This window comes from Idiotropiscis lumnitzeri, chromosome 16 (assembly GCF_059441095.1).
Source record: "Idiotropiscis lumnitzeri isolate Australia: NSW breed Sydney's pygmy pipehorse chromosome 16, RoL_Ilum_1.0, whole genome shotgun sequence".
NCBI classification, from domain to species: domain Eukaryota; kingdom Metazoa; phylum Chordata; class Actinopteri; order Syngnathiformes; family Syngnathidae; genus Idiotropiscis; species Idiotropiscis lumnitzeri.
Genome location: NC_142406.1, coordinates 6,747,566 through 6,819,654, shown reverse-complemented (window position 1 = coordinate 6,819,654; position 72,089 = coordinate 6,747,566). Strand labels below are relative to the sequence as shown.

At 43.5% G+C, this 72,089-nt stretch overlaps 1 protein-coding gene, 1 long non-coding RNA gene and 1 pseudogene across 3 annotated transcripts in view; 2 read left to right on the top strand and 1 right to left on the bottom strand.

Moving 5' to 3' along the window:
• LOC148321090 (uncharacterized) overlaps positions 1 to 5,980 on the bottom strand; it is a 7,358-nt pseudogene extending 1,378 nt beyond the window's left edge. The window contains exons 1-2 of the transcript XR_015846790.1: positions 5,650 to 5,980; positions 1 to 420 (exon numbers count right to left, since the gene is read on the bottom strand). The exon at positions 1 to 420 is cut by the window's left edge and continues 1,378 nt beyond it. The product of XR_015846790.1 is annotated as an uncharacterized LOC148321090 (transcript). The remainder of the gene's footprint in view (positions 421 to 5,649) is intronic.
• A 26,297-nt stretch (positions 5,981 to 32,277) lies between these two features.
• On the top strand, positions 32,278 to 43,190 carry LOC148321089 (uncharacterized). The gene is made up of 5 exons (XM_088318282.1): positions 32,278 to 32,305; positions 32,571 to 32,671; positions 36,045 to 36,164; positions 40,924 to 41,307; positions 43,162 to 43,190. The coding sequence occupies exons 2-5, from the start codon at positions 32,641 to 32,643 to the stop codon at positions 43,188 to 43,190; spliced, it is 564 nt and encodes a 187-aa protein (XP_088174408.1). The 5' UTR covers positions 32,278 to 32,305; positions 32,571 to 32,640.
• Positions 43,191 to 65,678: 22,488 nt separating this feature from the next.
• Positions 65,679 to 68,454, top strand: LOC148321088 (uncharacterized). The gene is made up of 4 exons (XR_015846771.1): positions 65,679 to 65,752; positions 67,991 to 68,152; positions 68,232 to 68,273; positions 68,339 to 68,454. It is a non-coding gene; the product is annotated as an uncharacterized LOC148321088 (long non-coding RNA).
• The last annotated feature ends 3,635 nt before the right edge of the window (positions 68,455 to 72,089 follow it).

Genomic DNA, 72,089 nt, shown 5'->3' with positions numbered 1-72,089 from the left:
CCTCCTCCTCCTCATCATCATCATCATCATCATCATCATCAGCAGCAGCAGCATGTGATAACGTGTCATCACTATCTGATAGTGGAGGTAGGAGGCAGCCTCCTTGTGATCCCCTCCCGTGGTCACTATCACCTGTTGTCATGTGTTGACATGAGCTGCTGCTTGGAGGCTCCTCCCCGCTGTTCGCCTCACTTTGACCATCTTTACAATACAAAATAGTTGATGGCAACTTGTAGATATCCTGTTCCACCTCAACTTTGATGTAGGAGGGATCTTCTCCCTCCTCTTTCATGCAGGGGTGCTCTTGCACCTCCTCTTTTTTAACATAATTGGACTGCTGCTCCTCTTCCTCTTTAAAGTGGGTGATCTCTTTGTCCTCCTCTTCCTCTTTAATGTGAGGACGAACATATTCACTCATGTCTGGAAGACACAAGAAGACAAACACATGTTAGTGATTATATTTATAATGAAGGATATGAGGAGAGCCAGATTAGTTAAGATTACTACTTAATATTTCGCATCAGCAAATGCACTCACTGATACATTTTTGAGGGGAGCCTATTCTTAGTTAGTTGTGGAAAGACTTGCACATGGTCAGACCTGTTGTACCTTTAGAATGGGGGCCCAGTCCAAAGCGGTACTGGCCTCTTACATTCATGGCATAGACCAGTTTCAGGGTGACGTAGCCATGAGACTGTGTGCGCAGCGCAGAGGCAGAAGGCTACGCTATTACGAAACAATGCCATCCTCATGTTGTGCCATGAGTTGTCAGAACAGAAAGAGTACAGACAGAAAATTAAAGTTTTGTAGGATTGCTGCTGGAAAACACCCCTTTCAGACAAAAACGGCGCAATTTATGTCTGCAAGCGTTACATGAGAATTGGACTGAGGAGGAACTAAAAAATGCTCGCCTTTGCGGTGCTCACTTCCTATCTGCTAAGTGCTTGAGAATCCACCGTGTAACATTCTGTGAAAAAAGACCAGCATGATGTTCAATTCGTGAAATAAACAACTGAAAATGGTAGATATAGCATGAGTGAAGCAATTAATATATACAGTCAAAAGTGTTTTGTGCGTGCAGTCGGCACTCTCCCTGCACATTTAAAACAATCGCAAACAATGATTAAAAAAATACCCCCCCTTACAAGATCCTTTATTTTACTTTCAATAGGAAAAGCATCACTGGAACATGAGAATCCAGACTTTGTTTCGTAATTTTCATATACAGCAGCTGCTACAAGTGGACATGCAAAGCTCACGAGGTACAACTATGATATCCAGCAAAATAAGAGAACGTTTGTCTAAAGGGTAATTTGAAATCAGGGAAGGCCATGATGGGTGATGAAGTCAGTGCATCTTTTAGTGTCTGAAAAGCCAAAAAACAGTCATCTGTCCACTCAAAAGGTACTTCTTTTTGCGTAAGTCTGTGAAGAGGCTGTGCTACAAAGTCATATTTATGTAAGAAACGTCTATAGTAGGAGCACAGACCCATAAATGTGCGTACGTCTGTCGGTGAACGTGGAACAGGCCAGTCACGAATGCGTTCGCTGTTAACTGGGTCCAACGTCAGTCCGTCACGGGACGTGTCCCATATACTTCACAGTTGTCTCGCAAAAATCACACTTCTTCGGCTTAAGTTTCAAAGCTGCTTCTCTAAAACGGCCAAGGATGGCTGTCAGATTATGTAAATGATCGTCAAAACTCTTCCCCATATAAATAATGTCGTGTAGATAAATGAGACGTCGTCTAGTGAAGTCCTCTTAGAACAAGTTCCATCAGCCTCTGAAATGTTGGAGGGGCGTTTTTAAGACCCATGGGTGTAATGTTCTGCCTTCTACAAGAAGTCACGCAGGTACAGTGATGCTGCAAGCTTGTGTCTCTTTATTTACTGACTCGCATTCTCGTCTGTGTGCATACACACTTGTTCGTCTGATAACCAAACACATATCAGGCAATACTGCCAACTAGTGACTAATGAAACTCCAAATTAGGCCAGCGCGACGTATCATTCAGCCACTCACCGGTGGGTAAGGAAGTAAGCATCAGGTAGCTGAACTCCGGTTGTAAGTATTAATATATTTGAATAAGCTTCTGTATCGAGTTTTTAAAGGTTTTGTACGTAAGCGTGCCGCGGCCATTCTAAACAGAGTGGAGGGGCGCTTTTGCCTCCGTGATGTGTGCACATCTCAATGACATTACCATTGTTTGCAAACATTGAAACTGGTCAATAATGCAGTGAGTTTTAGTTATTTTGTATTTATTGTCTTCATCCTGACATAACCACTAGTAATCAGTCTAAAAAGACAGCAATGTGAGTTGCACTACGGTTTTAGAGATATTATACTTTTTAATTTATAGGGACATCACCATCGACCCCCTGACCTCCCTACGCAAAATTAAAGTGAACCACAAATTACCGTTCATTTGGTCTGCAAAAGTGTCCAGCTACTATATTTCAGTTATTAGAAAGTATTAGGTCATCTAGAGCAGCGGTTCTCAAATGGGGGAACTTGAAGGAATGCAAGGTTTTAAATAAAACAAACATGCAAATCCATTCAAAGGGGGGGGGGGTTCCCTCGCAAAGATTGCGAGATACCGCAAAATAGTTTTTTTAAGGGATTTGTTTTATTAATGTGCGTTTATGTACTTCTGGGTCATCTTCAGTGTAAACAAAAGCAACAAAGATGGATCGTGTTCACCTTTGGGCGAGTTTAATTGAATTTCTTTGAAATTGGCTTGAAATACAAAGACATAGAAGCAGTTTTTCACTGCCAACCCAGGTGAGATTAATGAACTTTTTGGCTTATATTTCCGTCAATGGCAGTGAATGAGGTAAGCACGGTTTTCAAATCAGTGAAAGACATATGAAGCAAGTGCTAAACAAAAAAGACTATTTCATCGTAAAACGTTCACTGATTTGGCAGTCCTGGTTGACTTTATTAGTGGTCAATCACAGCGCTCCGGACAGTTACACGGGTACCGATGGATGTACAGTAAATGCAGAAAACATGGACTTCGGATGTTTGTCTGGTACTGAAAGAGTTGGACCCGAGAGGAGTGTCCTTAAGGCAGGCAAAACGTCAGAGATGACAAAGCTACTTCTCTAAAGCGCCGAATTTTATTAGTTAATAGGCAACCTTCAAATCAGACACACCTTTATTGGCCAAGTACGTAAAGCTGCAACAAACAAAACACGAGAAAAAAAAATGCGATGAAAAGCTACTTAAACATGAAAAAAAAATGCGATGAAAAGCTACTTTGGACTTTGCATCAATTGGGCTATTGATGTTTTTTTTATGAAAATAATGTATTATACAACAAGTAGTGACCCGAAGTTGATTGGCGGTTACTGCATGAAAGTTGTGCAGTGTTTAGGGGTTGTCCTCGAATCCTGGATGTTAAATGTTATTTGTGCTGACAGTTGTTGTGAAATGCGCGATATAAATGAAGTTGTATTATATTGTATTAGCCCAATTGAGATTTTATAAACTTGCCTGTTAAAGATGATGACTTAATTGTCACTCCTTGCTTTGGTGGTGTCATGCGTTTAAAAAATACAATGTGTTACACTGAAATAAAACAAATTATTGTATCACCATATCGAGATATTGTCACACTCCTACTTTGAACCCTACCTATATTCTCCCTACCAGACAGGAGTGTATGTATGGATATGAAAAAAAAAAGAGAGACTGAGCCACAGTTCTGGAATAAAAATAAACGAGATAAAACTTTTTGGGAGTACATTTCTTATCCACAACAACAAAAACTCAATTACTGCATTTTCCTCTACCCTTTCCATGTCAATTTCATGTCATAATGAGTGCAATCCTGATCAAAACTTTGCACAAGAAACCTCTTCCTTGCATGTACTTTATGATCACTTGGTAGTGCACTGCAGATTGAAAGTGTGTTTAAAAATCTGGACCAATTCTGTGAAAAAGGAAAACTTTCTGAGACTGAAGCTTCGTTATTTTACCCCCAGAGACGCAGCTAACCTAATGGACTTCCCAAAAAGCTTTTGTAAGTATCAAATCCATCAGCACTTGAAGGTGTAAAGTTTTTGTTTGTTTGTTACAGCTCTAGCTGTTGTGAAATATGCTACTTAAATAAAGTTGCATTGTATTGTATTGTTTAAATACAAAGATAGTTCCATCAAATACACTAAGTACACCGTACAAGTGGTCATTGGTCCCGCTAATTTATATTACACCATATGGAAAGCACCTTGTTACAGCTCCAGCTGTTATGAAATGCGCAATATAAATAAAGTTGTATTGTATTGTGACTTAGACACATGAAACCAACTGCATGGAAAGCCTCAATGCAATTGGTTGAGAAGCTTCATATCACCATCACTAGCTATGCAAGCTTTTGTAACAACAATGTCAGGGGGATATCACTAGTCTCCACACACCTTACAGTCACGGTTTTAAACGCTCAATTAAAAAAAAAAAGGCTTCATTTTGCATGTTGTGTCATATTGGAACCCCTTTGTTATTTATATCAGTCAGAAAAGGGTCTGGTCCATCCCAAATAAATATATCTGCTCACTAATAAGGTGAAGGAAATGATTTCACCACATGGAAAGCGCTTTGTTACAGCTACAGCTGTTGTGAAATGCCCTAAAGTTGTATTGTATTAAAATACTGCATAAATATTATCCGGCCAACCATTGCATGACTAAATTTAAAAGGGATATTGATGCGAGTTTCTCTTTTTGTGAAACCCATTCAGAGACAGTTCAACACCTTTTTTGGATCTGCTCATACTCTCTGACATTTTGGAAGGATTTCAGTAAATATGTCAGTTTGTTTCTTTATAAAGACTTTTCTTTAAAGTGGGGAAATATTGTTTTCTGTTTTAATTGGAAGTGTGTTGTTGAAGATGTTTTTTTCATAACTGATCTGCTAATACTTAGGGTTAAATATTTTTTACCATAAAAGTATGGCAATCAGAAACCGACCTTTTCACACTTGCACATTTATACAGTCCTTACATATTACGCTGTTAAATGACTGGTAACCTAAAGGCTCTGAAAACTATAAATAATTGTAAAACCTTTGATTTATTTGAATGTACGAGAAACCCCTGGCATTATTTTTTCCTCTCTATTTTACACTAATATACTGTTGTTTCATATTTCGAATATGGGAGTTTAGTAAACATATTCTGTTGAGCCCTTTTTCTTTGCTGAAATCAAAATAAAAAAAAAAACTTAGTGACTTTCTGGGTATGCGCCGCAAATCGTACGAATAATGGAGCCTAAAGTTGCCATCGAAATAAAGCTTTTAAAAGTTAACTTTAAAACTAATTCAATATTTACAAATCATTCCAAGCAACAAAACTGCCAAAACAACACCGTGTTGTATTGTTGTGTTTGACGACGCAGTCCCAAAACAGTAGCGCAAATTGATGACGTCAAACGCACGGTCGTAATTATGCAATTTTTAGACGTTTGGAACCTGCGCTCTCGAACACTACCTACACTTCTACAAAGTGTACATTGCACTGTTAAGTGTAGCGTGGGCATTGGGTATGGGCCCGACTGTGGTTACTGTTGATAGCGATCAAAGATAGTCGATAGTCTGTGGATGCGCGACAATAGAGATTATAATAGAGAGTTAGAACAAGAGGTGAACAACAAACCTTCTCCGCGTGAGCAAATAGCCGACTTCTTGAAAACAGCGTCGTTGTGCTCTTTTGCTCCATCAAGTTCCTCTTCGTATTCTGTTGTATTTCTTGCGCACATTTTCACAAGAAAATCACAACACTTGCCGCTCACACTTGATCTCTGCTGAGCGATGTGTAACGCGTCTCTTTGTTAGTGGCTAGCAAGCTAAAATAAGCTTGGTCCAGAAGCTCCAACGTGCATCAAGACGACTTAAAGCGAGGAAGAATGTTAAACATAAGATGTCGAAGTCTACAAAAGTAGCGATGGAGGTCTGCGTTCAATCTCTTGCCCACATGTGATACAGATTAGGGGAAAATTGAGAGCTCCGTGCGTTTCGGTAAAAATAAAGAAAGCTCAGCGTAATAACTACGGCAACTCCATTTGAACAAACTGTCACTCCGGAAAGTCGCGCTCTTCCCAGCATCCTTTGCAGTTGCGCTCTTACACTTTCCTGCAGAAACATCGTTTCGTGTGGGTAATTGTGCGAATATTCATTGCATGCCGAACACTTATTGACAAAGTATTTGATCTAACCCTGCATGTTGGGCCAGTACAAAGTTTCCTTCTCCTGTTTGTAGCATGCCTCGCCCCCAATGTGGGTTATGTGAATGCGTTTGGGCATTTCTGGCCGCATTGATCGTGGAATATACACTCTTTGACACTTGAAGAGCACCCTCTCTTCATCCCTAATTGAGCAGGATCCCCAAAAAAGGCACGTCGCTGATAGGCGCCCCTCAGCTCCGTGACTGCCCCCCCCCTCCTGCGCGCCGCGCACGCACACACGCACACAGACTCAGCCACAGGGGCGCAACTACCTACTTTCCGGGGGTATGCAGACATAAAAGCCCACCCCCCGGCAGAACCTTGTTCAAATGTGCTGGTTCTTATTAGACACAAACGGACACAGCCACTGACTTTATATCATGCCACGTTTTCTACACGTGAATGCATGACACGCCACGCACGCCTCCCCCCACCCACCCATCGTAAACCCATTATGTTCTATTTGCATTAAATTCATTTTGTCTTGTTATTATTTATATTTTCACTGATTTATTTAGAGCAGACAATATCGTTTTAGGTTGTTTTATTACATGTTTCTGCGAGTCCTTCGCCTTCTTCAGAGAGTCACATAATGGTGTCTTGTGACTTGTCTTTATCAGCTGATGTTCCATGAGGGCGTGACTTACCTGTCAAAAAATGATAGGCTGATTTGTGATGTTACTGTTGTGCTTGTTCTTTTATTGCTCTTGTTTGTCTTATTGCTGTCTCCCTATGCATCAAGGAGTTTTGCCTCCTGGAAAAGCTGTCAAAGAAACAGGCTCGCTACCGAAACCACCTGAGGTTCAATCTGCGTTGCTGGGATGAAGAAGTTATGCCGGCCAGTCTGAAAATCAAGAACTCGATCCCAACCAGGAACGCGGAACGGATTATCAGAAAGGTGCGGATGACCCTGGTCAATGGGCAAATAAGGTGCACAGCGAATAAACTCAACAACATCAGCAGTGAGCTACAGCGGGAAACGGAGCAGTTCAAACTCCGGTTTCCCCTGGAGAACACGGTAACAACGCTTCACAGACACTTAGACAACATTCAAGCACAGGAATTCACCGCCACCAAAAGCCTACACAGCCGGAAATTAGACCGACTCATTTCACAGGAAAAGAAGACAGAATCGAACCACTTACACGTAAATAAAAAATGGGTGCACAACATGTCACGCCACAACCTCATGCAAGCAGAACGCAGCATACAGACAAAAGGGGACTCAACTTCGTGATCACACCCAGAAAAATACCACATGAGAATTTCATTTTAGCAACTGAAATAGCATGTGAAAAAATACAAAACCCTGTGCAAAAAGCAGCACTATGCAACGAAGTAGCAGGTATATTAAAAAACGGCCAAACCACCCAGCAATATTACCAAACAGGAAGCAATAGCCATTAAAACACAATAAGAAAAAATAAAGACATCACAATCCTCCCGGCAGATATGTCATGACCCGTGTCGGTCATGTCAGGGTTTTTTGTTATTATTTTTCACATTCCATGCCATGTCCTTGTTTTTGTTTGTTTTTGTCAGCTGAGTGGGGCGTTTCCTTCTGCGCTCGTTCCCCACCAGCCACACACCGGTTCCCCATTAGCCTTCACACCTGACTCCCATTTGCTCCCCTAACGAACTGACTATTTAAGCACCCCGTGCCGACTGCTGAGCGTCGGTGCATTGCTCCCTATACACCCTCTATATGCGCTTGTCCCGATTGCTCGTTCCTGTTCGCGTTCATGTTAGTTTGTCGCTGTGTTTGTTCCCCGTCACGTTTAGGTTAAGTCACGTTCTGTTCTCCGTGATATTTTCGCACCCTGCCACGTTTTGTTTGTCCGTTGCCTCGTTTGCTTTTTAGTTGATTGTGTTCAATAAATTCCCCTTACAATCTACCCTCTCCGGCTTCTCCGCAACCTTTGGGTCCTCCTCCACCTCGCCTTCCAGCGAACCCTGACAGAATGCACCGACCAAAAAAGGACCCGCCGAGAAACTCACGGCGGCGTCCTCGGACTACCACCCTCACCAGCCTGCCGACCAACCCCGTGCCCTTCCCGTAGGGTCAGCCCTTCGTACCTCATGTGTTTCTTCCCCTTCATCTCATGGTAATGTTAACGACTACCCACCTGTCATACCCCCTCACATTATTATAGACTCTGATTACGACAACGATTTTGAGCACCATGCCCATGCACCCCCTCACGTTTTGGTAGTCCCCGATGCAGCACATAATTTTTAGCACTCTACCCCGCACGTTTTGGTCGACTCGGATCACGAGGACGACTTCGAGTACATATACAACCTGTTAGACGCCCAGCGCAACCCGGACTCATTCAGGACCAGTCACCTTCCTCCCCCCGAACAATTCCTGACACCTTTTTCGTTTGAGTTTTTTTAGACCACCTCCCACTCTACCACACGCGCTTCACGCTCCACGTCACGTAAATCACGGTCACCTCGTTCACCTCGTCCACCGTCGGTTTCTGCACCTGGTCACGTTCCCCCGGCGTTCGATAGTCCATGCTTACCAGCACCCGTAGTCCCGGTTCCTCGTGTCTCCCGTTCCCCTGAATCCCCATGGCGGCAGGTTGATAGGGATCAGGCCCCCCGTCTCGGCTGCCGCCGGCTCCCCGCCAGCTGCGCCCGGTCCGCCGCCGGCTCCCCGCCAGCTGCTGAGTCCCGTTCCGCCGCCGGCTCCCCGCCAGCTGCTGAGTCCCGCTCCGGCTCCCCGCTAGCAGCTGAGCTCAGTTCCGGCTCCTCGCCAGCTGCTGAGTCCCGTTCTGGCTCCCCGCCAGCTGCTGAGCCCCGTTCCGGCTCCCCGCCAGCTGCTGAGCCCCATTCCGGCTCCTCGCCAGCTGCTGAGCCCCGTTCCGGCTCCTCGCCCGCTGCTGAGCCCCGTTCCGGCTCCTCGCCAGCTGCTGAGTCCCGTTCCGGCTCCTCGCCAGCTGCTGAGTCCCGTTCTGGCTCCCCGCCAGCTGCTGAGCCCCGTCCCGGCTCTCCGCCAGCTGCTGAGTCCCGTTCCGGCTCCTCGCCAGCTGCTGAGCCCCGTTCCGGCTCCTCGCCAGCTGCTGAGCCCCGTTCCGGCTCCTCGCCAGCTGCTGAGCCCCGTCCCGGCTCCCCGCCAGCTGCTGAGCCCCGTTACGGCTCCTCGCCAGCTGCTGAGCCCCGTTCCGGCTCCTCGCCCGCTGCTGAGCCCTGTTCCGGCTCCTCGCCCGCTGCCGAGCCCCGTTCCGGCTCCCCGCCCGCTGCTGAGCCCTGTTCCGGCTCCTCGCCCGCTGCTGAGCCCCGTTCCGGCTCCCCGCCCGCTGCTGAGCCCCGTCCCGGCTCTTCGCCCGCTGCTGAGCCCCGTTCCGGCTCCTCGCCAGCTGCTGAGCCCCGCTCCGGCTCCCCGCCGGCTGCTGAGCTCCGTTCCGGCTCCCCGCCGGCTGCTGAGCTCCGTTCCGGCTCCCTGCCGGCTGCTGAGCCCCGTACCGGCTCCTCGCCAGCTGCTGAGCCCCGCTCCGGCTCCCCGCCGGCTGCTGAGCTCCGTTCCGGCTCCCCCGCCGGACCAGTTTGGTCGAACACAAATAAAAAAGAAACCATGAGCAGATGCAATGAAATGCCCCGTCACAGCAACATAAATATGCTGTGATCTTAACCATATCAAAATTGAAAAACAGCACGAACAACATTATCTATTATCTGTAATGTCCACAAACAAATCGCGATCCCACAAAAGGATATTTTGTATTGAGTCACTTACATGCTAATGCACGCACACCTTGCGGTTGGATTGACTTCCGAGAGAAAGTAACTGTTACGATGACTTCCCTCTGGTAGTTATCGTGGGTCCTAAAATAGGTGGCTAAAAACATGCCGAACTAGAATTCAATTGTATTAACAGGCTAACCACCAGAGGGTGCTACGGCAGCATAATACAAACAAACTTGGCCTTTTAACATAAATTGCTATTCTCAATTTAAACATCCTCCGTACTTCCCTCGAGATTGGTGTTTGTCGTCTTCGCTTTTTCTTTTTTTTTCGTTCGTTTTACACACCCAGTGGAAATACTATTTTAATTTTGCTTGGTGCCCTTGTATACACATACAATTGCACGTTGCCTCGTGGGCCAATCATCGGAAAATGTGATGTAGAGTTGTAGCGAACCCAGTCAGACAACGGTGAAGCGTACTCATGTTTCACAAAAGATTGTATTCCTTTAGTTGCCTTGTTTCCAATGTTGCTCACCGTAAGAGCTACAGCATAAAACAATGAACATAAATGAGAGCTCTTAGGCATGCAAATAATCCATTAAACAACTTTAGCATTACGTGTAAAAATAAAGTTACAACAAAAAACCCACGGCGCTGCAAAATCTACTAAGAGACGCTCTTGTAAGAGTGACAGCAGTGAAGTCAACTTAATTTTGAAAGTAGGTCTGCCAAAGAATGAGAGAGAATGAGTCCTCTGATTGCAGCTTCTCTTCTGGACTCAATGTTGCTGTCCTACAATCAGAATCAGAATCAGAAATCCCTTTATTGTCATTGTACTCAAGTGTGCAACGAGATTACTGGGCTCCCCTCTCCAGTGCAATACAACAATAATTCAGATAAATATATAAATTAGATAAATAAGAGAATAGTTAGTGCAATGGAAAATAATACTGAATAGGGTATATAAAAATATTTTAAAAAAACAACAATATAAAATAAGAAATAAACACTCAGTAACTTGAGAAATGTGATATTAATATGCAAATTAGATTACAGACATCATCAGAACGCAACATCTACTAAAACTGACTACAACATGAATACATGCCTCATTCAACATGGTCTCATTAAGTTTTTTTTCCAGTGGCTCCACCCTTCCTCCTGTACAGGGCCAAAAGCTTGGGTGTGTATTGGTCCAACTTGCCCAAGAATGTGGACTGCAGTGGCTTCAATGTGATTCTCAGGAATTCGTCCTCAATCAGAGAGTGAAAGAAACATAATGGAAAAACTTAATGAAATCCAGAAAAAAATATGTCAAGACACATGGGCAAAAGAAACAGCATAAGAAATAAAAGAATCCTAAAAGTATACTAAAATCAAAATTTACATAAGTGGCAAGGTATGCTTCAACAGACATGGAACGATACTGCTATTCTTTTCCACACAGGTAATCGGGTAAGACTAGCTTTTATTCTGACAGCCTAATCAGGCAATTATTTTTGCTCATTCCACAGTTAATCAGTTAAATTCATCTTTAATCGTCAGAGTTTTGCGAGCTAAACATTGTGCTCCTTTATTATCACAGATCATGGAGTCAGTTAAGTTTTTGTTTGTGGCATAATTTTGGCATTCGAGTGCTCTCTCTGACATGGCTCTCCTTCCCTATCGAATGTCCTCCTCTTAAATGAAAGGCAAGCCCCCACTATGTCCACTTACAAAAAACATTTGAAGACAGTTTTATTCTTTAGCTTCCGACTCAACATGAGACTGTTGCTGTTCTGCTGTTCTTCTGGTATCTATTTTATGTGTTTGTGTGTTAATTTGTGTTCTAATTTCACGCTAATTTCTAGGACAGCGTGTGGAAAGCGCTTTGTTACAGCTCCAGCTGTTGTGAAATGCGCTACATAAATCAAGATGGATTGAATTGTATGGAAGGAGCCTTCACTATTCAGTCTGGTATATGCTAAAACAAAGTCATTTCCTACAGCAATGACACTTGCATAGTAATAGTAATTCACTTGCGAATGAAAATGCACATCCAAAACAATCTTGATTTATAAAGAACAAAAAAGGAAGATGTGCAATTTTCACTTCAGAAAGTCTCACAAAGGTTACACAATAATGATAATAGTGATACAAACTAAGGATCACAAACAAGGAAATGTGAATTCAAAATAGAAGGATTTAAAAACTTAATTACTAACACCCTGTATTGGAGAACATCTGATTAAAATGTCCAACATACCTGGGAAAACTCAAACAATGCAGGCCATCGAGCTTTGAAGTCAATCACAAGTGGTTTGTTGAGGATTATTTCATTTTGACACAATGAGAAGGTTTTTGCCATCTTCTCATTTATGAGTTTGTTATTATCTCTCTTTTTACACTCAGAGAGAAGCTCCACTCGCTCCTTTTCAAGTGTTCCATCAGTTTCACCTGTAGGATGAGGTGTAAGGTAATTGACCTCAGATTTCTTCGCCTTCTTCAAGTATCCACATGGAGTGCTGGAATCTGCAGTCAATTTTCTCTTTCGGGAGTTTATATTTAGCTCTGGAAGTCCCAAGTGCCTCACTTTAGCCTTGTAATTTCCAATTTTATATTTTAAGCTGTAGTGCCAACTATATAAACCATTGAAGGATACTGGGTCCTTCAAACATGGATGCTTCGCAACACACATGGCATGGGAAAAGGAACGTGACAAAAACAATAACAAAAACACCTGACATGACCGACACGGGTCATGACAGTACCCCCCCCCCCCCCCCCCCCCCTTAAGGGACGGACTCCAGACGTCCCCAAAAAAAAAGGCGAAAACAAAGTCCAAGAACGAGGGTGGGCGGAAAGGGGTAGGGAGGTGGGACCAAGGCCCGCGAACAAGACCGGTCTGGCGGATGTCTGGGAGGCCAGACCAGCCAGTCCCGTCGGGGCCATTCGGGCGGACGTCCGGGAGGCCAGATCAGTAAGTCCACCCGTGGCCATTCAGACGGACGTCCGGGCGCACCCGAGACAGGAACGTGGAGCGGCGGCTGGTCGTCGAGCCCCGCCGAGACAGGAACGTGGAGCGGCGGCTAGTCGTCAAACCCCGCCAAGACAGGGACGCGGAGCGGCGGCTGGTCGTCGAACCCCGCCGATACAGGAACGCGGAGCGGCGGCTGGTCGTCGAACCCCGCCGAGACAGGAACGTGGAGCGGCGGCTGGTCGTCGAACCCCGCCGAGACAGGAACGTGGAGCGGCGGCTGGCCGTCGAACCCCGCCGAGACAGGAACGTGGAGCGGCGGCTGGTCGTCGTCCCCCGCCGAGGCAGGAACCAGGAGCGACCGTGGGTCGTCGAGCGCTGCCGGGACCAAGGCGAGCAGTGGCGACGGGTCGTCGGATGCTGCCGAGGCAAGAGCGGGGCGCGATGGTGGGTCGTCGTGCGCTACCGGGACCAAGGCGAGCCGTGGCGACGGGTCGTCGGATGCTGCCGAGGCAAGAGCGGGGCGCGATGTTGGGTCGTCGTGCGTCGCAGAGGCTGAGGCGTGACGCTGCGGCGGACCGTCGTCCATCGCGGGCACCGGAACCGGGGGCGGCGGTGCTTCGTCGGACGCCGTCGCGAACGTGGCTTGGGACGGCGGGGAATTGTCATCCGCCGTCGAGGCAGGAACTTGCGACGGGCGCAGGACAGGCGTCGTCGGGTCATGGACCGCAGGGCTTGCTTCGCCGCAACATGGACTTGGGGCGGACACACGACGTGCTCCGCCTGATCGTGAACTTGGGACGGACGCAGGGCGTGCTCCGCTGGAACGTGAACTTGGGGCGGATGCAAGACGTGCTCCGCTGGAACGTGAACTTGGGACGGACGCAGAACGTGCTCCGCTGGATCGACAACTTGGGGTGGACGCAAGACGTGCTCCGCTGGAACGTGAACTTGGGACGGACGCAGAACGTGCTCCGCTGGATCGACAACTTGGGGTGGACGGAAGACGTGCTCCGCTGGAACGTGAACTTGGGGCGGACGCAAGACGTGCTCCGCTGGAACGTGAACTTGGGACGGACGCAGAACGTGCTCCGCTGGATCGACAACTTGGGACGGACGCAGGGCGTGCTCCGCCTGAACGTGAACTTGGGACGGACGCAGGATGTGCTCCGTCTGAACGTGAACTTGGGACGGACGCAGGATGTGCTCCACCTGATCGTGAACTTGGGACGGACGCAGGGCGTGCTCCGCCTGAACGTGAACTTGGAACGGACGCGGGGCGTGCTCCGCCGGAACGTGGACTTGGGGCGGACGCGGGGCGTGCTCCGCCGGAACATGGACTTGGGCGGACGCGGGACGTGCTCCGCCGCAACATGGACTTGGGGCGGACGCAGGACGTGCACCACCGGAACCTGGACTTGGGGCGAACGCACGACGTGCCCCGCCTGAACATGGACTTGAGGTGGCCGCAGGACGTGCTCCGCCGGGACATGAGCTTGAGACGGACGCAGGACGTGCTCCGCCGGGACGTGAACTTGGGGCGGACGCAGGGCGTGCTCCGCCGGGACAAGAGCTTGAGGCGGACGCAGGGCGTGCGCCGCCGGAACGTGAACTTGGGACGGACGCGGGACGTGCGCCGCCGGAACAGGGACTTGAAGCGCCGGAACGGGGCTCACCAGCTGGCGAGGAGCCGGAACGGGACTCAGCAGCTGGCGGGGAGCCGGGACGGGGCTCAGCAGCTGGCGGGGAGCCGGGACGGGGCTCAGCAGCTGGCGGGGAGCCGGGACGGGGCTCAGCAGCTGGCGGGGAGCCGGGACGGGGCTCAGCAGCTGGCGGGGAGCCGGGACGGGGCTCAGCAGCTGGCGGGGAGCCGGGACGGGGCTCAGCAGCTGGCGGGGAGCCGGGACGGGACTCAGCAGCTGGCGGGGAGCCGGGACGGGGCTCAGCAGCTGGCGGGGAGCCGTGACGGGGCTCAGCAGCTGGCGGAGAGCCGTGACGGGGCTCAGCAGCTCGCGGGGACCCGGGACGGGGCTCAGCAGCTGGCGGGGAGCCGGGACGGGACGCTGCAGCTGGCGAGGAGCCGGGACGGGAGGCTGCAGCTCGCGAGGGACCAGCTCCGGAGGCTGCAGCTGATGTGGAGGCGGGATGGTCTGTGCAGCTGACGCGGAAGCGAAACGGGGCTCAGCCGCTGACGGGGAGGCGGCTGCGGGCCGAGCACAGCAGTCGAGCCGGGCGCAGCCGAGACGGGCGGGCCTGACCCCTATCAGCCTGCCGCCATAGGGAGTCAGGGGAACGGGAGACATGAGGGACCGTGACTACTGTTGCTGGTGAACGTGAGCTATGAAACGCAAGGGGAACGTGACTAGGTGCGGAAACAGACGGTGGACGTGGTGAACGACGTGGCCGTGATTTACGTGACTTGGGACGAGGTGGATGACGCGAGGTAACGTGGGAGGTGGTCTCAGAGCGGTCAAAAGAAAAAGGTGACGGAAATTGTTCGGGGGGATGAAAGTGACGGGTCCTAACTGCATCTGTGTCATGCTGAGCATACAACAGGTCGTAAATGTATTCAAAATCATCCTCATTTTCTGAGTCTACAAAAATGTGAGGGGGTGTAATAGCATTGTGCTCAAAATCTTCTTCGTAATCAGAGTCTATAATCCGGTGAGTGGGTATGACAAGTGGGTAATCCTTAACACTATCATGAAACGCAGGGGAGGAAATAGACGGGGAACGAAAAAATGCACCAACGTGATGGACGCGGGATTGGACGGCAGGCTGATGAGGGCAATTGTCTGATCGGCGATGACGTCGCCGAGAGCTTCCCGCAGGGTCCGTAGTTGGTCGGAACATTCTGTCAGGGTCGGCGGTCGGCGAGGAGGAGGAGGACCCAAAATGCGAGGAAGCAGGAAAAGGTGTAACTTAAGGGAATTTATTAAGGAACCAAAATAATGACAAACAACGTGGCAGGGTGCAAAATAACAAAGGCAAACTTAACGTGGCTAAACCGGATGGAAAGAGTGAGGAACAAGGACAGGGACAAATGCTAGGGGACGAGAGCGGGAGCGAGAGCGGGGGCGCGAACAAGAGCATGAACGAGATCAGAGAGCGGTCGTGACAGTCCGAAACGGAGTAGCGGGAGCGAAAACGAGATCGGGGGGGGGCCGTGACAGTCCTGGTATGGAGTAATGTTCCGACGCAGAGCTGTCAGGATGAGGTGTTCAAATAGTCCAGTCATTAAGTGAGCAGATGGGGATCAGGTGTGTGACGGTAACGGGGAACAGGTGCGTGGCTGGTGAGGAACGAGTGCTGAGGGGAAACGCCCCACTCAGCTGACAAAACAAACACACATGGCATGGGAAAAGGAACGTGACAAAAACAATAACAAAAACACCTGACATGACCGACACGGGTCATGACAGCAACTAGGACCTCAGCAACTTGCTCCCTTTGGGCTTTTGAGGGATAGTGTAAACAAAGATGCAACTTGCTAGCTTTTCCAGAATGTTGGACTTGACTGAAGGGTAGAGTAAGGTCCCCTCTTTACTATAAGCTTCATTTGTAGCTTTTAGAATGAGTTCCGTGTCAAATGAGAAGGTTGGTATCTCAAACTGAGTTGGCCAGGACTCAGAACGAAGAGAGGAGGAGGTGCTTTCAGAAGAAGACAGAGGTATGGTGGATGCTGTGGAACAAGCGTCTTCCAATGACTCAGTATAACTGCAATCATGCATGCTCTCTTGGAGTCCTTTGGCATTCAAAGAGTCCTCAAGTGTAAGTGTTATGACGGGTTCAGGAAGAACCACCTTGATAGTGTCTTTGTCTTTAATTTCTTTGGTTTCAAAAAGGGAAAAAAACTGACCACCAAAATCTTGGTCCTGAAAGTGAATATTAAAATCTTGATCAAGTGCAAATGTCACTTTTATGATGTTCTTCAATTCCCCCACTGTCTGAGGGATTCCTGAGGGCAAGGAAAGCTTGCAGATGTCATCACGTAGTAGGACTCTTAGTGTGGCAGTCATGTTCATTCTGTAGTAGGAAAAAAGACAAGCTATTTTAGTTAAATAGAATTTTGCCATGCACACAGATAAATCCCATTAAATAGTTAGGTTAAGGACAATATTTTAAAAACATGAGAATTTTTCATGTAAGTAATTAAAATCAAACGTGATTTTAGCGTTGTGGTTGTCCTGCGTATGCAACGGGAGTAGTATTTCAATGCGAGTAAAAGTTAATACAAATACAATTCACAGCACATGGTTCAACAACAATATCTCAATATTTTTTAAAGATGTTTTATATCCTATTTTCTATCTCATTAAAATCATAAATTGTGTTAGTGTGTTGCTGAAATTATGCTTTTCAGTTTCATCTCGTACAAGCCAATAACAGTTTGGTGCATAATCTGACCACAATTGGGATGAAACTAAAATATCTGGACTGTTTAAAATTAATTGAATTTAAATCATCAAAAAATTGATGGAACTAAACAAAAGTTTTAAAAGCCATAAAAGGAAAAATGAGCTGCATTTTTTAAGTTTGACCATGTAGTAAACTGTTCAAATGTCTGAGTGACATTTTTTATTTTTTTTGTAAATTTCCTCACATCCTGGGAAATGTGAAACACTAATAGAATTGAGGAATCAGGAGCAATTGTAAACATGTATACCCTATTTAATTACTAAGTCTTGCAGAGGAATGTGACGCTTCAAGGTGACATATCGCTTTTGTCCAACAGTGTATGCTACAAGAGGATAAGAGTCTGCTAATTGCTGCAGCTGGGGGATTGTCACTTGGGTTGTGGATTCCAGCTCAAAAGACCTAAGGTGCTCGCTGTACCATGACTGTAAACACTTGACAACAAATGTGGGTTGGGCTTGCACAATGATGATCATACTTAGTTCTACAAAATCTGGAAGCCCTCCAGTGGATCCATAGGGCAAGATCATTTCCACTGAGTAAGTGGTGCCATAACAGGTCACTGTATTTGCCACCTGAAGACAGGTCTCTCCTGGAAAAAGATTTTGGATTACTTCCTGTAGGTTTCCCTTGAGTACATCCAAAGGTATTGTGGATAAATGTGACACATTGAGGGCAGCTTTGAGTATCTCTGTGCCATGCAGATGGTAAGCCAGCATCAACTGATGCTTGAAAACAAGTGATAGTAAAATGTTGCGAAAACAGCCAGTATGTCGAACAACTCGCTTAAAGAATCTATGTTTCGCTTCAAACCGCATGGTCCATAGTGCTACAAGGGGTCCAAATGATGCTTCGGCCGAAGCTTTGCCTCTGGGAAAACTTGCAGGTATCTATGCCTGTGTTCAGAAATCTTTGTGTCCAAAAATCTGATTGTGTCGTCTGTCTGTAACGAAGAAACCACTAGCTCCACAATGTCTTTCAGATCCATAAGAAGATGCCATGCTGGTTCACTCTCTGGTACTTTGGAACCAATGATAAGAGGGAGAAAACGCAAGATGCTCCAATTTTCATGAGCATTTCCACCGATGCTGTTCCGGCTGGCAAAGTTCAATGGCAGAGGCTGCGGGCTGTCCATTTGATCAGCATACTTGTAGGGGAACCGTCTGGTTAAGTCATTGAGTTCAGATAAATTAAAGTATTTTTTCTTTATCAGAACAGTAAGGCACATAGCCAACTCCAGAGGTACTATTCCCTCGAACAAGTCATGTAGCAGATCTGGTGGATACCCTGACACAACATGGAAATATTTCAATTTATTTGTCAATGGACACTGGCTCTTCACCCCGAAGCAGTGAGAGTGGCTTTCTGTAGCGGTTTGTAGATGACGTGAAGGTTCCTGTTTTGTTCTTGCTTGGAAGGATCCAGTTCTTACTTCTTTTTCCTGAAATTCGGAGAGCTGTCCCAAACAAAACCTGCAGACATGAGATCCAGAAAAGCTTTCCAAAAAGCCACCGATTGAATGGGCACCTAAATTATCAGCTATTACACTAACTACTGTGCCTTTGATTCTCTTTTCATATGCAGGGATAAAGACCCCTTCCTCTTCCAACGGGACTAGGTCGTTTATCAGTGGCTGGAGCACTGCCTCATGCCCGTACTTCTTTACATCCACAGCCTTACAAAGTACAGCCAAATAAATTGACGTTAGTGTAGAACAAAACTTTGGTGGAACGTTTGCCAATAACCAATACACTGCAGTAATCTTGTGTTTTTTACGGGATGTCCCAAGCGGATTGCAGATCTCAAGATCATAAATGTAGAGAAAGAGAGAACCATTTATGCTTTCAGTGGATAACAATGGATTTTCTTTAAAATGTGTCCCATCACGAAATGACTCATATCTACCCTCTTGAGTAGCGTTTGAAGTGTTGAAAGCTGTCTCCTGTATTTCCTTCAGGCTTAATATCTGAGACAATGACTGAAGAATGTAATCAACTGGCTCAACAACATTAAAAGTCTTCTGATAAAACTCCTTTCTTTTGTAAGATGTTGAGAGAGAACCATCAGCTCTTAAAGCTGTAGTAATTGGGTTTGATCCACTCAGCTGTTTGACTAAATCAGAGACGACTAGGTCATCAAGCAAACAGTTATGTTTCTTTAAACAGAAGTTTACAGTCTTTCTTATGCCAGGAGCTGACACAGAGGAGGACATAAACTGGAGCGCTGCGACTACCTCAGAAATGCACTTGCTTGGCACATTATAAATACTTTCTAATTTCAATAAAAGGTGGCCTAAGTTCAGTTCAATTTAATCTTCTTTCAAATCTTCAGTGTCATACCCTCCAGTATGATAACAAGTTTCTGAACAGGCCTTAGAACAATGCAGTTCAGCATTATCTGTAATATTTGTCTGAGCAATATTATGATGCGCAATAATTATTTCCGGTCGGAAATGACTTGAAGAATGTCCTGTGTGTTTTCAGGATCTATGTGAAGCAAATGTTCCATAAACATTTGTGTAGAAATCACAATCTTTAAAGATACAGTACAGTCTTATATTAAGATGAACTCCAAGATGTTGGAAGTAATCCTTTTCTGTGGTGAAGCAGGAACTGCAAAGTTCGCAATTGAAAGAAATCAATTCTGGTGTTGACTTATTAGCTGGATGTTTTCTTGACAAATGTGTTTTGAGGGTAGTCCAGGTTTTGAAGGAGCAGGGGCAATTGGCATATAAACAGGGGAGACATTCACTGTGATTATGCCTCAACCTGTAATGCCTAAAAAGTGCAGTGGATTCTGGGGCAACAAAGGTACAGATCTTGCAAATCCACTCCTTGCGGATCCGGACAAAATACAAAAAATGAAAAAACAAAACGGAAACAAGGCTGTCTCTAATTGCTGCTGCTCGCAAATTGGCGATACGAGAGATGGGCTACGTCTAACTGCTGGAGCTTCGCACGGGAGAAACCCCATCTGCTTTTTGTTTTTTTTCAAATTCGCTTACAAGTTGCTGTCACACAAGAGGCTCTATTGTTTATCTTCGATGTACACGAGAAGACTCTGATGTTTTTTTAATGTCTGGATGTATGAAAACTGTTAGAAACTATAACAGTGTTCAATCGGCCTGCCATGCATGTTTTTGGAATGTGGAGGAAACCGGAGTACCCGGAGGAAACCCACGCAAGCACGGTGAGAACATGCAAACTCCACACAGGATGGCCAGAGGCGGGATTGAACCCACGCCCGATGCTGTCTCTCACTGGGAGGCCATCGTGCTAACCAGTCGGGCCACCGTGCCGCCACGTTTGCAACAAAAGGGGTGTATTCCCATCAAAAATGAAAAACGCAAAATTTACACTGATATATATAAAAGTGGAGATAAACATCATACTCACAAACTACAGACCAATATCACTGCTGCCACAGTTCTCAAAAATTCTAAAAAAAAACCTTCTCAAGCAGTCTCTACAAATGTATTTAAAAGCATAATCTTTTAAGTGAGAATCAATGTGGATTCAGAGAAAAAAGATCCACCTCTACGGCAGTAATGGAAATTGTGGAAGACTTTGATATTAGTATAGATAAAAAAGAATTTACTCTTGGGATTTTTATTGACTTAAAAAAAACCTTTGACACCATAGATCATAATATATCCATCCATCCATTTTCTGCCGCTCATCCGGGGTCGGGTTGCGGAGGCAGCAGCTTCAGCAGAGAAACCCAGACTTTCCTCTCCCCAGCCACGTCTTCCAGCTCTTCCGGAGGGATCCCCAGGCGTACCCAGGCCAGCCGGGAGACATAGTCTCTCCAGCATGTCCTGGGTCATCCTCTGGGCCTCCTGCCGGTGGGACATGCCCGAAACACCTCACCAGTGAGGCGTCCAGGAGGCGGATATGCCCGAGCCACCTCATCTGGCTCCTCTCAACGTGGAGGAACAGCGGCTCGATTCTGAGTCCCTCCCGGATGGCCGAGTTTCTCACCCTATCTCGGAGGGAGAGCCCGGATACCCTGTAGAGGAAACTCATTTTGGCCGCTTGTAGCCGAGATCTTGTTCTTTCGGTCACAACACATAGCCCGTGACCATAGGTGAGGGTAGGAACAAAGAATCTACCGGTAAAACGAAAGCTTCACCTTTTGGCTCAGATCCCTCTTCACCACGACAGACCGATACAGTGTCCGCATCACAGCAGACGCTGCACCGATCCGCCTGTCGATCTCGGGCTCCATCTTCCCCTCACTTCTGAACAAGACCCAAGATATTTGAAATCCTCCACTTGGGGAAGGATCTCGTCCCCGACCCGGAGTGGGCACTCCACCCTTTTCCGACAGAGGACCATGGTCTCAGATTTGTAAGTGCTGATAATCATTCCGACCGCTTCACACTTAGCTGCGAACCGCTCCAATGAGAGTTGGAGATTGCGGCTTGAAGATGCCAACAGTACCACAGCATCTGCAAAAAGCAGAGATGCAATACTGAGGCCTCCAAACCGGACCCCCTCACTGCCTCAACTGCGCCTAGAAATTCTGTCCATAAAAATTATGAACAGAATCGGTGACAAAGGGCAGCCTTGGCGGAGTCCAACCCTCACTGGAAACAAATCCGACTTACTGCCGGCAATGCGGACCACACTCTCGGACCGAACAGCCCGTATTAGTGGGCTTGGTACCCTGTACTCCCAATGCACGCTCCACAGAAATCCCAGAGGGTCAAGGTCGAACGCCTTCTCTAAGTCCACAAAACACATGTAAACTGGTTGGATGAACTCCCATGCACCCTCGAGGACCCAATTAAAAGTCACAGAGGTCCACGACTAAAATGTCTTCCAATTAAAAGGTCCGAACCAAAGTCCAACTTCCCTTAATGTCTAGCCTATGTTTACATTTTTAGTTTCAGTATTTAGTCATTTTCAACAGAGCGCACTTATATATTAAATATTTAGCAATGTTCCCATGAAACACCTTTGCCAGTCAAACAAATATAAGGCGTTTATTTCACATTCAAGAAAATGTGGCTCCAGGAACTTAAGTTTGCCACTTCCAGAAAAAAAACGTAAAATATCTCCTGCAGAAATATATCAAGTGCGAAGCATTGAGTTCACATCTTTTACCTTTTTTTCTCAAATCAAAGAGTTATCAGCCTAAAAAAACGGAAAGCCTAATTATCCAAGTAAAACAGGTCAACATGTTCAGTACATAATCAATAAAAATGGCTGTCCTCATGAAAAACTAATTCAAAATGAGCTTTGACAACAACTTTTCTTTTGAATATTTTAACTTCTCTTAATGAGAAAAATGAGTTTGTGACTGCCCTGCCAGTGACTTAATTCTCGGTTGGAACGGAGTCAGGGCCATTGGGATTTGGTAGATTATTTCACACATCTGGCCTTTGTGTTTTCCTTTAGATAATGTTTGTGCAACCGTATTTAAGCACTCCTTCACAACTTCCCCATCACTGAATGTTTTTTTATGTTTCCCCAAAATCCAGGAGTGTAATTCCTCTGTAATTGGAACACACGCTTCAGTCCCCCTTCTTGAAGAGGGGGACGACCACCCCGGCCAACCCCACAACATCCAGAACCTTTAGGAACTCCGGGCGGTTCTCATCCACCCCTGGGGCCTCGCCACCGAGGAGGTTGTTAGCCATCTCGGCTACTTCAGCCCCAGAAATAGGCGAGTCCACCACTGAGTCTTCAGGCTCTGCTTCCTCAATGGAAGGCGTGTCAATGCAATTGAGGAGGTCTTCAAAGTATTCTTGTCACCGACTCACAACATCCCGAGTCGAGGTCAGCAGCACCCCATCTCCAATATAAACAGTATAAATGGTGCACTGCTTCCCTCTCCTGAGACGCCGGATGGTGGACCAGAATTTTTCCTCAAAGCAGTCTGGAAGTTGATTTCCATGGCCTCACAGAACTCCTCCCACACCCGTGTTTTTGCTTCAGCAACCACCGAAGCCGTATTCCGCTTGGCCAGTCTGTACCTGTCATCTGCCTCCGGAGATCCCACAGGCCAGAAAGGCCTGATAGGACTCCTTCTTCAGCCTGACAGCATCCCTTAGCGCCGGTGTCCACCAGTGGGTTTGGGTTGCCGCCACGACAGGCACCAACCACCTTACGTCCACAGCTTCGGTCGGCTGCCTCAACAATGGAGGCACAAATCATGGTCCACTCAGACTCAATGTCCCCTGCCTCCCCTGCACGTGGGCAAAGTTCTGCCAGAGGTGGGAGTTGAAACTTTTTCTGACAGGCGATTCTGCCAAACGTTCCCAGCAGACCCTCACAATACATTTGGGTCTGCCGGATTGAACCGACATCTTCCCCCACCATCGAAGCCAACTCACCACCAGGTGATGATCAGTTGACAGCTCTGCCCCTCTCTTCACCCGAGTGTCCAAAACATGCGGCAGCAAATTCAATGACACGACTAGAAAGTCGATCATGAACTGCGGCCTAGGGTGCCCTGGTGCCAAGTGCACTTAAGTACACCCTTATGTTTGAACATGGTTTTTGTTATGGACAATCCATGATGAGCACAGAAGTCCAGTAACAGAACACCACTCTGGTTCAGATTGGGAAGGGGGTGGGGGCGTTCCTCACAATCACACCCTTCCAGGTCTCACTGCCATTACCCACGTGAGCATTGAAGTCCCCCAGCAAAACGAGGGAGTCTCCATGGGGAGCGCTCCCCAGCACACCCTCCAGTGACTCCTAAAAGGGTGGGCACACTGAACTGCTGTTTGGTTCGTAAGCACAAACAACTGTCAGTACCCGTTTCCCCCACCTTAAGGCGGAGGGTGGATATAATCTCATCCACCGGGATTAACCCCAATGTACAGGTGCCCAGCCGGGGAGCAATAAGTATGCCCACACTGCTCGGCGACTCTCACCTTGGGCAACTCCAGAGTGGAAAAGTGTCTCACCTCTCTCAAGAGGGCTGGTACCAGAGCTCAAGCTGTGTGTGGAGGTGTGTCCAACTATGTCAAATCGGAACTTCTCTGCCTCACACACCAATTTAGGCTCCTTCCCTGACAGAGAGATGACATTCCATGTTCCAAGAGCTAGTTTCTGTAGCTGGGGATGGGAGCGCCAAGGTCTCTGCCTCTTGCCGCTGCCCAGCTCGCATTGCACCAAACCCCTTTGGCCGCTCCCACAGGTGGTGAGTCCATGGGAAGGGGGACCCATGTTGCCTTTTCAGGCTGAGCACTGCTGAGCCCCATGGGTGCAGGCCCGGCCACCAGGCGCTCGCCAAGAGCCCTACCGCCCTGGCTCCAGAGTGGGGCCCTGGTGACCCGCGTCCGGGCAAAGGAAAACAAGGTCCATATATCGGAGTAATCATAAGGGGTCTTATGGGGTGCTTTGTCTGGACCCTCACCTCGGACCCATTTGCCATGGGTGACCCTACCGGGGACAAAAAGCCCCAGACAATTTAGCTCCTAGGATTATTGGGACACACGAACTCCTCCACCACGCTAAGGTGACAGCTCACGGAGAGGAAAAGAAAGTTAATTTTGCTAAGTTAAAATCATAAACAGTCATCTTTATAATTTGCTTAGTTTAAATGTCATAAACAACAACATATTTTCATAGATACCAAAGTGTCACTTACCGTTCTCTGACGACATTGTAGTAGACGGCTAAAAATTACTTTGATCGCTTACTGCTGATTTTGACGGGACCATTTTTGATGGACAGCTGGGATAGGCTAGTGTCCCAAAACTGGTCTGATATCATGATAGCGAGACTATTTTTTAATGAACGTAAGGCCTGATGACAGTAAAATGTGAAAATTTCAGGGTACTTTTATTTTGAAATGCCACTTCAGATTTCGATAGGACCGCTTTTGGCGGACAGATCTAGTGTCCCCCAAAACTGGTCTGGTATCACAATAGCTAGAGGATATTTAATGATTTTTTTAAAATCAGTGGTGATGTTGGTAAACTAAGCATATTTCAGGTGACTTTTATTTTGAAATGCCACATCAGATTTTGCTGGGGTAGGCTAGTGTTCCCACTAAAACAGGTCTGGTATCACGTTAGCTAGACTATATTTTTTAATGAAAGTAAGGCCTGGTGACAATAAAATGTGAAAATTTCAGTTGACTTTTATTTTGAAATGCCACATCAGATTTTGATGAGACCATTTTGGTGTCCCCCAATTTATTTTTTAAATCTGCGGTGATGACAGTGAAAAAAAGCAAATTTGAGGCCAATTTTATTTTGAAATGCCATATCAGATTTTTATGGGACTCCTTTTGGTGGACAGCTGAGGTGGTCTAGTGTTCTAGTGTCCCCTTGTACTGGTCTGGTATCATGACAGCTAGAGGATATTTGATTTTTTTTAAAGTAAGGCCTGATGACAGTGGAATGTGCAAATTTCAGGCTACTTTTATTTTGTAATGCCACATCAGATTTAGATTGGACTTTCTGAGCTGTCCACCAAAAGCGGCCCTGTGTCCCCCAAAACTGGAATGGTATCACGATAGCTATAGGATATTTTTTAATGAATTTCTTTTAAATCAGGGGTGATTTTTTTTAATCAGAGGCGATGGCAGTGAAATGTGCAGATTTCAGGTGACTTTTATTTTGAAATGCCACATCAGATTTTGATGGGAACACTTTTGGTTGACAGCCGGGCTGGTTCACTGTCCCCCAGAACTCGAACTTTTATCACAATCGATAAAGGATATTTTTTAAATGATTTTTTTAAGTCAGGCCTGATGACAGTAAATGCATATTTCAGGGTACTTTTATTTTGACAGGCAACATCAGATTTGGATGGGACCGATTTTGGTGTGGTCCTTCAGGACTGGTCTGGTGTTGCAATACCAAATAATAATGATTTTTAAAAAGTATACTTGCGTACATTTATCAATATTTCATCTTTATTTTTTTCAAATTAACCTTTCTACTCTCTCCCAGAAGTGGGCTAGCTGCGCTATTACAGAGAGCACATTTAATATAATTATTTCTAACCTGAAGCATTGAAGTCCGGTTCAGCATAATGGTGAGTTTTTATTCTGAAGGGGGTGTGGTATATTTTGTGGTTGATGTGTGGGTCTGGCTCAGCTTCCCTCTGAACGGTATGGCAGAATTGGTGATGGAAAAAACTTCTCTGACACAGCCATTTTGGTTAGAAAGAGATTTTATTCTCACCACATGCTGATGTCCAAAGAAGTCTCCCCAAAAAGAAAATGGGAAAAAGGTCCCCCCTCTCTCCGGCCTCTTCTTCTTATAGGGAAGGCAAACAAAAGACATAAATATCATATTCTCCCTTATTGCATATGCATTCTTATTCTGCTAGCCCATAAACTGACCTTTTCAACAGCCTCCTATGGGTACCAGGTACGGACCCCCTCCCATATGCAACTCCTCTGCGCCAGATCCCCTTACTGCATGCAAGTACCTTGGGATGTCAAGGACCCCTGTCGGAATCCCTGACCTGTCGTAAACAATGTTGAGGCCTGATGCCTCTCAGGACAGTAACTTATGTACTAGGGAGGTCCAACACAAGACTAGGTATTCCTCAAAGCAACAATCTCGTCATGGCCATAAAATGAGTTGTATATGTTAGACCTTGTGAAAATACACGACAGGGGCTTTCGCTGCTCTTTGGCGACCTGTTACCGTTATGCAGTGCTTCTCAATTACTTTATGTCATGCCCCCCCCCACCAAGAAGAAAAAAATTCGCCCCCTCCTTGCCACCAATTTATTTACATTTCGTACTATGTACATTTTCTTTTTATATTGATGTTAGATTAATATCTATAAAATGTCCCTTAGCACAGCTAAATTGGTAAGAAATATAATTTTGAGAACTATTATTGTGAGGATCTCAAAACCCAGTACTCAGTGGTGCAAATATTGATTAGATGATAAATATTTACTGTCAGGTGATCCGGTCGGCGAGGAGGGGGAATGGACCCAAGATGCGAGGAAGCAGGGATAAGGGTAGCTTAAAGGGAATTTATTTGACAAATCAAAACCAAAAAGGCAAACAAGGTACTCGTCGAACTAACGTGACTAAACAGAACCAAAACCGAGGAAAGAAGACCGTGACAAAACTAGGGACAAGAGCGGGAGCCAGAGCGGGAGCCAGAGCGGGAGCCAGAGCGGGAGCCAGAGCGGGAGCCAGAGCGGAAGCGGGAGCGAGGGCGTGGGCGAGAGCGGGAACCTGAGCGTGAGCGAGATCGGGGAGCAGTCGTAACAGTCCAAAACAGAGCAGCAACAGGGAGCCAAGCGGGGTAATGACCCGACACTGGGTTGAAGGTCTGGGAAACTTAAATAGTCAAGTAATCAGGGGAGCAGATGGGGATCAGGTGTGTGGCTGGCGCGGACGAGTGCTGAGGGGAAACGCCCCGAAAACAAAGCAAAACAATAACATAAAAGCATGGAACGTAAACATAATCACTAAACCCCTGCCATGCCCGACGCGGATCATGACATTTACTATACGTTTCACATTGAACCTCTTTGTTGTGATGACGCCATCCGTTTCTGTGTTCCAGTCTGAGAGCGTCTGCTAAATTGTTCACGTAGCCATCATCTTATTTTATGTTTCGATACGTAATGGTTGCAATACAAGATTTATGTTCATAGCTGCTGGCGCACCGCCCTAATGCGGTTCGAGTCAGACTTCTCTTAAAAGTCGAGCGTACATCGAAGCGCTTATTACTCTGTAATTCATTTTAGCGATTAGCACACTTTGCGCCTCCTTGTTTAGAACGCTACTGGTTAGAGGGGTTGTTTATTTGTCATCACGCAGCTCGTTGCTGCTGCTGTGCACGGACTTGGATACAGTACAAATAAAGCTCATACTGCTGCGGCGCAAGATAGCTTGGCGCCTAGCATTCAAGTAGCTGAGACAACGAGCGACAGGGCGACGCTTTTTCTTTCTTTTTTTTTTTTTTTTAAATCAGTACTGCCTGACCTGCTGCGTGAAATAGGGGCACAAACAGCAGCTTTGGCGATCTCAAAATCACCTTGTCTGAGATTCCAATTTCGGTCCCAAAACCATACATCGTTCAGCCATACTACGGCGGAAAAAAAGCATGTTCCCCAGATTAACACGCGCCCCCCTCATCACCCCACTATTTGAGAAGCCTTGCCCTAGACCAAACGCAAAAAAATAAAAACAGCTGAGCTGTGATTGGCCATTACCTGAGCCACCCGAAGTTGTGATGTCATTTTCAACCTGTCTTTATATTGTCACCTTAAAATAAAGTACACTACTTCATTTTGAACTGCACATGATTGAAATGTAGTGAACTCAAAACTCACATAATTATCCCCTAATTTCATGGGAAATAATCAAATAAAATGTTAGGTTTATACAGTTAAATCACGTTCAAATTAAGTAAAATTATTCTCTGTCTCCACACACCCTCCTGGCATACACCACAAAGATTGGCTTAAAACCGTTAAAAAAAATTAACAACAACCAAAAAACAGGAAACCTTCAAACATCTTTGATAGTGAATATTGAGATGTGCTATAGGAGGATTAAAAACATGTACTTGCACAAATTCAACCTACTTTATTTTGCTTATTGACTGTTTTGGACTTAAGATCAAGAAATGTTTGAGTACTCTTCAAACTGATTGTTGGCAATGTGATGTTTTAAATAAAAAACGAACAGACAACGCCACCTGGGGACTTGCAAATAAAATTAAAGGCAGGTGGTTCAATTTCCCACAGGACAGAAGTGATGACAAAATAATATTTTTATTAAAATACAAATCATTAAAAACTAACTAAGAAGGAGTGGTATGAGACCTGCCACAACAAAACACAGACAGGATTGGGGGCTTACCACAACAGCGGTCAACAAAAAGTGGGGGATACAAACCTACACAGCACCCGTGAACTACAGAACAAAATAAGTGAGCAAAAGGTCCACCATCAGGGGACCGCTGCTGCACCGGTAACCTCAGCGCCTGTCAAACAACCAAAAAGAAACAATAGATGCACACAATTGAGACAGCCCTCATACCACGAACAGAACAAACCCACACCACACTAAGTCAAAACAAAACAATAAAATGCAACAAAATAACATGAATAAAACAATCCAGTGGCCTCGTATGGGCCAGCATGGGCGGCGATTTAAAAGATAAAGATAAGATAAAGATGTCCTTTAATAGTCCCACAATGGGGAAATTTGCAGTGTTACAGCAGCAAAGATATAGATCACACAGAGGCGGCGGCGTAATGTAGCCGTTAATGTATAACATTAGCAGCAGACATTTATAAAAAGCATGCAAATATACACAGTATATACGTATATACACAGATCCCCATGTATATACACACTTACATCCCACAACATAAACAAGTGTAAGGAAACACTCCTAATGTCTGTCCAGGGTACAGAGGGAAAATAAATGAAAATGCTGCAATGATACAAGAAAATATACCAAATGATAGAAAATACTGCAATGACAAAAATACAGCAATGATAAAAGTACTGTAATGGTAAGAGTACTGAAATTATAGAAAAATACTGCAATGATAGAAAATACTGCAATGACAAAAATACTGCAATGATAAAGGTACTGTAGTGGTAAAAGTACTGCAATGATAGAAAATACTGCAATGATAAAAGTACTGTAATAGTAGAAGTACTGCAATGATAAAAGTACTGTAGTGGTAAAGGTACTGCAATGATAAAAAAAATACTGCAATGATAAAAGTGCTGTAACGATAAGAATACTGTAATGGTAAACGAAATACAGCATTGGTCAATATTTAAGTACAGTATTGGATAAAGCACAGTACTGTGTGTATTACATTCTTGGACTGCACAATTGCACGGATGCCCGCCCGTTTGTAGGCCTGACCTAATGTTCTCGTTAAAAAGTCTGACAGCAGCCGGCAGGAAGGAGCGGCGAAATATCTCTTTCGTTCAGCGAGGGTGTAACAGTCTATCACTGAGGGAGCTGTGGAGTGTTCTAAGAGTGTCATTGAGTGGGTGGGCTGGGTTGTCCAGCATTGATGACAGTTTTGCCGTCATCCTCCTGCCCCCCACTGAGTCCACAGAGTCCAGGGAGCAGAGCTGGCCCTCCTCACTAGTTTGTCCAGTCTCTTTTTGTCTCGGCCCGAGATGCCTCCTGCCCAGGAGACCATTCCATAGAAAATGACCGGTAAAACCACAGAGTCATAGAAGTTCCTGAGGAGTGTCCCCCGAACGCCAAAGGACCACAGCCTCCTGAGTTGGGAGAGTCTGCTCTGACCCTTCCATTAGAGAGCGTCTATGTTGTCGCTCCAGTCCAGTTTATTGTTCAGATGAACAGCCAGGTACTTGTAAATTGAGACCCTCTCAACGTCTGTTCCCTGGATATTCACTGGCACAGGTGGAGAGTCCAGTCGCTTGCAGAAATCCAACAACAGCTGTTTGGATTTCCCAGCGTTGATTTGGAGGCGGTTCTGCTGACACCTGTCCACAAAACCCTGAGTTAACTCTCTGTACTCCCGATCGTCTCCATCAGTGATGAGGCCGACAATCGCAGAGTCATCAGAGAACTTCTGCAGGTGACATGTGAAGGAATTGTATTTGTAGTCCGAGGTGTAGAGGGTGAACAGGAAGGGAGCCAGAACAGTTCCCTGCGGCGCTCCCGTGCTGCAGAGGAGCACATCAGACACACAGTCCTGTCTGAATCAGCCCTACTTAAAAAAAAAAAATAAAAAATACCAACTGTCATGATCATGTGCACAGAATTTTAAACGCCAAACATAATTGTGAGCAAATACATAACTTTATTGAAACAAGAGAGCATGAACAAGGAATAAATGCAAAACGACCAAAACAATAACTACATCAGCATAAGGCTGAAATGCAAACAAAACTAACGCAAGTGAATGGTTGGAGCACGGTGGGAGCTAGACGCCGGAACATGTAACAAAAAACAACAGAAATGAATATATATTATTATTTTTACAATCAGAACAGAGAATCGACAGAAACTGGACTCCAATCGAGGAATCAGAACCAAAACCGTCCAAATTCAAAGAATCTCGAAAAAATTTATTTACTAATATTATATAATTCGTGTGACGGAGCAGCTCCGTCAATAAGGATGGTACAGCATGGTCCCGGGGACGCAATTGCGCACACGCATGCACCGCACATTCCCATACTGATGCATTCAATCCCATCCCGTGTAATTCATACGCACCCACCTGGCACCACATCAATACCACGTCAGTCACAGTTTTAATAGAGCGACCGAGGGTGCACACTTAGTAGTTTTATTATGAATGGAAGCATACATGGACACACACACGCGCGTACGTTCAAGTTAACGCTCACTAGTCACGAGACGCGGCAGAGAGGAAGACCAAACAGAAGGGGAGCTTCCGCGTTGCTTAAATATGTTTTTTTCGCACGACAATTATGTCAGCTGATGCCCAAGGGGAGGGGCGAATCATGTATAGAGGGAGTTGTTTGTGAAAGATGAGAGAGAGGGTGGAGCGACCTGTTGCCATGCGCACTGTCGGGTCTTCGCAGTTTGCACATCGAGAATGGGACAACAAATCATTCTTCTTGGGGTACTACTAATAATGAAGCCCCATAAAGCATCCAAGCCCTGCGGGGAAATGCTTCACGCACACGTTGTGGTTTAAATATGATATAATTTCCTTGACGACGCCATCATGTGGACAGAAAAATGTAAAACATGCTTGGTGCATGCAATAAAATGGTGGGGTGTAACTCATGCTCTGAATCCCCAAAAATATATATTGAAGAGTGTTTTAACATGAATTGTTCTGTGTTACTTTGTCTGTTTGTGCTTATGAAACAAGTGAAAGTGTGAAATAAGGAGGCAAAATAAAGTGCTTATTCATCTTTATTTAAAAACAGTATATTTTACAAAGTTTGATTTCGAATTACGAAGACTCAAACCAAGTGAATCGTTTAATGAATCAGTCACGTGGTACACGCTTCAAACGTCACCACTGACGTCATCAACACGCGCATCGATTCGCCGCTCATAAACCACTCATCCACATTACTCGGCACACGCTTCAGGTATTGACCCGAGAAGCACATCACGAATTACTTCTGAAGGGACAAAACTAGGGTAAAGTATGCCATCACGAGTATACTGGACAAACACAGAATTAATATATCGTCATGTCTAGATAAGATCGCCTCGATCCACTTTGAAGTTTCTCTCGCTATCTTAGCTTAGCTTCCTCGCCGCTAACAAAGAACACGTGTGTTAGCAACACGTCGCGCAGAAGAGATCGAGTGCAAGGTGTTGTGATTGTCCTGTAAAAATGTGTTCAAGAAGGACAACAAAGTTCAAGGAGGAACTTAGTGGAACAGAAGAGGACATCAAGCCACAACGTCACCTTTGCAAAATGGAACTTCGCGTTGTCTTGCACAGAGCAGGTTTGTTCACTTCTCATTCTGACGTGTTTCATGACTACTGGTTGCAGTCTTCATGTTTTTTTTTTTTAACGAAATCCTCCTTATTACAGCTTTTATCGTTGTTTTGTTTAATAAGATACATTACCAGGTAGTGGGTTGTTGTGCTGGACGATTATTGGGGGTGGGGGGGGAGGTGATCCGGGTTACATGTATTCGTAATAGGCAGTGGTTATCCTGCCGTGAACGGCTGTGATTGGTCAATTGCTGGCGCGAGCAATGATTTTTTTTGCCTGCCGCGAATTGGCTTTTCTGTGCGTGGTTCCTGCCTTGCTTCCCTTCTGTCTTTTCACAATGTTTTAATTTTTTGCCACTGAAAATAGGTTGTTATAGACGTTAACTCAAGCCTGTAACTTCAGAGCAGAGTTTTTGATCATTTTAATGGAACATTTTAAGATCAAATAACGGGTAATGGATGGTACTGCTGGAAGGTTATGGAAAAAATAACCACGAGTCGGGCTGCACGATAAATTGAAATCTAATCGACATCGAGGTTTGACGTTGTGCGATTATGCAATCGCAAAACAGTGAGGTTTTGTATTTTTTTCCTCTCTCCCCCAACATTTGGCGTTTGAGTGACAGATGAATTAGCCAACCAGAATTTTCGATGCTCGGGTCTTAATGGCGCTGGCCAATCAGTCTTGTTGGCGATCATGCGTTAGTCTGCGCTCGGGTGCCTACAGTCAGCGCAGTCCGACAATAACACATGCACCTCTATTTTTTCTGTGATTGCCGTGTACAGAAGTGGATGTTATCAAAGTAACTATTGCCGCCGTAGATGAGGAGAAGGAGATGTTCGCGCTATAGACGGGCGGTACGTCTATTATTTGGACGTACGGCAGATTCGACAAAAATGAACCGCATTAAAAAAAAAAGGCATCAGATCAAGAGGCAACACGACCAACGCATTTCAACGTTTAAAACACCAGTACTGTCAGTATTGTGCGTACCGGCAACAAGCTCCCTCTCAGAGCATCTTTTCGGCACAAATGGCAACATTGTAACTTGTGATCGTGCATGCTTAATACAAGCAATGGTGAATATGCTGCTTTTTCTAGCCCCCAAAAACTAATACAATACAATATAATCGCCAGAAGAGAGCACCTCGTACCTTTCATCAAATGGAGACATTAGTGATTTGTATGATCATACTGATCAAATTCTGTGTCCGAAACTAAAATGACTCTCAATCTAGTTTTGCGAGCATTGTGACAACCTTGTGTGTGACGTGTGGGTGTTTGTGCGCATGCGTAAGGAAGAGTGCGATTGAGGAGATGAGCGGCTATGTTGCAGTGGCAAGTGAGGAAATGAGAGACAAGTGTAAAGGAAAAGTTGAAGAGTGTATAAAATGAAGCAAGTCGTCAGAAACGGATAACAGTGTAACGTGCTATGTTCACTGTCCGCGATTGTTTATGTCAGTCTCGCTTGCCGTACTGAGCGGCAGCGAGTCACGGAAGTGCACAATAAAGACATACAGTGCTACAACCTTGACTGACATACTGCTTGGCTCTTGTCTTTAGTACTCCTTAATACATAGTTTACAAACAGTAGCATTTTAACATGTAAAATACAAAAAACGCAAATCGAATCGTAATCGCAATATTGGTCTGAATAATCGCAATTCGTTTTTTTTTTCACAATCGTGCTGTCCTAATCACGAGTATATTGATATTTTATTAACGCTTAATTGACTACAAAGCTTAGTATTTATTCAATTAAGAAAAGCTAACGACTTAATTGAACTGAGCCTCATGGCCACTAATTCCTGCATGTAGCTCTCCATGAACACTCACAAGTACAAATTGAAAATAACTATGAAAATGTCATGTGGAACTCCAGCATTTTCGTTCTGCATGCCGTCACAGTCATGCCTTGCATGGTTGCACACATTCAAAATCTCAATAAGCATCTCCCTCATCTCTTTAATAGCACTCACAATTAAAAAAACTTTTTCGATTGATCACCGACATCATTGATTGGCTCTGGGAAATAAAACATTACAGTTGCAGTTTTTCCTGCATCCACGTTTACATATGGTGGGCCGCAACACATGAATTTTGGCCAATACTGGACGATTCTGTGTGGGAATGCGAGTTGAACATCACGGCAGAGTAAAGTAGAGAAGCAAGTCACCCTCTCTCTCGGTCTTTTGTTACTAAATCATACAATAACACAACTGCGTCTTTCTCTGAAAAATCACCATAGATGGCCGTTCCTGTCCATTACCATGGTAACTCGGCACCAAAATAAAAGACGACTTTCGACCGGGATGTTGAAAGTGAGCAGCCGCTTGTCCATGTTGGTGATGTGGTTGAGCTGGATGTGTTTGTCTGCAATCTTTTTACTGCAGTACAAGAGGAAGATGGCCAGTTTTTCTTTGTAATCCGCCGGAAGTTGCTGTGCCAAGGTTGTATTTGCCCGGCTGGATAGACGGCGCAGTTTCAAAATAAAACAAAAGCACCAAGACGGACCTCTTTGAACATGTTCGATTTTCATTTCTTTTGCCGGCGTTATTGCCCTCTGTCGAATAGTGACCGTAGACATGCTTCTCCCGGCTGTTTTTGATCATTAATCCATTGCTTCAGTTGGTCTTCCAACTCGGGACACATCACCTTGTTTCCACGGAAACTCAGCTTTGTCTTCTTCACTTGGCGAAGGTCATCTTCCATGAATCATATCTATTTTAGTTGACATACTATTACGAAATGTGTATTATCGTCTGTGAGTGTTTGTAATTTTCAATGTTCAAAAATGTTAATGAAAAAAAATGGAACTCATCTTCCTGCTTCCTCCACTTGCGAACCTTGGATTCGTTGATCTTTAATTCTCTCGCAGGTGCTCGATTCCAACATCCCTCCTCCCTCCGCGTAATTGTTAACTTGTAGTTAAAACTCTGCTTTGTAGGTGTGTCCTTCAAAGGGGCCATTTTCGAGGATCCTTAACCAAAACAATGTTTTGCACAATACACATACCGGCTCTACTGCGGACGTGCCTTTTCGGCATCTTTCATGCCCACCCTTCACCTTTTATCGTCTGTATGCGGTCCTGTTACCTTTCTGACACTGTCTGTGTGTGTGCGCGTGCGTGTTCTTTGTAGACACAACAAAATCAAGCACAGTGTCATAATTCCACCTTTGCTTGTTACATGCGCGTTCCCGCAGCTAAGGCGAACAATTCGTATTGGGGTCCGTCTGTCTTAAATGTGAGCTAGTTCTTTGCAAAGATTTTGGATACCCTTGTCTTAAACATCGCCAAACATTTTAAATCCAATAATGTCAAATATGACATTGTGAGACTTGACTGAGTAAAGCTTGACTTGTTTTCTTGTGTCCTGCAGGCGTCGGTGAAGAATTTTTCCATCCTCAAAAGCAGGAGCCAGAGTCCGTCCATATTAAAGAGGAGGTGGAGCATGAAATGACTAATTTTCCATCTGGCATCAATGTGAAGAGTGGAGAAGGTGATGGTGAACACTGTGGAGGATCACAATCAGACGTCCTCTTAGCTCCACTTTTAGATGATGACATAACGTGACACTGAAGACTATGGCGGTAGATATGATACCCTTTCAAAAGGTGATATGGCATATCACACTGACAACAAACGTGTAAGATTATCAATGTGTGACAAAACTTTTGTTAAAAAGTCAAACTTGGAAAAAACGCATAACGCAGACTAGAGATAAAAGATTTTCCTGCCCAGTTTGGGGTAAAACATTTCCCAGAAATGGGGACTTAACAAGGCACACAACACACATTGGGGAAAAAACGTTTTGCCTGCTCAATTTGTGACAAAAGATTGTCGACAAAGGGTACTTTAACAACACAAACAAGAATTCACACTGGAGAAAAAACTTGTTTGCTCAGTTTGTGGTTAAAAATTCTTGTTAAAGGGAAATTTAACAACACACTAGAATACACACTGGAGAAAAAAACCTTTGCATGCTCACTTTGGGACAAAATATTCTTAATTAAGCCACATTTATTAACACATACAAGAAGACACACTGGAGCTTTTGCCTGTTCAATTTGTGAGATTCTTGTTCAAGGCACAGTTAAAAAACACAATAATGCTCACTGGATAAAAACCTTTTGCTTGCTCAGTTTGTGGTAAAATATTGATGAAGGCATATTTAACAAAACATACAAGACACACTGGAGAAAAACATTTTGCCTGCTTAATTTGCGACAGCTCACGCCTCCCGCATTACTTGTGCATGTTTCTTTCCGACACACGAAATAATCTGCGTTTCATCATGAAACTTGCTGCACGTATGGATTTACAGATAATATTACCGCTGGTTTACCTCTTTTTCACGATTAAAACATGAGTGGGGCTGGGAGTCATAAAGGGCCATCCTGCGAGCCCCCAAATTGCTTCTATGATAAGTCTGACATCTGTAAACTCTAACTCATTATCACCAAATATATTGGCGTGTGATAAAAAGGACAAGAGGAAAGGTAACAACAGCCTTAAAAAACGGTTTATTGCTAAAGACTTATGACTAGGGATGAAACTGTTCACTCAAGCCCCAATTCGATTCTCAGTTCCCGATTTCGTTTAGATATTTTGTTTTTTATTTCTGCCACACTTGTCTCTGTGCGCTTGTGTGTTGCTGCAGCGATCCAAAAACAAAATACGCATTGATGTTTAGTGCATTTTGAATGGAACGAAAAACTATAGACTATGCTGAGTTGCATTATTATTATGAAACTACCTATGAATGCTAAAATAAATTCTTGTAAACATATTTCACTTGCGCACCAATCCATTTTTTTATTTAGAAGGGAGTGAAATCCATCCATCCATTATCTATACCGCTACTCCTCACTAGGGTCGCGGAGGGCGCTGGAGCCTATCCCAGCTGTCTTCGGGCAGTAGGCGGGGGACACCCTGAATTGGTTGCCAGCCAATCGCAGGGCACACAGAGACGAACAACCATCCGCGCTCATACTCATACCTAGCGGCAATTTAGAGTGTCCAATCAACCTGCCATGCATGTTTTTTTTAAATGTGGGAGGAAACCCACGCAGGCACGGGGAGAACATGCAAACTCCACACAGAATGGCCGGAGATTGAACCAACGACCGATGCTGTCTCTCACTGTGAGGCCAGCGTGCCGCCCGGATGTGAAATCATATGAATAAAATTGAGGAAATGCACTGTGCTAAAGAAAACTAAAATTATTACTTGAATTGATTTTTAATTTGGTATTCACTTAACCTGAATACAAAACGTTTTGTTTTGCTTCTCTAGTATGCATAATATCATCTGCACGTTCAAAATGTGGTATGTGCCTAAAAAATCAGAGCGAGAGAAATCTCGAGCGTAATGCATTTAATAAAACTCTGTAACAACATTGCTCATCAAAACACAATTGTTATTATATTAACACGCATAACGAATTTTTTTCAGTACTTTTTAGAACTGTAAAATAGTAGATTTTAACGACCTAGTAGGTTATGTTTTTATTGTTGGGTGTTGCCGTTACCTTGTGGCAAATGCGTCATGTACTTTGGGTAGTGAAATTTCTGACTTCATAAATGCAACGCGTGGTCGCAAGTTAGCACTTGTGCTCTTGCTGTTTCAATGCCAACATCGTGTATATAAAAGCTGTTATGGTTTTTAATACCTGTGGGTTCGCTGACAAACGCCACCACATAATGTTACCGTTATTGTAAATTAAATCGGGAGTCAGCCGCAACGTTTTTCCTTTATAAATGCTCGTTTATCACTGAAGTTTTACTGCACAGACGTGAGAGAACAGTTTTGGTTAATATGGCGTTGCAAATCAATTCTTTTATATATATATATATATATATATATATATATATGTGTATTAGGGCTGGGCGATATGACCTCAAATCAATATCGCGAGAAATTGAGCAATTTTACCTCGATAACGATAAATGCACGATAAATTCCCCCGTGGACTAAAATCTAAATAAATGCAGGAAATGCATATTGACTGTTTTTTTTATTGACCAACTGGTACACATTACTTTATATGAAAAATAAAATTACAAAAATCATTTGTATAAACATTCCAAATAGCTTGCTTTGCATGACTTGAACAATGTCACAAAGAAAAAGGGTAACTCTTGCTAAATCTTTTTCTGCAAATAGATTGCGCCAAGATGCTCTCATGATGTAAATAATGGCAAATAAAAAAATGCTAAATAAAATGAAAGAAAATGTCAATGCAAGCCAAATAAACAAGTGTGCATCATCGGGGAAAATGTGCCGTCTGAGTACTCTGGTGCGTAGTCGCCACTTATCGTCTATGTAATGCCCAGTCAGGCTCAATCAGGGATTGATGTTGCGACCCGACCACAAGTCGGATGTAGATACAAAATGCTTGACATGTCTAAGCTCCCGGTAGTCCATATCGGGAAATACGGCTTTCATAAAGCGTTTAAATCCTGTGCGCGCCACTTGAGGAGCTTTATCTTTAGCTATGTGCTAGGCTATCGCGTCCACCTCTGAGACGTTCTCTCGTATGGTGTCGCCTCCGATAATGGGCTGTTGTCACTTGTCGAACCTTGCTTCTCACTTCGAACTTTCAGCACAGAATGGTTGTGTTGTGGGTGGTGAAAAAGCTTCTGGATTTATTCTTGTTCAGTTGGGTGGAGGCACGTGGCTACATGCGCTCTAGCTGTCTTAAAGGGGCATGAACATAGCCGCAGACAGAAAAGACTTCTTTTTAAACAACAAATTTACCAACATGGGCAAAATGATGTTGGTTATTGTAATACAGTTGCTCTTTTTGTGTTCATTACTCCTTTTTTGGAGGGTTAAAAGCTGCGACATCAGTTTGTTTTAACCTGATAAATACAGATAGATCAGAGTACATACTGAAATATTATTGCAATGATTTTGAAAAGGCACACATATATTCGTGAGGTCACCGACTATGGTAAGCAAGTCAGTGCTTTTCTATTTTTTTTGTAAGCAGCGGGAGCAGGACATCATCCTAAACATGACTACATTTGTAGATACATTTGTGTCAACATTTTGAAAAATGAAAACTCCAAAACTTGATTTAGCTTAAATGCCTTTTAGCTAATATTTATTTAACAGCTTTAGTGATTTACAACATGTCAAAGCTTTTTTTTAGATCTTAGCAAATAGACAGCTTTGTTTTAGAAGTACTCTGCTGTCAAATTTTGCACTATGTACAGCATGGAGTGGTGGTTGTTTGAAAGTACTCTATAGATGAAGTTGAGTTTAGCTTTTCATGACATGTGGCTTACAAACAGACACGCATACACTGACATTTATTTCTTACCTTTACACCATTTCCCTCTCAGTATTATCAGCAACTTTACTTATCTCTGGAGCCACGCATTCAAGTAGCAAATTACCGCTGCAATGTGACAATGAGGGAGCGATTAGATTTCGCCTCAAGGCAGTGATTCTTACTGTGGCGAGTACAACTTTATTAAACATAAAAGGGCTCATAGTGATGTGACGGGTGGTTGTGAGTTGTAGTGGACTGACATTTAATAAAATATGCGCAAAGTCTGGCTTCACTGCCCTCTGCTTTATTTTCTCCCGTAGTGTGTGATTCAAGGTGAAAAAAGAAAACAGGCAGTTTACTGCGGATTGGCTGCACAAGGAACCAATCAGTTGTACAGGCAGAGGCCACGACCAAAGCAGAAAGAGAAAGAATTGCGCTGCAGTGAGCCAAGATAAACCAGCTTTTACTTTATAGACCTTTCGATTAAAAAAAAAAAAAAAGCAGATGCCGATTAATCAGCAAAATACCAAATATCAGCCCAGATCGAATGTCTACCTTTTCAGTTTAGGGCCCCCGAAGTGGTAGCACCGGCCCTCCTAAACTAAGCACTGTTTCTTTAAAGAAGGAATCCATTCTCAAATTTATGCTTTTACACCTTCTATTACTTTGAAGTAACTGGTTTCATAAACAATGCAATCCAAAAGGAACTTACATAATTATAGTGTTTCAAACAATTTAATTTTTTCTTAATGTTTCCATTTAAACCTTTTTTTTCTAATTTATTGTTAAATAAATTGGTATTTATTTTTTTTATTATTTTTATTGTTTAATGAAACCATTTTGCCAAGTCCTTGGGAGTAACCGGTAAAAAAAATGTGCCTCGAAATGTGCTCCTCAAATGAAGTAATTGATTGGCAAAATTTCCCATCAAAGAACAAAAGTGTTTTTGAGCCTTGGTTTGTCTTCTTGTGACCCGCAGATGTCAGTGAAAACTATCTTCATCCCGAGCAACCAAAGAAGGAGGAGGAGGACAAGCTGTTACACATCAAAAAGGAGGAGGAGGAGGAGGAGGCCATCACGTCATTACTGACATTTGTCCCTTTAAAGAGTGAAGATGAAGACAAGTGTGAGAGTGAGGACAACCGAGGGGTGCAGCCTCCAAGCTGCAGCTCAAGTCAACACATGACAACACAAAGTGATGCAGAACACCGGGGACCATCACATGCAAAGAATGAGGCCACATCATCACACTCTCCTGATGATGATGAATGTTCTCAGAGTGGGAAAACATTTATACAATACAATACAATACAACTTTATTTATATAGCGCATTTCCCAACCGTTCGTCGTCTTTAAAATTCGGTACAAGAATGCACAATGGAGGGAAAAAAAATTCCTGTTCAGTTTGTGGAAAATGCTTCTCTCAAAAGTCAAATTTAATAAGCCACACTAGAACACACAGTGGTGAAAAACCTTTTTCATGCTCAGTTTGTGGCAAATGCTTCTCTCAAAAGTCACATTTAACAATCCACTCAAGAACACATAATGGAGAGCGACCTTTTTCCTGCTCAGTTTGTGGGAAAAACTTCTCTGTAAAGGCCAATTTAATAAAACACACAAGAACACATAGTGGAGAAAAACCTTTTTCTTGCTCAGTTTGTGGCAGATGCTTCTCTCATAAATCTAGTTTAACAGTACACACAAGAACACACAGTGGAGAAAAACCTTTTTCCTGCTCAGTTTGTGGCAAAAGCTTCGCTCAACATTTTGGTTTAACAGTCCACAAAAGAACACACAGTGGAGAAAAACCTTTTTGCTGCTCAGTATGTGGTAAATGCTTCTCTGTAAAGTCAATTTTAACAGCGCACACAAAAACACACAGTGGAGAGCGACCTTTTTCCTGCTTGATTTGTGGAAAATGCTTCTCTCACAGGTCAACTTTAACAAAACACAAAAGATTGCACAGTGGGGAAAAACCTTTTTCATGTTCAGTTTGTGGCAAATGTTTCTTTCAGAAGTCATATTTAACAGATCACGCAAGAATACACAGTGGAGAAAAACCCTTTTCCTGCTCAGTTTGTGGCAGAAGATTCTCTCAAAAGTCAAATTTAACAAACCACGCAAGAATACACAGTGGAGACAAGCCATTCTTTTGCAGTGTTTGTGCTAAAGGATTCTCCACGAAACAGAATGTTGAGAAACACAATTGTGTAATCCTTGACGCTTCAAAAAAAAACAAAGGAACTGACTGTGGTGGTAAGCTGTAAGAGTGTAAATGGTTTTTGATTAAGTTTGATGAAATGATTTACGATTAATTGGCACGCCTCCTTTTGGAGCTCGACTTATTTTTCCCGTCTCAGCTGTCTGTCACAGCACGGAGGCAAGTATTGTATAATATTGCTTGCTTAGTCAGTTCTGTTGTCTAAAACGGCGACAGATCGCCACCAAATTCAAATGCGCATTACTACTCTTGTCCACTTGAACCTTTGAAAGTATAAAAGCCTTCTGCACAATAGTTTGGATTTATGTACATCAAACGTGACCTCACAGATCACGAGGGCTGCCACAAATAATTTTTTTGGGAATAGACTAATCAACAGTTTTCACAATTAGTCGACTAATCGGCTCATATGTAAATTGTGGCATGTCGCTCGAGCAAGCAGCTGCTCTGACAACCATAATTAGTTTACAGCTTGAATTATTTTAAGGAATTGTTGGAATTTAATCAACCTGTGAATAAGAATTCCGAGGGAATAAACCCTAAATTAAACAAATGTACTAAAGGTGTGTATGTTTTTATATTCAAGAAGTAAAATGCTCAAATAAAGACTGAACAACTGATCCAAGTTTTGTTCCAATAGTTTCTTCAATTCTCTGGAATTCGGGAAATAGTGCAAGTCAGATATCTGGGCTAATCATCTTAAACCCTGCGACGGCCTGCATCCAATAGGAATTCAGTCAGACAAAATTGCCATGCTACAATGCAGCCCTCACATTTTTAGCACTCTCACTTGACAAGTTTTCTTCTATCCTAGCTCAATGTCGGTTGAACTCTCTCTCCTTACTCACCCTCCGTCCAAGGCCGGGTTCCCTGGTTGATCCTTGTTTGTTACACGGTTATCCCAAGGCTTGGCATCCTGCTATCTTGTCTGTGTGTGAGTGTATGTGTTCAGATCTCAAATTGTTGTGTCCTTAAAATGTGTTTTTTGCAATTAGGTCCAAATGACCTCTGCTGTTTTCAATAGTGCAATTTAAAATGGAACCAAAACTATACACTATGCAGAGTTGCAGTAATACTACAAAACTATCTAAGAATATAAAAAGAAATACTTGAAAGCAAATTTCACCCTTCTTGGGCAGCAAGCCTTTTTTCAAAACGCAAGAGGTCATGAAATCAGAGCACGGTTGTAAATTGTAAATTAGGAAAATGCACTGTGCTAAATAAAACTAAAATAAACACTTGCAATTTAGTTTTTAACCATCTAAAAGTTTAGCTTTTCTATATGAGTATGCATAATGCAATTGTGATAAATTGATTTACACAATTAATGCACAAGGTGCAAAGAAAAAAATCCCATGTTCAAAATATTCGGAGGAACATGCACCAAATAAAAAAAGGTTAATCATACGACTCGCCGATTACTTAAATTCAATGTAGATGAGGGCGCAGTATCAGTCGGGTGCTATTTCTGTATTTAACACTAACACTAGGCACACCGCACTAGGAGACGCATGCTAGCGATCATTCAGAGACTGGCAGGTTTGCTAATGGTAGTTCCACAGGTGCAAGAGGAACTGAAATGACAACATAACACGTCAATAATATCAGGGGTGGGATCTCACTAGGCACCACACTAAAAAAAAAACAAAAAACTAGGCACCACACTCCTTACAGTCACGGTTTTAAATCAAAACCAGAATTATCACTGAACAGCAACAGTGAAACAAAAAAAATACTATGAACACAAAACATACATCTCTCATGCCATTCATATCCCAAAAAGAAATAAAAGGAACACAAAAGACTATGCGATGTTTTGGGAATCTTTCAGAGCCTCAGCCAATCAGATGGCTGGTTGGAGAGCCGTTGTGAGTGGTGCGTTAGCTTTTTATTGATTTTTTTTTTAGTCTTTTTTTGAGTCTTGTCTAAACCTGTGATGTTTCTTGCTTGCAATAACATGAATGATAAGACAGACTACGGCATCGTGGACAGCTTCCCTTTTGTTCAACTTTCTCCCACACGTACATACTGGTCTGTTCGAACTTACTGTCTCAAACTATCACTGACAGTAGTGTTCAGTGTATTTGTCACAGTCAATTCCGTACCCGATTGCATTCTCAGACTTCACCTGTAGGAGTTGTTAACGTGCACTGTGAAGTGATCCTAGGTTATCAATCGTGTCAAATGAGTAGCGATGATAGGATCTCAAACTCTAGACGAAGAGTATATCTGACTTTAAAGTTCGCTTTATGCTCGTGGCAATATGGTATAGTCTTGGCACCCCTAGTGATCATCTCCACAAAAAAATACCAAGCCATCTTTATTCTCCACTTGCTCAGGATGAAGTTGTCAAGAGCATGAATGCGCACACGAGCCCTGACTGGTTATAATTCGTACATTCAGTTACGCTAAAGTCGTGTCAACTCTCATGAGGCAGATGGCGGCTCTCAGGCAGCCTACGGGCGGGCATGGATCTTTATGCCAATTGATCAATGTTTTTGGACATAATAAGCAATGAGGTACAATGATTTCCAATAGAGAGTTTGTGATTGGTCCCCTTTGTGACTCCCACAGACAGGGAGAGAGCGAAGAGGGGCGTGGCCATATTCTTCATTAAAAGTTGGCGTTTCTCAAGTCGTTACTTATTTCCTAATTTCTCCAAAATGAATGGATAAAAACGAAAACGATGACTAATTTCAGTTCCCTGATCAAAAAATATATTAACTGAGCATGTTAGTGAAAAATGAGTCATCATGGCCGAATAATTCCTTAAAATGACTCAAAGTCCATTTTATCATTGACAGAAGAAACGTGTCTTTATGATGGGGTAGTTTTTTTTTTAAAGTGTTTATATTGAACATGTAAATGAAAATCCGATGTCAGTTGCCTTTTCCTGTAACAACATTCGTGAATGTTATGGTTTTTGGTCGTGTTTGTAATTGTAGAGAACAGAAAAGGAGTGAGAAGAAACTGTTTATGAAATCTCTGCCCTTTTCAAAAATCATCAATAAAATTGGTTTGATTGATTGAACATATAAATACAACCTAAAGGACATTAAAGTTAGGTTTTTTTGCTTCTTGCATCATAGATAACGCCGGTAGATGTATGTTGCAATTTGTTTCAATACTTACAGTTATTAATTTATTTGAATATTATTTTTCCAAATATTTAGTGTTTCTTTCAATATTTCAGTATTTTTTCAATACTTTTACCAATGTTAAGGGCTTTTTTGTGATTAGATTAATGACAAATTGGCACACCCCTTTTGGCGCTTGGCTTATTTTTCCCTTCTACATTACAGCCGGGAGGCTAGCATTGTAATATTGCTTGTTTGTCACGGTCTGTTGTCTAAAACGGCGAGCAATCACCACCAAAATTGAAATACACACTGCTACTCTTGTCCACTTCAACCTGTGAAACTTTATACACGTTCTGCACAATATTTTGGATTCATTTACATCAAACATGATCCCATATGATCACCTTCACAAAATCCAAAATACAGTGCCAATCTCTTCTCAACTTCGAAAAGGCTGAAGAATGAGCACACGAACCCCGACCGGTTCCATTTCGGACTTTTAATTTAAAGTTTTGTGGCGAGGCAGCCAGCAGCCAAGCATGTGTATTTCTACCATCATGGCTGGATGATCTCTTTCATCAACTGTGGAAACTAGGACTGTGAATTTTTTTTCAAGTTGTAAACAGCAGAGTACCTTTGTTTGCGTGTGTTTAAGAACGATGCCCCTCCAAAAATGAGGTCAGTGGTGGTGGGCGTGGCCAATAATGTTGTAGGTTTGTGTCACAGTGTGTGTTGCTGTGTGGATGCTGCCGTGGGCTTCAAGATCGTCTTCGGGGGCGGAACCAGACTGCTGGTGGAAAGTGGTAAGATCTTGATCGCTTCTATTTTTTAGAACTTCATCAACATAATTACATGTGAACGAATGTACTTTTCATTCTCCACTTTATTCCTATTCTTGGATTGTTCTGCTGCTTGTTTTTGTCACGTTCAATGTCTGTCTGGGTTTGGCCTCACATCGCATGAATGGATAAAAATTTGTTTGCCTTTTTTGGTCCAAACATCACTTGACATCTCCATGTTTGATGACATCACATCCATCGACTTAAATGAAAGTGTATAATGTTTCCCTGAGGAACGTCACTATTAAGATCCCAACATAAGAAGATGTAAACAACTTGACCTGCTCATTTTCAAATCTTTTAATTGGGAGAAAATATGAGAATTGTTGATGAATTTGTCTTGGGTGCATCAGACTTTGCATGTGTATTTGTGGAACCAGATTGACTGTAAAAACTAGTAAATAAAAATATGATTTGCGTGTGAGGACAGACAAGGTTCTTGTCGTTTTAGTGCTGAAGCTTCTTTTTAGGGTGTTGTTGAGGAATCAACTGATGTGGTACAGGAAGATGGAAATTACTATTCCAAAGCCGAACCAGAGTGACAGTGGAGGCTTATGACCCTCACTGACTGTGTGTGTGTTTATTATATGTTTTCAATTCATAGTTCAATTTGAAAAAAGTAAGACAAACCAGACAAAAATGTACACAGGCATTGTGATTGTATATCGTATTATGTGAGGTTTGTATCAGGTTCTTGTTCAAGCTTTCCGCAAGGTTCTTGTTGAGGAAATAACTAATGTGTGATTGTAATCAGCAATTACTTTTTGGAAGTGGGACCAGAGTTACAGTGGAGGCCTGTAAGAGGGGAAAAAAAGGATTTTGAAGAAGAAATGTAGTTATTTCGTTTCAATTAAAAGTTGAAACAGAAGTTTGCTGGTTGCGGCGTTTGTACAGCACCCCCTTGTGTAAATGCATATTTGGTGAAGTTTGGAAGTAGGCCAGATTGAGTGTCGTATCTGGTGAGTGTATACATGGCAAACTCCTGTTGTCAGCTCAGCTGAATAGAATTGACAGGCCACTTCTTGAGGTGTTGTTCCAATTTGACGTTGTTACACGGTTTGTGTGAAAACTCCATGTTAAACGCGCATCTAGAGCCTCAAGCTAAAATGTTTGCAGATAATTGCAGCAAGAAATTCTTAAACCAGGTCCAGAGCGACAGTGGTGGCCGCACTGTTTTGTAAGTGTGGTGTTTAACAGCTCCACACGCAAACAATGTTTGTTAGAGGCCACAACTCTGTATGCAGCGATGGCTGTTTTTAAAGTGCTCTATGAATACAATTGAATTGATAATAATGGGAGAATGTGGTTGGTGTTGGATTAGGGGAGGAATTTAAACCGTCCTTCTACAAAATGGAGGCGGGCAACCTGAGGGCATGTCTCGCCACTGGCTTCAGCCGACACAACGCCATGGAGAAGGCGGGAAAAGGACACATCTTTGAGGAGTCTTGTGCTGTGCGAATAACGGACGACTCGCTCTACAACCAGGTGGCGCTGCTAACATCCGCGCATAACGACACGTGTGAGGAAGGTGAGGAGAGTGTAGCTAGGCGTGCAGTCAACTTAATGGGGTCACCACCTCATGCCTGCTTCCTGTTTTGCTGCCACAGGTGACAGTGGACCAGGATGGTGCCAGAACGCGTTGGAGCCAGGTTGGTATTGACATGCAATCGCCGCAGTCTGTCCCATTGAGTTTAATGTGAATGTTGTTGGCAGATGAAAAGGTGAACCTCTTCTTACTCGCCGTCCTCACCCTCCGCCTTGTCTTCATCAAGATGCTCGCCATAAACTGTGTCATGACGCTGGGCTTCTGGTTTGGCGCACCAAAGTAGTCATTGCTACGCTTTCACCACCTCCAGATGCCTATCTCTAAATCGCTGCAGTCTTTGTATTTGTTTGTGTACACTTTTTTATTAAATCTATAAATCAAAAAGCTATGAAAATAAAAACTTTCATTGATTAATGATGATGATGGTTTTGGTGATGAAATAAAAGGCTATAAAAAATGTTCAATTCATTTAAACAAAACTATAAATACTTGTAATTTATCACTGTTCACTCTACCAGTACACATAGTGAAGACTCAAAAATGATCTGTGAATCATCATTGTGGAATCCAATCCTCCATCGTGATGACTCAATAACAAAAATTCCATCACTGTTGAATACATACATACTGATCAGTGTATTAACAATTGATAAGGATATGACGTGTCAGCCCCCCGTGAGGCTCGACATGCTCCCCCCGCACCGCGCCGGGTGGTGAGCAGCCGCCCGTAGATGGCGGTCGTAGGGCCAACGAGTAAAAAAGGAAAAATGCAAAAAACGAACAGGATCCTTCCAGGCCGTGTTGGTTCAAACAGAAAAAAGACTCCAATTAATTTGAGGCAGGAATCCAGGCTTCGGACTGATCACACAGAAAGTTTTTTATTATCCCAATAAAAACAGACAGTTCTCCAGCGCTGATGAGAAGAGTCTGAATTAATCCAGACAAAGCGGCAACTTTTATACAGTTTTTCAGGAACATGCCCTGTCCTCTGATTGGTCGAGAGTGGCCTTGGTCCATTCTAACAGTGTTTACAAAGACATGTTCAATGTTTACGACCTTGTTTACTTCTGGTGGTGTCCCAGAGTGTGCAATTCTAAAATGCCTTAGCGTTGGTTACTCCTGTGGTGTCTCGGAAGTGTTATTCCGAAAAGCTTTGGCTTTCGTCAATTTTGGTGGTGTCTTTATTTCTTTTTCCTCTTTCTTACCAATTAACTTGATTTATTTTGGTGTCAACGCTATTGGTGCTGATTACACAATCCATGTGTAGCTGGCGCTAGTATTGCTGTCAATCGGTTGCCATGACAACTAAAATTTGCAATGTTTGTTTGAGTTTATTATATAAATCCTATTCTATAAAAGTGAGATGATTGTGATGTATTTGCAAAATGATTCCAGGTGAACCTAGACATGCATGGTTTTGTTCAGTTTTGGTCGAATTATTATTTGGAATGTTTGTGAATGATTGCTTCCGGTTTGGGGTCACGTATGCCGGATGGCGCGGGGAGATGGAGAAAGACGAGAGACGAATGATTGTATCGTGTGGTGGACTTATATTTGATCATCTACTACTGGTTTACAAAGGCGCACATGGTATGTTATTTTGTTTATTGATTGAATGTTTGTGTTAAAACAGATTATTGTCAATATGTATTAATATTTCGAATGTTCTTTTTAGTTTTCACGGTGTTCCATAATGGATGCGCAATAAAACGATTGTGGACAAGTACGAAGCGTGGTTCTTGACCGGAGTAGAAACAGTGAAAACGTGTCTTCATCCATCCTTCTGGGGGCATTGTCGAGCAGGTGCTTCTCATCCCATGGCAAGCTCACAGCTTCGGCGAGCAGTTGCTTCTCATACCAAGGCAAGCTAACGGGTTCGGCGCGCAACACGCAGCAAGCTACAAGCTACATCGAGCGTCGTCGCACTCAACCCGCACCTAACTACAGGCCTCTGCGTGCTTCGTTGCTAATCATCCGGCTGTAAGCTAAAGGTTTCAACGCGCAACGTTGCTTCTCATCCCATGGCGGCTAAAGTTGAGGTGGACATGATCTTGAGTGGCAATTAGCCATAACTTGGGTCCTCAAGTTAGCCTACAAATTGCAGCACCTCACGAAGTAGATGGATCGAACATAGACTAAGAATTAGAATTAGAATTAGAAATCCCTTTATTGTCATTGTACTCAAGAGTGCAACGAGATTAGAGAGCTCCCCTCTCCAGTGCAATACAACAATAATACAGACAAATATATAAATTAGATAAATAAGAGAGTGCAATGGAAAATAATACTGAAGGGTATACAAAAACACATCACGATGCTGTTCTGCAAGGTGGGGGTGGTCTCGTGTGTGTGTGAGAGTTCAGAATAGAGATGGCTCTCGTAAAGAAACTGTTCCTCAGTCTATTGGTCCTCGATTTGATGCATCTGTAGCGCCTGCCAGAGGGCATCAGGTCGAACAGGTGGGAGTTTGGGTGGGTATTATTATCTTTGACGATATTGAGAGCCCTGCTGAGGCACCGGGCGGTGTAGATGTCCGACAGTGAGTGGAGAGGGCAGCCAATAATCCTTTGCGCTGTTTTGACTGTCCTCTGGAGCCTCACTCTGTCCGCCTCAGTGCAGCCGCTGTACCAGGTGGAGACACAGTACGTCAGCAGGCTCTCGATGGACGAGTGGTAGAAGGCCAGCAGCAGCTCCCTGCCCAGGTTGAATTTCCTGAGGACTCTCAGGAAGTGCAGACGCTGGTGGACCTTCTTTACCACTGCTGTGGTGTTGTGAGTCCAAGAAAGGTCATCTGAAATCTGTACTCCCAGGAACTTGAACGTGTGGACCCTCTCCACACACACGCCTTCGATGCAGAGGGGGGGCGGTACGTCTTGTTCCTCCTGAAGTCGACGACGATCTCCTTTGTTTTAGCAGAGTTAAGGTGTGCGTGACTTCTTATAAAATAGAAGGCAGAACATTACATGGTACCAGGTCGCGGGTCAAGAATAGGACTGACGCGAGATGGACTCCGTGAGGCCACCAGAACCGCTGAAAATGACGGGAAATGTGGACGCGAGTTGGCGGGCTTTCAAGCAACAATTCCAGCTCTACCTTGCCGCCGTGGGAGTCGGTAACAGAGCGGACGAAAGAAAAATAGCCCTTTTGCTAACCATTGCCGGAGCCGAGGCCATCGAGGTATTCAACACCTTTGTATATGATGAACCTGAAGATAAAGACAAGTTTGAAAAGGTCCTACAAAGATTTGATGAACACTGTCTTGCCAAGAAAAACGAAACTTATGAGAGATACGTGTTTCGTTCAAGACTCCAACAGCCCGGTGAGTCCTTTGACAATTTCCTCACCGATCTCAAAATTAAAGCCAAGTCTTGTAACTTTGGTGATCTGAAGAACTCAATGATAAGGGATCAGACTGTGTTCGGGACGAACGAAAAGAAACTAAGAGAGAGGCTGTTGAGGGAGGCGGACCTAACATTGGAAAGTGCAATAAAGACTTGCCAAGCTAATGAGCTAGCAAAACAGCATGTGCTGACTTTCCAAGCAGCGCCATCTTATGAAGAAGCAGAGTCCGTGAAGGCAGTGACGAGGAAAGGTAAACTGCAATTCAAGAAAAAGACCAAAACCAATGAAAATGATCCAGCTCCATTCAACTGTAAAAAGTGTGGAGAAAGGCACGGGCCAAAACAATGTCCTGCATTTGGGAGAACCTGTGCTAAGTGTAAAAAGCAAAATCACTATGCTAAGATGTGCTACACCAAGAACAAAGTGCACACCGTGCAGGAAGACACGGATGATAGTGATGACCTAAGTGACACGTTTTTCATCAAAATAGTGTCACATGGCGAAAGCGAAGCGCAGCAACAAAATAGAGGTGACACAGAGCAAGCTGTTTATGCAGTAAAAGAAGACAAATGGATTGCACCACTGCTTGTCAATGGGACTCTGGTTACTTTTAAAATAGACACGGGAGCAAAAGCAAACATAATTAATGAAAAAGACTTGAATTCACTTGAAGAGAAACCGGAAAGAGTCACAGACAAGGCCATGAAATTGAAAACCTACAACAATCAGCCAATAAAAACAAAGGGATGTTGTAGGCTAAAAGTGACAGCAAAGGGAAGACAACACAAATTAACATTCACAATTGTTCCAAGTGGACTGGAGTCAATCCTTGGAGACAAGGCGTCTGAAGAGCTTGGACTGGTAAAAAGAATTTACCAAATCGACGGCAAGGATGTCAATAAGAACAACAAAGACTTGCAGAGTGAAGGTAGTAAGAGTATAGTGAACAAATACTTTTCTGTCTTCAAAGGACAAGGTACGCTACCTTACACTTACAAAATACAGCTCAAGGAAGATGCTAAACCTGTAGTACATGCCCCGAGAAGAGTTCCAGCCCCTCTCAAAGAAAGATTAAAAAAGGAACTGAGCAGAATGACACAGATTGGAGTCATAGAGAAAGTGGAAGAACCCACCGACTGGGTAAATTCCATCACATGTGTTAAAAAGAGAAACTCCCCAGAGTTACGTGTTTGCCTCGACCCTAAAGATCTGAATGAAAACATTAAAAGAGAACATTATCAGATTCCCAAGCGTGAAGAAATCCTGAGTGACATGGCAGGTGCTAAGTTCTTCAGCAAATTAGATGCATCGCATGGATTTTGGCAGCTGAAGCTGGACACCGAAAGCAGCAGGTACACCACCTTCAACACACCATTTGGGCGTTTCTGTTTTCTGAGACTGCCATTTGGCATAAAGTCTGCGCCTGAGATCTTCCATAGAGCTATGGAGTCAATCATAGAAGGTCTGGAAGGAACCCGTGTGTACATTGATGATTTGGTTGTGTGGGGGAACACAGAACAAGAACACAATGAGAGACTTGAGAAACTGCTACAAAGAGTTCAAATGAATGGACTTAAACTGAAACGAGAGAAATGTCTGTTTGGAGTTACAGAATTGACATTCTTGGGAGACGAGCTCACAGCAGATGGAGTGGTGCCTGACAGGACCAAAGTGCAAGCAATACTGGACATGCCAGCTCCAACCGAAAAAAAAGGACTTCTGCGAGCAATGGGGATGATAAACTTCCTGGGCAAGTTCATTCCAAACCTCTCGTCGAGGACAAAGTCCCTTAGAGAGCTGCTGCATCACAACGTCGCCTTTGAGTGGACGACAAAACATGACAAAGAATGGCAAGATCTAAAGAGAACTGTGACAGCTGAGCCAGTCCTTGCCTACTTTGATCCAGCAAAACCAACCAAAATTTCCACGGATGCATCAAAAGATGGGCTAGGTGCCGTACTGCTGCAAAAGGCGAGAGACACTTGGCAACCTGTAGCCTATGCATCCAGGTCGATGTCAGAGACTGAAAAGCGCTATGCTCAGATCGAAAAGAAGTCACTGGGGTTTAGTGTTTGGATGTGGCAAATTTCACACGTATGTTTATGGACTGCCCACGTTCATCACAGAGACTGATCATAAGCCACTGATTTCAATTCGGAGGAAAAATCTCAATGACATGACGCCCAGAATTCAACGCATGATGATGACGTTGCAGCGCTATGATTTTGAGCTAATATACACGCCTGGAAAATACATAGTGCTTGCTGATGCGTTATCCCGAGCGCCGCACCCTAACAGTGACATCAAGGACAGCGTTACGGCGGAGGAGGCTGAGGCTCACATCAACATGGTCACAGCCGCGCTTCCTGCTACTGACGCTATGCTGCAACAAATTGGTGCAGAGACGGCTAAGGACCCAGTCTTGAACAAAGTGTCACAATGTATGAACAATGGCTGGTCAAAAGGGAACTGCCCTCAGTTTTACCCTATGAGAGCGGATTTGTGCATGGTCAACGGCCTCCTGCTGAGGAAGGACAGGATTGTAGTTCCACAAACTATGCACAAGGACATGCTTCAGCGTCTTCACGAAGGACACCTAGGTGTGGAGAAATGTAAGAGAAGAGCACGAGAGGCCATCTACTGGCCGGGCATTAACAAAGACATAGAAGAAATGATTAAAAAATGCCAAGTTTGCCAAAAACATCAACACAAACAAGTCAAAGAGCCAATGCTGGTTGCTGACCTTCCCACAACTCCCTGGCAGAAGGTAGGCACTGATTTGTTTCATTTGCTAAGACTTTCTTATCGTTATTGACTATTACTCTAACTATCCTGAGATTGCCCAACTCACCAGTACCACTGCACAGTCCATTATTGTGCACATGAAAGGGTTCTTTGCAAGACACGGAATTCCGCAGTGTGTTGTGAGTGACAACGGTCCGCAATTTGACTGTGGAGAATTTCAACAGTTTGCAAAGCAATATGGATTCAAGCATGTTTCTTCAAGCCCATTACACCCACAGGCAAATGGCCAGGCTGAGAAGGGAGTGCAAATCATCAAGAGACTGCTAAGGAAGGCCAAGGATGATGCATCTGATCCTTACCTTGCCCTATTGAGTTACAGAGCTGCACCTCTGGAGTGTAGAGCTTCGCCTGCTGAGCTACTCATGTGCCGTAAGCTTCGCACCACACTTCCACAAATACCACAAGGACATGACAACAACATTTGGACTGAAAAGAGGAGAATGCTCAAACTCAAACAGAAAATCGCATATGACAGAGCTACAAAACTCTCACACACACACGAGAACACCCTTACCTTGCAGAACAGCATTGTGATGTGTTTTTATATACACTATTCAGTACTAAATTCCATTGCACTCTCTTATTTATTTATCTAATTTATATATTTGTCTGTATTATTGTTGTATTGCACTGGAGAGGGGAGCCCTCTAATCTCGTTGCACATTTGAGTACAATGACAATAAAGGGATTTCTAATTCTAATTCTAATGGATCCTCTTTCTGAGAAAGACACTGTAAGGATCGAGGGACCTAATTGTTGGGACAGAAAAGCGACTGTCCTCAGCGAAGCCGGACCTAGATCTTACATTGTGGAAACAAAGGATGGACAAAGACTGAGGAGGAACAGGAGGAGTTTGCTGAAGGTTCCCGAGGACTGTGAGAAATCCTCTGATAAGGCTGAGGCTGCAAAGCGGGTGGATACATCGAAGGAGCACAGACCTCAACCACCAGCAACTTCTGGGATGACTGAACCTCTTCGAAGATCAAAAAGAGTTAGACGACCACCGGACAGGCTTATTGAAAATGTTTAATGTTGTGTTATCGTTGCTAAGAAAATTGAGCTGCTTGTTGTCATTAAAAAAAACAAAAAAAGGGATTATTGATACGAAGTGGAAATAATTGATAACTGAACAAAATTGTTGTAATAATAATAATATAAATATATATATATATAAATAAATAAAAAGGCATAGGCATTGTTTAACGTTTGAAAGGGAGATGTAATGATAGCAGTTATATCATTGGTCACTAGTAGGCAGTATTGCCTGATATGTGTGTTGTGGTTACCAGACGAACAAGTGTGTATGCATATAGACGACAATGCGAGTCAGTTAATAAAGAGACACAAGCTTGCAGCATCACTGTTCCTGCGTGACTTCTTATAAAATAGAAGGCAGAACATTACAGAAAGTGCGTCGAACAGAAGATGAAGATGATTTTGATGAGGTGGCCGAAAGATCAAGATTACGCTTGCTGCTTGATAATGAATATGCTAGGTCCATATATGGTTGCACAGCACCCAGTTCTCGCTTTTCAGAGCACCTCTCAGAGTCACCCAGCATTGCAGTTAAGAGGGCAGATATGGCTGCTCAGCTGGCTGCCAAGCAAGTGGAGATTGACATGGAAGTGGCCATTGAAGCTTAACGCCAGCAGTTGAAAAAACTTGAAGGTCAGAGAGACATTGAAGTTATTAAGGCAAAGTTTAGTGTGTATGAGGAAGAGGAAATAAAGGAACGGAATGGGACAAGCAGCCCTTGGATGCAGCAAAGAGAATGTTGCAAACCCTATCTCACACTATATCCTTTGTCAAAAACGTCAATCTGTCCAAAATGAAACAACATTGATTCAGACACTACAAGAGTCATTAAATCTTTGTCGTCTTCCAACCCCAGAACCTAGAGTATTGTCAGGTGATCCTTTGAAGTTTACAGAATGGAGCACAAGCTTCAAAGCTCTTATAGAGAGGCAATGCTCAAATCCTGCGGATAGGCTATTCTATTTACAAAAGTACATAGCAGATGAAGCAAAATCTTCTCCTGAAGGCAGCTTGTATAGAACAGATGAAGAAGCCTATACTCAAGAATGGAATCAGTTAAACTAAAACTCTCCATGATGATGGGAAAGGACTCAGTGGTAAAAAGCGAGTTTGTGGACTTAAAGTAGGAGGGTTCTCATTAAACATTTTTATTGATCTCCCTCCAAGCCTACACAAGAGACTTTATTCCTCTTGACTGCACACATATTCCTACCTGCAAAACAGCCAACTCATGGAAACATCTTGTTGATATTAAGCAGAAGATGCCCCCACTGATGGACTGCGGTGTTGGACTGTTGATTGGCTATGACTGCTCCAGAGCCTTGATTCCAAGAGAGGTCATCACAGGAGGTGACTGTGAGCCTTATGCTGTCAGAACTGATCTTGGCTGGAGTATTGTGGGAAGAGCCGCCCAATGTGTAAATGCAGGAGATGTAACTGGTCTTTGTCTTCGAGTATCTGTCAAAGAGTTACCACCAATAACACCGGCAACTGTCATTAAAGCTCTAGAAGACGATTTTGTGGACACTAAAACAGGCGAAAAAAGCATATCTCAAGAAGGCATTCTCTTCCTGCAAACTTCAAAAGGAGGAATTGAACAAAATGAGCACGGCCATCTTGAAATGCCTCTTCCTTTCAAGGCACGACCTCACCTCCCAGACAATAAGACGCTGTCTTTGGCAGACTGAAGCAACTTAAAAGGAAGCTGGACAGAGATCTCAAGGACAAAAATGATAAATGTGCTGGTGATGATGGCATAGAGTTTCAACTGGTGTCGAGAAACCTTTATTGCTGAAAACTATAGAACAAAAAAACACAAACTGTAACAGTAGTTTCCAAAATAATTCACATTTTTAGTACATTTAGTATTTTATGCATCGTCGTACCTCGTTACGCTTTCCAAGGGCGCTAATAAACGGTTGTCTTTGCCTGGGGTAGACGTTGATATACTGAGCGCTCCACCGGTAACATATAAGGACACGATTCGTGGCGTCGTGACCCGGAAGTTAAATAAAGAAAACGAAGAAGAAATAACCCCCCCAAAACAAACACGGAAATGCCACTAGGTGGCACTGCAGGTGTTAGGATCGGCGGGAGGAGGAAGAGGAGGAGGACCCAAAATGCAGGGAAGCCGAGGCAAGGGTAACTTAAAGGGAATTTAATTAACAAAACCAAACCGAAAGGCAAACAAGGTACTTGGAGCAAACAAACGTGACAAAGTGCAAAATAACAAAGACTAACTAAACGCGGCTGGACAGAACTAAACAGGACTATGACACAGGGACAGGAACCGGGGATAAGCGACCGTGACAAGGAGACATGAAGCATGAACGATGACCAACGAGCGACAGTGAAATCCAATAAAGGGGCAATGCACCGACGCCGAGTCGTCAGCCCGGGGCGTTTAAGTAGTGGCAATTAAATGAGTCACCGAGTAACAGGTGCGGGGCAGGTGGCGCGCCTCTCCAGCGGCGAGGTGATCAAGGAGTCAACGAGTAACAGGTGCGTGGCTGGTGGGCGCGTCTCTCCAGCCAACACGACACGCGCTGGAAGGGAACGCCCCCACGCCCGTTGAGCAAACGTAAACAAAAACAAGACATAACGAAACGGACCATGACAGCAGGTCCACAACCTCCCATCCACACACATAAACAAAACAACAACAATGCACCTTATCGGGCATTTACACCTCATTGTATGACCATCTGTTGACAGGACCCGACCTTACAAATGGTCTCACAGCTGTACGATGCCGTTTCCGCAAACATCCCGTTGCGATCATGTGTGATGTGGAAAAAATGTTTCACAGGTTTCATGTCAAAAAAGAAGACAGAGATTGTTTGCGATTCTTCTGGTGGGAAAACGGGGACACCTATTCAGAACCCGCAACATACCGGATGAAGTTACACTTATTTGGAGCGTCATCTTCCCCTGGCTGTGCCAATTACGCCATGAAATGCCTTGCCATATAGAATGAGAAAGAGTTTCCCACCGCAGCTAACTTCATTAGGGAGCATTTCTATGTTGATGATGGACTCATAAGTGTGGAGTCAGTTGACGAGGCAAAAGAACTAGTGGAAGAATCTCAAACTCTGTGCGCAAGAGGAAACTTGCACCTACACAAGTTCCTTTCCAATAACCTGGCAGAATGTGCCGTGGATGTGATGAATGTTGATCTCAACCCTGACTTACCGGTGCAAGGAGTGCTTAGGGAAAAGATGGAAGATTGATTGCGACAGTGTCTCCTTCAAGGTGTCCCTTGATAAAAAACACGAAGGGGGATCATTTCCATTGTAGCCTCTCTATATGTCCCTCTAGGGTTTCTAGCCCCATTCATCCTTGAAGGAAAGAGGCTACCACAAGAGATGTGTCAGAGGTACAGGGTGGGATGATCCACTACCGATGGACTTGAAGTTGAGATGGGAGAACTAAAGTTAGGGAAAAGGGGAGAACGCCTGAATAAGCCTTCCGTTGTTCAAAGATCCATACAGAAGTTAGTGATTCTAGTTAAAGGTAAATAAAGAGGGTAGTACAGACGTTGCATGGAGTAAAGGTGTCAAATATTTCATCTATAGTAGGAATTTGTGTAAAATATCAATTCTGATTCGTGTATTGATGACGTATTAAAGTTGATTTGGTTTATTTAGGATATAACACAACAATGTTGAGATTACCGTTGATTATTTTAGAAGTGTAAAATAATTAGACATTTACGAAATGTTAGTCAAACAGTAATTTGGTGGGAGTGTAGCTGGCGCTAGTATTGCTGTCAATCGGTTGACATGACAACTAAAATTTGCAATGTTTGTTTGAGTTTATTATATAAATGTTATTAATTAAACGTGAGATCATTGTGATGTATTTGGTGAACCTAGCTATGCATGGTTTTGTTCAGTTTTGGTCGAATTAATGTTTGGAATGTTGGACTTATATTTGATCATCTACGACTGGTTTACAAAGGCGCACACGGTATATTAATTTGTTTATTGATTGAATGTTCGTGTTAAAACAGATTATTGTAAATATGTATTAATATTTTGAACGTTCTTTTTAGTTTTCACGGTGTTCCATAATGGATGCGCAATAAAACGATTGTGGACATCAGTACGAAGCGTGGTTGTCATGATCCGTTGTGTCATGCCATGTTATTTGTTTTGTTTTCTCAGCTGAGTGGGGGCGTTCCCCCCAGCACCCGTTCCTGGTTCATGTCGTCATGGCTGGAGAGACGCGCCCACCAGCCGCGCACCTGACTCTCGTCAACCCATTGATTATGCCACTACATAAGCCTCCTACGCTGACTACTCAGCGTCGGAATATTCTCCTGCATCGCTCACGTTCATGATCCCAAGTATTGAATTGTATAGACTCCTCGCCCTGCTTTTTGCATTTTGTATTTTTGTGTTTCCCCGTTTTCAGCTAAGGCTCTGCTCGTTTTTGTTCTCGTTCGCTCTAATTGGTTTCTCTTGCCCTTCTGCGATAAGCAATTTATGTTCGCTGTATTCCTTGCCTTTTGCAAGCGCTTTTTGTTCCGTCGTCAGTTTTCTTTTCCTGGTGTGAGTTTGTCCACCAGCGGTTTTCGTTTGGTCTTTGTCGGTGTTGCATTTAATAATTGATATAGCTATATAAGTAACTTTGTTTTTCATTTGTAATAATAAATACCTTTGTTAAATTATATCTTTCTGTGTCTGCGTTTGAAGAGTCCCACTACTACTTTCCAGTGGTCGCTGGAAAGTACCTTAACAGTGGTTCTTGACCAGAGTAGATACACCATGGCCCTCTTCAAGCCATTGTTATTATTTAATTTGTAATTCCAGGAAAATTGTTCCTTGACAGTTTAACACATCGCATGTAGAGGAATTGACCAAACAGTCATTTCAACAATGCATTCCAACCATATACCCAGGCATAATAGTACTAATTGAGATTTTTTAAGGCACTTGTCGTCACTTGGCTCCGCATACACCTGTAGGGTCTTTTGAAAGAGGCCAACCTGCCGCTGACCCCGTTAAAAAATGTCTGTATCTGTTTGCTATGAGTTTTTGAAAGACCTCAGTTAAGAATTCAGTATCTGCTTGTGGTGTGCTTTCTAAGTCGTACATCTTGGTGTCTTTTAGACTCAATAATTGTGTGTGATGTTTGACTGGTCCTTGGATCTGACATATAGAATTAAAGCTGCACATACACTACGTGTGTGCTGCGTGTATGAATTCCTTGCTCCTGCCATATACAATATAACACGTGTGCGCTCTGTGAGGCGCTTCCGAAGGAATTTGACCTGACTTTGCACTTTTGCATGGTTGCGGCGTTTGAATAGACCTACCTACTGGTGTTGCAGCTTGTGTCTGTTTTTAGTGCTCTTCAGCGGGTTTTTTTTCTTTTTGTTCAAACTTATCTATTTTTATGGTCATTTACATGCATTGTGTACTCTAAAAGCACCAAGCCAAAGACCACAGAAGACAATTCACAATGTGCTTTACAAATCTAAGGGGTTGTGACTTGTACAGCACTTTTCTACAAGCGGCACTCAAAGCGCTTCACACAGTGAAAGGGGATATCAAAACAAAAGTTGTTTGTCAGTGAGCTCTCAAAAGTGTTCGCAGAGTGATAGTGGAGGCCGGTAAGTGCTGCTTTGTTGCTGCAACAATTTCATAAACATTCACCTATTTATTTATTTTGCAAACTGTGATGAAAACTAAACAAATCATTCCAAAATGTACTGCATTTCATACTGTTAGTGTGCACGCATGTGTTGTATTGGCTTTGCTATTGCTGCTCTTTCCACAGGAAGTGGTCGCCACGGCACCTGTTATGGTTTCTGTCTGCAAAGCCTGCAGGCACAGCATGTAGTCGAGGACAGGGGCGCAACTATCTTATTTCAAGGGGCTATGCAGACACATTACAGCCCCCCCCCCCCGCCTCAAAAAAGAAAAAAAAAAAAGAAATTTTATATGAAGCCTAAAAATAAAATTAGGGGGATATAACACTTTTGTTTCAAACTTTTATTGACCGTTTAATCATCATCCACACTGATGCCAGGCTCATATGCGTACTGGAGTGGGTCCATCAAAGAGCTCACCAGGGGCGCAGATGGACGGGGACCAGTCTCTCCAGGGTCTTCATCAGATGAGACGTCAGCGCCACTGGTCTGAAGTTGCTGAGCTCCTTCCGATGGGGGGTCTTTGGAACCGGAGCCAGGCAGGATGTTTTCCACAGCTCGGGGACTCTGCCCAGCTTCAGGCTCAGGTTGAACATGTGCTGGACGATTCCACACAGATGGTCTGCGCAGGATTTGAGGAGCTGGGAGCTAATCCCATCTGGACCCGCTGCCTTCCTTGCCTTCATCTTCCTCAGCTGGTTCTTCACCTGAGATGTTGTGAGGAACAAGGCTGAGCAGGAGGAAGTGGTGGTTGTCTGATGTGGCTGGGAACTGATGGTGAGGGAGGAGGGGAGAAGGTGTCATTTGCAGCAGCAGGAGTGGTTGGTGGGGGCTGCAGCAGGGGAGATGGGTAAACACATGTGCGCTTTCATCATAGCATTTTTGACTTGATCCTTTTTTTAATACAGCATCTTCAAACTTGTTTACATAAGCCACGGTTTTACGCACCTGGCTCATTCCCTGGTGTCGTCAGTTTCTTTTGCTGTTATATAGCCTGGGTTCTAAATTTTGCTTTTATGCTTACCAGCCAATGTGGCTGGTGACTCTCTAAAGTTCCCAGCCAATCGGATCTATGCAGTGTAAATATATTGATGATTCATATATTTTTACATTCACTGATTAATTGGTTACGAGTTACCTGGTTGATGCGAATCAGTCAAACTTATTTCCATTAACTTTTCACTTTTTGACTTTTATATGAATTTCTCATAAGACTATTTTCAACCAGTATTTATATCAAATGTATAAACTTTTTTTTTTTACTCTCACCAAGCTTTAGTTTTAAATACCTCATGAAAATAAATTCACACGACTATACACTGATAGCTAACCTGCTGTGTGGACAAGCATAAGAAGAGCAATTTAGCAACTGTGAGGTTCCACCACCTAAAGACTAAGAGGATTTAACAACTCGCGAAGAAGGCGACAGCTGAACGTCGAAACTAGTAGAAGTTAATAAAAACTCAGGAGTGTGTAGACTTTTTATATCCATTGTAAAACATTGCAGTCTTAGTCTTTGTAAAATGGACTTCTCTTCCTTAGCAGGTGGTACTATCTGTCACTTTACCACACTTTGTACAACATAGTTTGTTTGAATGTGAATCTCTTCCAGAAAACAAACGACTTCATTGTCTAATTGTGTCACATTATTTTAATGGGGATTACTGTGGGGTTGGGCAACTCTGGTCATCGAGGGCCACTATTGTCCATTGATTTTGGATGGACACACTTTTTTGGTATCTGTTTGAGAAAGAGCTCCTGTGCTGCTGCAGCGTGAAAGTTGATGTGAAGAATTTCCCAAAATGGACAGATGTGTGCCCAATGATCTCTGGTCCCTCACAGACTCAGATGTCTCCATCTTCCACTGTTGGTACACAAATCGGTGCTTGTGTAGTCACATGACGGCGTCACTCATTTAATCCTCTTACTCCATACTGGCAGTGATGTATTGAACTGCACTGTCAACATACGGCATACATGCAATTAAGGTATTAGATAAGAAGAAATCTATATGTAGTATTAGAACAGATAAGTAGTATTAGTATTAGAACTAATGAGCAACTATGAAAGTCACTACAGTACGACACCGTGTCCAAAATCCTGCTCAATGATTTACAAGGGTAAATTATTAGGTCTGTTGTCCTAAATTGAGACAAGACAATATAATCTAGCACAGAAGCAAGGGTGTCTGTCATGCTAAATTGCAGCTCTGTTACATTGTGACCCATTCACTCCTGTGAGGCCACGCCCCCCCAATGTAACTTATGCCATGAAGCCGGTGCAGGTGTTTTTGTGCAGGCATGTCGGTGGATGTGTCAATGTGGGCTGCACGGCGCAGTAGAAGACTCCTGAGTCGCCGGGCTTCACACTCTTGATATGCAAAGGGGCTTGCAGGGTACTGGCATTCAAGGTGCAATGAAACCTGTCACGGTACTTTTCCGCCGTCTTGCCCTGACCGATCTTAAATCGACTGAGGACAAACTCAGGCGCTGCGTTTGCCTCTTGCTTGTACCAGAAGAGGTAATCGTTGCTTGCTGATCTGTCGTAACTGCAGTCCAGCATCACTGTTGCTCCCTCCACTGCGGAGACTTTCCGTGACGGCTGGTGCACCGTCTGACCGTTGCTTCCTAGCACAAAGCAACAAAGGTGGTCAGACATAGGTTGAAAGTTGCGACGAACATACGTTGACCTCAATCAATCTTACCAAGGCTCCAAGCAGCCATCAGCACACATACAAGCACATGACTCATGTCTGCACTCAAAGTCTGGTTGAAGGCTGACTTGTAGCTGAAGAGGCAGGGCCTTCACGTCCTGTTGTAGTGACATCATACATGCACATCCTAAATCAGGTGTTGCTGTAAGTAGAAGACGAGTGACGCCTGGAGTCAAAGCAGTGCACAGTGGTTCTTCTGTCTTGTCTTAACGTCATCATTGTCGTGTCAGCATCTTCTTTTTGGGAATACTGGCTGATAAGCAGTGACGGAGAAGAAGCAGGCTTTTGCCGGTACACAAACAAGCAATGTGGTGTCTCATTCTGAATAATAAGAGACAAAGAAGAAATCAGACAAAGAAAGTAGACTCTGCTTGATAAAGAACATTGATGTCATGTTTCCTCTGTGTTCCAAGTTAGAAATAAATGGAACCTCTGATATGTCAATTCGCCATGGAACCCTTTACAACCAGTTACTCACTTAGGAGCTGAACCAATGCCATCTGGACTGCTAGAGGACTTTGTTTATGAGGCATGGGCCTAAAAAATCTGTTGACATGTGCAGAATCGGATTCAAAGTTATGAAAATTGTTTGATTGGCGCCATTGGTTGAAAGAGGTTTCCAAACAAATATTACATAAAGGGTACCATTGAGTTTATCCTTTCATTAGTTTGTCTTTTCAATTCTTTATCATTTGCTATTTTTTTATTTTTACTTTTGTCAGGTCAGGTCATGTAGTTTCAGTGACCAAGGGTACGAGTAATTTTTTCAAGACTATGTCAACCCCTCTTATAATATTTTCCATATTGTTTCAATCCTTCGATTATCACTGTCAGGGGAAAAGTTTTAGTCGATGTAATTTTTTTTCGCAAACTGATACTATTGATCAGTCCTCAGATGAGTCTGTTATTTTTTGCAAATCATTGAGCGAGTGAAAATGTTGGAAATGGCTTGCTTTTAGTTTTCCTAATGGTATTGGTTCATTTGAATAATTAAGGGTGATACTCCATAGAATGTTTAAATCTAAATAAATTCATCAGTTTGTCACTTTTATGAGTTTTGTGCCTATTTTACCTTTGAATGTTAATTAGTTAAAACCAGGAAAGGATAACGGCAAAGTTTATAAACCAACAGAAATTCATACATCAATTTTTGAACATTAAAAAGTTTTTCTTTGTCTTTTCTTCAATTGAATAGAAATTTTACGCAGCATCCCAACTTTTAGAATTATGCTTTGTACTTCTAGCTCGGAAAGTGTGATGAGTTGAGGAGCAGGAAATGTTCTTGTAACAAGAATGTGGCAAGGGTGTCACTGTGGACCTCACAGCACAGTAGTACACTGCAGAGTGCTCAAGTGTCACATCTTCAATATGCAGGTGCACTTGCTTCATGGCACTTCCCATGCTCGCCGACATTCTTGGCATAGCACTTAATGGGCTGCCGCTTCCCAAGAGGGAAAGCAGGAAGTGTGGCGCTTGTCCAGGAAGTTGATGGTACCAGAAGAAATAATCAAAAACAGAAGCCTTTCTGGTGTAGACATATGCGAGTGTGACTTGTCCGCCTTTTGATGCCAACACTTCACTCTTTTCCGCCACCAGCTCTTCACCACTGGTACCTGAAGGATGAAACAAATACGTTTCAGCATTTAGTTACATGATGAGTGACTCTTGAGCTCGCAACACACCACGCACCTGCCGCAATGATGACGAGCAGCGACCAAGCTGACAGCAACATGCTGAATGAACATATGTCAACAACTCCGCTATGCTTTGCTGGACTCAAGCTCTTAACTCACAATGTCATCACATGACTGAAACTCCTCCCTGAGACCGTCATCATGTGAAGTCATGGAAGTATGCAATGTTTATTTTTATAAAGATAAAGATCAAAGTGCTGGACAATGAAAAGCATTTTGCAACTTTACAGCAAAGTTCATTGGAATTAGGAAAAGAAACGTAACAACAAAAACAAACAAAAAGCCACTGACTGTTTTTTGTAATAAAATTGAGTGATGAGGGAAAAACATGGACTATGTGTTTCAATTTTACATAAAAATACTCCAAAATGTAAATATGTCATCTAAATATTAAATAGACACAGAATCTTTTGGGACTAGAGTACAGACGCTCCCCTACTTACGAACATTCGAGTTACGAACAACGGTACATACGAGCCCAAATCTGCGCGTATGTCAAAAAAAGTTCGGAAAGAGATGCTGTAAATTAGATTTTGTATTGCGCGCCTTTTTCCGAGTAGTGCTTCTTTCCGCCGCTAATACCGACGCTTGGCGCTGTGAGAGCTCACTCAGCATCCATCAACCTGATGAAAAAAAAGAAGAAAACTGTGCAATCGTCGTTAGATCGCTTCTTTCGGCCAGTTTCTAGTAAATCCTCCAAGGAAGATACTCATCAACCCTCATCTTCTTCTCAACCCTCAACTTCTTCCTACATTGAAGTTACGGAGGAGGAAGTAACTTTTGAAGCCCATTCCAGCGACGACGAAGACCCTTTCATGATATAAAATCCTCCTCTTCCACCATCATCTCCTTAAGCATCGAGTACATCTTCCAAAAGTAAGTTAAACTTCATTTTATTTATCTTATTACGTACATGTACAAACTGTGTGTGTGTGTCTCTCTCTCTCTCTAATATACGTAGTACAGTACTGTACGTATTCTCTCCATTTAATTAAATGATTTGTTTTCACTACAAACCAATATAGGTTACTTATACAAGCCTTAAACATACTTATATAAACATTCAATATACTTATATAGGCCTTAAACATACTTATATAAACATTCAATATACTTATATTCAATATACTTATATAGGCCTTAAACATACTTATATAAACATTCAATATACTTATATTGGCCTTAAACATAAATTATAATACAAAATATGGTGCTGAAGCAACTTACGAACGAATTCACCTTACGAACGATCGTTCGGAATGTAACTCGTTCGTAAGTTGGGAAGCGTCTGTACATGCCATTCCACAGTCTCAATGAAAAGAAAAAGGAGATCGGGGGTGCGGCCAATGAGGTTGGAGCTTTCTGTCACAGTTTGTGTGTAGTTGCGCGGATGCTGCTCCGGGCTAGAAAATGTCTTTGGGGCAGGACAAGCATGACAGTGACAACAGTAGGATCTTTGTATTGAATGTAGATTGTATTTATTCTTACCACACGTATTGACATCATTGCCTGAGAACATTTAACTTTTGCCGTATCATTTTTTAAATTATTTTTCTTGGATTGGAATATCATCGTGATAATACCTCTGTGTCATAGCAACGTAATGAGTGAGCTGATGACTATCTAACCACCGTTTCTTGATGCAAACATGGAGCCAAATCGCTTGACGTCACATGCACACAGAAAAGGTTGTTCAGCCAACACGGACGACATAAAAGTCAAGTGGGACAAAAAAACGCTACCACTGGACCATATTGGTGAAGAGGCCTAGTGCTGATGAGAAACGAAGTAAAGCAGCTGGTAAATGGAAACGTGCTGCTGGAGCACCAATTTAATTTGTACACTGACCGTATAATGACATTTTATTTTGTGTCGGGATTTAAAGATAACTGATAAAGAGGATTTTGATTGTGTAGCGCTTTTCCACCATCAAGGTACTCAAATCGCTTTAACACTCCTCATGCATCATCAAGAGCAGCTGGGGGTTCAGTATTTTTCTCAAGAACACTTCAGGCTATTCACAAAAGCTCAGAATCTACAACTTTCGAGCCGGGAAACTATCACTCTACCACCTGAGTGTGCTGCCCCTGAAGGGTTCTCGTTGTTTTCTTGTTGAGGTTTTTGTTGAGGAAACTACTGATGTGTAACAACAACTACAGACTGGTTTTTGGAAGTGGAACAAGAGTGACTGTAGAGCAGGGGTGCTCACACTTTTTCAGCATGCGAGCTACTTATAAAATGACCAAGGCAAAATTATCTACCTACAATAAAAATGCAAACATATATATAGAGAGAGAGAGAGGATTTTTTGTCCAATGTATGTTGATGTAGCCAATCTCGGTGGCGGCTTTCGCTTTTCAAGTAAGTTGTCTGAAAAATGACTGCTGTCCTGACAACTGGCTTTTTAATTCCTTCACCTTTCTCTTCCCCAGCTCGCTTTTTGGCGGAAAGTCTGTATCATATTTTACATGAACAGTCTGAAAATGCCGCTCCACATTTCCCTTCTTTAGTATTGCAATGGTCGACTGGCAAATGAGGCAAACGCACTTCAAAAATGTCATTGTGAAAAACAACTCCTCCTCCCATTCCATATTAAAGTGATACTCGCATTGTGTAAGTTTGTACTCGCTGATGTTTGGACATGGAACCTGACTGAGTGTAGAACCTGGTGAGTGGAAACATGGCAAACTCCATTTGGTTGCTCAAGTTTATTAGAATAGTCTGTTTTGCTTAAATCAGAACATGAGTGGACCATGTTTTCCATATGTCGCCTCAAGTTACATGATTTTTGTGAAACCTCCACATATTTTTTCTCACAAACTTAATGTCATTGCTGAAAAAAGTCAGAGAACTTGCCAAAAATTAGCCCAGAACCACGAGTCAAAATTTTTTCTCATTGCAAGGATCAACAACCGTTTTGAAAGTGAGAGCTGCTATTTGGGTACCGATTAATGCAAAATAATACCAGTTTGATACACTCTTCAGAAATAACATCCAAGCTCCAATTATAGTTAAAAATGTCATTATCATAATGACAGGGCTTGACATAATTTTGTTGCGCACCAGTCACGGTGGCTCGTGGGTAACGTGAGAATGTGGTTGGTGTCGCTTTAGGGGAGGACTTTGAGCCATCCTTCTACGAACTTGAGGCCTACAACCTGACGGCGTGAAAAGTGCACATTTTCATGGAGTCTCGTGCCGTGCGAATTTCAGACGACTCCCTGTACAATCAGGTGGCACTGCTAACAGCCGCACATAACGACACGCGCGAGGAAGGTGAGAAGGGTGGGGCTCGACCTCCAGTCAACCTAATGGTGTGACCACCTCACGTCTGCTTCTTGTTTTGTCGCCACAGGTGAAAGTGGACCAGGGCAGTGTCAGTTTGTGTTGGTGCCAGGTTGGTATTGAACATGCGTGAGGCGCAGTCTGTCGGGCTGAACTAAATGTGCATGTCATTGACAGACGAAAAGGTGAACCTCCTCTCCCACACCGTACTCGCCCTCCGTCTTGTCTTCGCCAAGACGCTCGCCATCAACTGTGTCACGACTCTGCGTATGTGGTTTGGCGCACCAGAGTAGCCAGTGCCACCTTCCTCTTGCCCCTGTGTTTGTCTCATTAATCAATCCAAAAAATATAAAAATTATTATTTTTTTTTTTACAAATGATTGTTGTGTCATCAATTTAGTTGGAAAAGAGGCTATGGAAAGAGGACGTCACTTTCGGCGCGACAGGACGTCACTTTCGGCGCGACATCTTTTCCTCCGCTTTTATCCACCGGGCGAGTAAACGCAACTATGGTTTCGTGCACCACCACATGCAACACTTGCACCTTTCTCATGGAAAGACTCTCCCTGCTAGAGGGACGTGTCCGCCAGCTAGAGCAGAGTAATGTGGTAAGCGTAAACGTGGCGGACACGACTGTTAGCACGGGTTGTAGCCAACCTGCTAGTCTGGTTAGCATTGGCCGTAAACGGCTTGCTAATCGCGGTGAGCCTGTTAAGACACATAGCAGTTCCATTCCACCTCGGTCTCATGGCTCCCGCACCTTAGTGATAGGTGACTCCATTACCCGCAACATTAAGCTTGAAAATCCAGCCACAGTAATGTGTATTCCTGGGGCCAGAGCACCCGACATAGAAGCTAATCTTATGGAGCTAGCGCGCAAGACACCTATACACCAGCGCTGTGCAAACAACGCTAGCTATTCAGATATAGTGATACACGTTGGCTCCAATGACACTAGGATGAAGCAATCAGAGATCACAAAGAAAAACATAGCAAGGACTTGTGATCTCGCCAGAAAGATGAGTCGGCATCGAGTAATTGTCTCTGGCCCCTTGCCTGCGAGAGGCAATGATGAGAGGTTTAGTAGATTATTCTCGCTAAATAAGTGGCTGGCTAGTTTTTGTAGTGAGCACGGACTGCAGTTTATAGATAACTGGCCTTCTTTCTGGGGCCGACCCGACCTGCTGAGGATGGACGGCCTTCACCCTAACTGGGAAGGCGCCATCACTCTTTCTAGAAACATAGATTATTGTTTGAGCCTTCCATGACTATTCATATTAGAGCAGGTCGGGCTGCAGGCGAATAGTGAGCCTGTAAGGAAGGGTATGGAGTCTGTAAGGCTAGAGCTAACTAGCGCTATGCTAGACTTAGACAACACACATAGCTTTTCTTCTAGATTTGAGCGCTACACACCATACGCTGGTAGATCTCATACTGATATAATTTCTACTGAGGTGGCAATACATGATGGGTTTAAGCATTCCTCCTCGGTCGGTTTTATTGACGACGAGCCGTTCTCTCAAAATAATAGCACTCGAAAGCTGGTAAATAACTATCGGATTCCGACCGTCAGAATTTCTCGCCGCGTTTATAGTCGCTCGAGGTACAATCCGGGACCTAGGCAAGGCAATCTCCTTAATATTATGACCAGGAGTCCTGTTGCGCGGAATAACTTAGATAGACCTATTTTACTGAAACTCGGTTTTTTAAATATTAGATCGCTTTCATCGAAAGCCTTGTTAGTTAATGACCTTATTAGAGACCATAATCTTAACATGATTGGTCTTTGCGAGATCTGGTTAAAACCGAATCAGTTTTTACCGCTAAATGAGGCTTCGCCTCCAAACTTCGTGAGCTCGCATGTTGCGCGCCCTCAAAAGAAAGGCGGGGGTGTAGCCCTCATTTCCGAATCTAACCTAAAACTTAGTCCTCGTTTTAGCAATTCCTTTAAAACATTTGAAGTTCTCATTATGCGATCCTCAGCCGAGCTGCCGTTTTATCTTGCCGTTCTTTATCGTCCACCTGGCTCTTACTCCGGCTTTTTAGATGAATTTTCTGAATTCGTAGCTGATTTAGTAACTCATGCGGATAATATACTTATCATGGGCGACTTCAACATTCATATGAATCTCCCGTCGGAACCACTTACGGTAGCGTTTCGGACAATCATTGATATGTTTGGTCTCACGCAAATAATAAATGAAGCAACGCATATAAATGGCAATACGCTAGATTTGGTATTAACCCGAGGCTTAGCATCTTCAAAAATAATTGTATTACCATATACCAGTGCTATATCTGACCATTACTTTATCAAATTTGAAGTCTTGGCTCACTGTCATCGTTCTGACCATAATCAAAATTATAGCAGCCGTAACATTAGCTCCTCAACCATCGTTGCGCTCTCTGAGCTACTCCCTTTAGCAACTGCTTCGTTTCCTAATTATATTGGTACGATTGATGATCTCACAAACAACTTTAATGTCGCTTTGTTAAATGCGCTTGACTCCGTCGCGCCTTTAAAAACTAAAACTCGTCCAAAGAGGCTTACTCCGTGGTTTACAGAGGAAACGCGCGTACTGAAACGATCTTGTAGGAAGCTTGAGCGCAAATGGCGTGCGACCAAACTTGAGGTCTTCCGTCAGGCATGGTGCGATAGTTTACTAATATACAAAGAAGCGCTTAATTTAGCCAAAACTAATTATTATTCTAGATTAATTGTCTTACATAAAAACAATCCTAAATATTTATTTGATACCGTAGCAATGCTAACGCAACAGCGACCAACCTCGGATAGCTCTTCCTATTCAGCTCACGATTTTATGCAATTTTTTACTCAGAAGATAGAATGTATTCGTGATGAGATTAAAGACACTGTTCTTAAAATTCCGTCGAATTCCGCGATAAATTGTGTTAATAGGGACATTAGGGCTGATAACTGTCCGATAACCTTATGTCAATTTAAAAAAATATCTCTTGAGAGCCTAACAAAATTGGTTAGTGCAGCAAAACCGACAACTTGTGTGCTCGATCCGCTTCCTGGTAAACTAATTAAAGAACTGTTTACGACCCTAGGACCGTCTGTTTTAAATATAATTAATCTATCACTTACCACGGGTGTAGTACCAGCAGCTTTTAGGACCGCCGTTATCCGACCGTTACTTAAGCAACCAAACCTTGACCCAGAGAGTCTCATCAACTATAGGCCGGTTTCAAATCTTCCGTTTATTGCAAAAATTCTTGAAAAAGTCGTAGCGCAACAACTTAATGAATATATGACTGCTAATAATCAATTTGAACCTTTCCAATCGGGTTTTAGAGCCGACCACTCTACTGAGACGGCCCTTGCTAAAGTTACTAATGATCTTCTCATAGCTATGGACGCCGACACCTCATCAATATTACTCTTACTCGATCTTAGTGCCGCTTTTGATACCGTTGATCATAACATATTATTAAAACGCCTTGAAACGTGTGTTGGCATTTCAGGTTCAGCGCTTTCTTGGTTTAATTCGTATTTGTCGGAGAGGACGCACCGTGTAATTCATGGCAATACGACTTCGGATCTTTGTAAGATCATATGTGGAGTTCCGCAGGGATCGGTACTTGGACCTCTATTGTTTAGCATCTATATGCTACCGCTTGGTGATATTATACGGAAATATAACATTAGTTTTCACTGTTACGCTGATGATACGCAATTATACATGCCGTTGGATATAACGAATCCCCGCGACTGCTATAAATTAGAGGCGTGCCTTGCCGAAATTAAACAATGGATGTCTTTCAATTTTTTGCGTCTTAACTCAGATAAAACCGAGATGCTCATCATTGGACCAGCGCGTCATCGGTACCTTTTCAAAGACACCACTCTGAATATCGATAAATGTAATATTATCCAAAAGGATTCAACAAAAAATCTCGGTGT

Coding starts and splice junctions, on each gene's coding strand:
- LOC148321089 (XM_088318282.1), top strand. CDS start 32,641: ATGGAACTTCGCGTTGTCTTGCACAGAGCAG. Junction 32,672..36,044: donor CGTTGTCTTGCACAGAGCAG/GTTTGTTCACTT, acceptor TGTGTCCTGCAG/GCGTCGGTGAAGAATTTTTC. Junction 41,308..43,161: donor TTCGTCGTCTTTAAAATTCG/GTACAAGAATGC, acceptor TTTTGCAATTAG/GTCCAAATGACCTCTGCTGT.